Here is a 71,514-nt window from a genome sequence, read left to right as displayed (position 1 = left end):
AGAAAAAATTCAAACTGCACCGGCCGGCCAATGGGGAAGGAGCGGGAGGTGGGCGGAGGAAGAGCTCGCCGGACGGGGCGGGCGCGGGGGCTGGTACCGCAGGGGATTCGTGAAAACGCGCCGGGCGCACGGTTTGGGACTTTTTTTTTTTCCCCCTTCGCCTTTCCTCCTTTTCCTCCCAAACCAGCTAAAGCGCGAGACTCCGCCTGAAGCTGCAGCCTATCGGATCCACCTTAAATCTACAGTGGACTCGGCGCAGGGGTCAGTGGGCGCAGCCAATGCCAATCAAGTTTACAACCACCAGCAAGGGAGGGAAAAAAAAGGGAAAAAAATAATCTTCAAGTTCTGTAGTTCTACACACACTCAGACGGACGCACGCACTCACATACATGGGCACACAAAAGGAAGGAGGGGGTGGGGGGACAGGCGCCCGAGTTGGGGGGGGATGTCTGCAAAACGCTCGTTTGGGGTTCAGTGCCCGCGGCCCGAGCGCTCGGGGAAGGCGCGCGGGAAGCGCGGCCCGACCCGAGCGCCATGATGGTCGCCGCGGTTCGGAGCCCATTTTCTGGAGGGGGAGCAGCAATGATGCAATCCCCCGGCCCCGCGTCCCGGCCGCGCGCCCTTCTCCCAGCCTTTTCTTCGCGTTCCTTTGAGGCGCGTCGACGTTTCGCGCCCAAAACGCACCGACTTCTTTTTGTATTTTCGCTTTCTAATAATTTCCTACTGTATGTCCCCACGCGAGACAGGCCTGGGACGCGGGCGGCCTCACGGGGACTTTGGCGTCCGTGCAAATACTACACTTTCGCTTCTGCAGGGTACGACTGAGGCTGACCCCACCCCACCCCACCCCCACGCGAGCCGAGATCCGGGAGGTTCCCCCCACCCCGACCCCGGGTGGGCGGAGGGGATCTGGCAGGACCGTGGGCCCTCCTTCCCTGCCCCCCCCCCACGTTCGTCTGCAGGATTTTTACCTTAATGTTGGCGGGGAGGGAGGGGAGCGGGCGTTGGGTGTGGCTCAGGTGAAAGAGATGGCAAATTAATAAAAAGAAATCCACACTCTGAAAAGCAGATTGGAGATCCTAGACGTGCATTTAAAACATCTTTTCAATCCAAAAAAAAAGCCTTATGAAGAGCAAGTGTCTACGCTCACAATGATGAAGATGAAATGGCGAAGGCAGCGTTTCCCGGCCGCCGGGAAAGGTCGCTAGGCGCGGCCGGGGCGGTGGGCGCTCCGTGGCCTGAAAGGCCGCGCGCCCCGCTCCAGTCCTGTGGATTTCCACAGTCCCCTACGTCCTGCAGTCATGCCCCTGGCCCCACATTTTCCCATTTCTTCCCTGCCCCAGTCCTCCGCGCGGGACAGCTGGGGATGCGTGTTGAGGGGTTGGGGGGGGGGCTTTGCAAAGTGGCTGCAAGGTTGGAAGCGACCCCGAAAGCGGCTGTGGCGCTCGGCCCCTCCTGCGCGCCGCTGCGGTCCTCCTTGGCCCCCCGCGAGCCGGGAAGCCTTTCGAAATGCGCGGGGCTGCGGATCATTGGAGCCCAGGGTGGGGGTGGGTGCGGGCTGCTGCCCCGAAGGGTCCACTGACTCGGAAAGGTTCTCCCCTTCGCTCAGATCCCCCACCGCTCTAGAATTGGCAAGGTGCTGGTGTGGAGGGTATGACTGTGGAAAGAGGTGGGGGGCTTTCTCTTCTTTCTTATCCCGGAGGAGAGATGATGAGGGAGGAAAGTTGGTGAGAAACCGCCCCGCGCCACTGCGCGGGCCCGGGTGCAGCCGCCCTGCACGGCCTGCGGGTGCCCGGGGCGCGGGAACTGCGCGCAGTGACCCGGGCGGCGCGGGCGCTGCAAGTGGCAGACGAGCAGTGAGACTCGATGGGCTTTTCGTCCCGGGGCGCCAGCCGCCGGACCCCGCCGCTGCCGGGGCGGGAGCGTGCGGGGCTTCGGGGCAGTTCGGAGAGAGGACGACGCACCGGCCTGGACAGCGGGGTGGTGGGTGGCTGACGCCCGCGGCCGCATCCCCTCATAGGGACGCCCGCGGCGAACCCCGCCGTCAGGGGCCGGGGAGAGGACGCTCCGAATATCGGGGACGCACTTGGAGAGTTGACACAGACGTGGAAAGGATCGACCCGGTGACTTGGGGGCTGCGTTCCTGTGAACGTGCCTGGCGCGGCAAGCATCCACTTCTTCCTGGCCCAGAACTCCTAAAACGCAGTCTCTGAAAATTCACATTAAAGGTGCCTTTTGAGGAAAGGAAAATGGGGTACAGGCAGCAATGAAGAGGATTTTTTCTTTTGTCAGAGACTTTTTGAAGTACGCTTTTTGGCTCAGAAAGTAATTTTATTTCATTATTTCCTGACTCTCCATTCCTTCCTCCCCATTTTGAATTGTTTTCTTGCTTTCTCAGTGTCTTCCTGAAAAAACACCCCATCTGTGTGTATTGAATAGAATCATAAAAACACCTTTAGCCCTTAATTAAAATAATACCTACTTGGAAGATGTAGCCCAGCCACCAAAGGACCTTCTTTTCCCTTCCCGGCAGCAGAAGAGAGACGACCTACCCCCCTCCACACGCCTTTTTTTAAAGCAACTTCAGGTCAAAATAAACTCAAACTATCTTCTTTAGAGTCCCTTTTGGGGTGCGAAAATGTAAATGCAAGTATTTGAGGGTAACAGTTTAACCCAAATTCAGATTTTTGCAATTTAACCATCTGCAGATGCCTAGAAAAAATAATTTACTTTTACACCTTAGCTACATTTTTAAAAGAATGTGAAATAACAGGAATCAGTTTTTAGTAAATTTGACTTTAAAAGGCCTTGTTTAAATTTTTTATTTAAATAAAAAAGTATCTATCTCTGCCATGTGGATATGGGCCCCAAACCCTCAAATTTGGTATTCAGATTAACCAGTTTTAGGTTGTGTGGATTATCACCAGGAAAGTTCAAAATTGAGGAATTTGTCATGACCAGTTTAATTTGAAGAATACCTGTTTTAAATTAGTGTGGAATGCATGCCAATTTCTAAAAGACCTATACGTATCTTAATATTTTGGACAAGAGGTGTACATTAGATGGTCTAAGCAACTGCTCTCATTTCTCACACTTCTATGTGTAAATACACAATTTAGAGAAGTCACCATGTTACTTTCATTTTCAGTCCTGCAAATGTGTGATCAGCCAGCCTACACTTACGTAAAAATTTTTGGTTCTGACACATATCCTATAAGACCTAAATATTTGAACTAATGAGAGATTTGACAATCTTATTTATATGAAAATGTGGCTTTTCCACTTCACATATCTAAAGCTTTGCTCACTCATACAGAACTAAGTGGAAAATAGTGACTACCACATTCAGAGCCACATAAACATCATCTCAGACATGAGCCTAAATCATCAAGATATTTGCCACTTCACATTATATTTGTGTAAGACTAGAATGCCAGGTCAAATACCTCAAGCTTAATAAAGCACATTACAGTTAAACTCAATGAATAGCTATGGAAGGTTTATTTATTGATTGCTTCATGTTTAACAATAATTGGCATCTTTTTCACACATTACAAAAAATTATACTTGGCTCAGTATGCAACCTTTTAAGCATAGCCATATTATTTAACATAAGAAGGGAAAAAACCTATTCTACTCAATACAGCATTTACAAATGCACAAAACATGCCACTTTGGCTTGTATATGGTCTAGATTAAAAAAAAAATCTTTTTAACATAAATAAGTTAGTATAATTTTTCAGTGTCTTTACAGAGTTATGTACACAGGTACACTTCAAACGGTTTGTTTCATACACATACACAGGCAATGTAAAAATACTGTTTAAAGATGTAGTATCCATTTCAATAATTTCACGTGTGCTTTTCTCTCTACACACTTTCCTTTAAAAATACCATTTCCTTTGGACAGATTAACAAATAGAATGAGAAGCTTTAAATTAAAAATTAATTCATTATTTTTCTTATGTGAAGTTGCAGATCTTTAAAAAATATCCAAGGATTTGGAATTATTTTGACCGTGTCTACAAAGCCCAAAGTCCAAAAAAAATTTGAAAATTTCTCAACAAACCTGATAAAAATTAGATGGTCGATTCTGAGCACTCAGAACTCCCCCATACACCCCAGATTCTTGCCCAGAATTACCTGGAATGATTATCTAACTGCTGAATAATTAACTGGTAAATTCCAATTTTAAGAGGAACTGGGGGGGGGGGGGTGCGGGGATGACTAAGAATAGTCTGGTGTGGTGTTTTTTGCTGTTGTTAAAAAAAAAAAAAAAAAAGCCATTTGCCAGTATATATGGAATCATAAGAGCTCCCAAATGAGAAAAAGCTTCATGTAAAAATAATCGGCCATTAATTGCAACCGGTGCTCAAATTTGGATGCTTTTTTTAAACGAAGTATCAGTTTTCACTGAAAGAGACATTACATCTTTAAAGAAAATAATTCAAACCCTTCCCAAAACTGCTTCTCTCCATGCAAGTCAAATATTTTACTCCTTGCTCTAAATGGAAGCAAGCTCTTCATAAGGCCCCCCCATGCCAATTCTGCAGCCCCACCCCACCCGCCCTTCCCCCAAAGTTTATGTGCTACATAAAAGGTAAAAACTATATACACAGGTAGTACAATGAAGCAAATAAGGAAAAACCTAATTGCACAATGCTACATCCAATGCTTTTAGAGGCAGATCATTTAAGAGTGCCTAAAAATTTTAGTGTTATTGTGTTGTTGCTTTTCAGTGCTTATACAGGATGTCCATTCCATGGAGTCAGCGATATGTATTAAAAAATTTTAATTTATATCTTCCTTGCTTCATCAAGCAGTGATGTATCTGATAAACAAGGAAACGTGCTCTTATTTCTGCAAAAGAAAAAAAAAAAGAACAAATTAGGAAAAAAGCACTAGAATAACATTACCAATGAAGTACAGGAATCATTTTGTCACTGTCTTAATTGTGAAATACCTAAGTGACAGAACAGAAAAGTGTGTACTAAAAGTTGATGACTATAGTCCTCTCCATCCAATGTTTCCTTCATTGGCTTTCTACTCTCCTCTGTGCGGTGTATTTTTGTTTATAGAGCAGTGGGTCTCACCAGTGGGCACTTTTGCCCCCCAAGAGATATTTGGCAATGTTTGGAGACATTTTTGGTTGTTAACACTGGGGGTGGGGAGGGTGCTACTGCCATCCGTTGGGAAAGGCCAGGGTTGCTGCCAAACATTCTACTAATGCACAGGACAGCGTCCCACAACAAAGAATTATTCAGCCCAAAATGCCAACAGTGCAGAGGTTGAGAAACCCTGGTCTAGAGAATTGGGGTCAAAGATGGTAAGGAGAGGAAAACTAAGAAACTGTAAAACTTAAGAGTATCAGAATCTTCTAAATTTGAAAAACACCTGGGCCTATAACTTATAAATGCTTGCCAAAGAAAAATTCTAAACATTCTAGTTTCTTGGTCATATGCAAAATACACACATGAATGCTTTTGAACAAGTTATTACTATTTCTAGTATTCTCTGAACTGGCAGTATTTACTAACAAATGCCTCTCTGTATGTCAGAATGGGGTCAGATCAAAATTCAGTAGGTGTGATTCACTGTGGCTCATCTGATGAGCGAGGCTACAGGTCACAAACCACAAGTCCCAAGCTGCAGGTTGCTTCAGGAAATTTTTTATCCAATTTTCCCACTTCATATATAGTTATAAAATAGAGATTCTATAGGGATGTTTTGTTAAAGCTTTGAAAAATGTCAGATGGGTGTGAAGAAATCATAAATATGACACTATAAGCTAAAAACACAACAAACTAGAATCTCACCTTAATCTCTATGTTCTTTATTCTTACCTTTTTATAAATGAGAATTTTAAAAATTAGTAACATCTACTGAAATCTCTTTATGTGCGAAGCTATGACTGTGTTTGGGGTGGGGGGAAGAGGTCATGGTGCTCGATGGTATGAAGTTTTCAAACTATTAATATATACACTTTGATCATTATGGATAACCAATCTGTGGAAAGTTGAGGGCTCAATTATTCAAATTAACTATTCATATTGATCAGACTTTAGTAGATGGAAAAAAATCTCCACTTCTCTTGCCTAAGGTAGATCTACCCTTGAGGGCCTTGTTATCTATTATCCGTTTTCCCTACAAATATCCCAATCATCCTGTTCTAGCACAATCAGACAATTAGTATACATATTCTGACTTGTGCCTGGACTGCTTAATCCAGCAAAGTTAACTTAACTTCTGCTTTGCAACTTCAGTGTTACCAGAAAATTCTGTAGGGACCTTAGCATTTTTCCATTTTATTTTGTCCCCCCCCCCGGCCTTTTTTTTTTTTTAATACACAGGGCTCGTTTCCTGTTCTCCAAATTTGTAAGCAAACAGGGAAAGTGGCAGTTTGTGAAAATGATAAAAGAATGTAATATACCTCCCTATTCACGTTGTTAACAACTGGATTCACCAGATATGAGCTATTTGCACCTAACTTTTCCCTCAAATTTTAAAATTTAATCACTTGCCATTTCCCCACATATACCTCAAAATCTGTTACTGAGTCAACCTGAACCTCTGGGAAATGAATTCTCATGAAGTGGGACTGAGGCATATCCCAGTTTTTGTTCAGATGGGGGAAAGAACCTATTGTTCCCAACAAGTTTTGGTGGGGTTCAGAGGGACTGGACCTTCCCACTCATCGGGCTTTGGTCACAAGTACTTGGTTAGGACACCTGCTCTGGTTATTCCGTGTTTCAAGGAAAAATGATCTCGGGATGTAGAAACTGTGAAAAAATTACAGTATCCCCACCAGTGATTCCTAGCCTTCCCCATTCCTACTTTTTGACTTCCCAAAATATAAACAATACAAAAACCCACAAGCTCTAGTCTGCCAGCAACCACTAAGATCGGGTATCTCAGAGTATGAAAACCCAATTCGGGGTGTCAGTTACGTGCTCCTAGCAATCAACCCACCGAACAGTTTACGTTTGACGTCTTCTGAGGCCCGGCTTCTTGGGCGTCTGCTCCACTGAACCCGCGTTCGGGGAACCGTCTGAGACATTTTCTTCTGTTCTGTTGGCTCTTTTGTTTTGAGGAGAGGAATCTAAGGGCAAGAGGGAGTTTTAAAAAGAACACACACAACCTTTATTAGGAAAACAATGGCTGACAAAAGTTGGCACGATAGTCAGGGGATGAAAAACCCACACCTCCACCCACAATCCTGGATCCGTCATGCCCAGTGGCCTTTAAGGGCACAAAATGAGGTTGTTTTCACATAACAGAAAGTGTATTCTACGCCCCAAAGCTCTCTCTCCACTGCCAAGAGGGAGGCCGCTGATAAACATCCCGGCGTAGTCACAGACCTACCGCTGGCTAGCGGGGAGGCACTGCGATGTTTTCGGTTGGAGAAATGATCAGATACTACCCCCTGAGGCTCCTGATTTAAAAACCATCACCAGACAAGCGGTCAGCCGGACAGCATTTAATAAAAACCTAAGATTAGGGCAGTTCGCTCCCCGAAAGCTAAATCGGAATGCTCTGAAAAGAAAGTGGAGGTGAAGACCCTCAAGCAGGTCAAAGCGGTGCCCCGGCCGGACAGACAGACGGACATGTTGTGTGTGGGGAAGGGTCATTACCGTCTGTGGCCGGTCGCTTCCTTATCCCAGTGCACTGCTCCGCTAAGCCGGTCTGGTTGTCCGCCGTGTCAGTCTTTTGGTCTACCAAATGTGTGTCCTCTGAGTTTGCCTGAGACCCCACTAAAGGCACCGCCTGGCGGGTCCCGCTGACGTCCTGGCTCTCCTGCGCCGGCACCTTGCAGGCGCCTTTGGGTGGCCGCGGGGGTCTGTAGTAGAACTCGGGCAAGCTGCCCTTCTCCACCTCCTGCCACTCGTATTTGCCCTCCAGGGGCTTGTGATTCTGGAAATCAAAATTCCACTTGCGCTGGCTTGCCTCTTCCATGTCTCTGCGGTGCTTCTCCAAGTCCCGGGTCAGCTCTTCGTGGTTGACCGGGCCGAAGAGGTTTCTGCAGGCGGAGGGCTTGGGGTACTCCGCCTGTCTGGCGTCCATCCGCTCCAGGCTCGGGCTCCCGTTAGACACCCGCACGTTTGACATCTTCCTCCCGGGTCTTCACGACCGCCTCGCGCGCGCGCTCGCGGAACAAAACTGAACAAAACAAAACGCCCCGACCCAGCCCGCACCCCTCTTATAAGCCCTGCGACCGCGCTCGGAGCCAAGAGAAACAAACACGGACAAGTAACTGCCCGAGCGTCAGGGGCGCACTGGCTCTGCGGGAGGGGGAGGGGAAGCCCCGGCCAGGCAGCCGAGAGCCGCCGCCGATCAAGTGTACCGGCGAGCTCGAGGGCGGGGAGGGGAGGGGAGTGGAGAGAGGAGGGGGTGGCAAAGCCCGTCCAAGCCCCGGCGGCGGCGAGCCCGCGGGTCCCGCCAACCGAGCGGCTCTCCAAACCTTGCCGGCGTCGGAGTCGCGGAGCAGCGAGGCAGTGGGGACAGGGGAGGGGGAGAAAAACACCCCGAAAAGACGAGCCCCCTTTTTTTAGTTGCCCAATATGGCGGTGGAAGGGAGGCTGACGAAGAAGAAAATGATTGACACCGCAAGTCTATTTAAACAGAGGAGGAGATCCATTGGTTGCGGCGCCGGGAGCCGCCCCGCCGAGGCTGGCGAGCGCGGCCTTAAGGTGGCCCCGCGGCCGCGCCGCCTCCCCGCCCGCCCGCGCGCGCAGACGCCGACAGCGCCGCCCGGAGATTGGCTGGTCGCGTGACTGCCGGAGGTGTGCCGCTGCCAGCAAACCTGCTCCGGCTGGCCTCGGAGAAATTAAAAACGAGACAAACAAACTCGCCAAACGGCCGGGAAGCCGGGGAGGGGCGGGAGGGGCGGGGGCGGCGGAGCCTCGGGTTCAGGTCCCCGCGCGGTGCTGCCTGGCGCGCCCGCTGCTCGCCGGGGGTGGGGACGGAGGGGCAGGATCCCGTGATCTCCAAGGTGGTTGGCGGTCGGTTTACGCCTCGGTGGCGATCTTGTTTTCCCCGCGGTCGCCGAGCCTGGGAGGTGCGGGCCGCTGAGGGCGGAGGCAGGCTGTGGAAGCTCTGCCCCCAAGCTGGGCTCTCGCCGGTGGGCCCTAACCGCTGGCACTGCGGGGAGGCAGGGCAGCCTGCGCCGAGGGCTGGGAGCCCCCCTACCGGGGTGCCTCAACTGGGGGTGAGCCCTGGTTAGCTCACTCTGAACCCTGCTGTTCTAGGGGAACAGGGGGGCTTTGGGAAGAAGCCGAGGCGAACCTAGACACAGCACTTCTCATGTATTCTGAACCCAAGGTCTCCCTCAATAAAAGTAAGGGTTTCAGGATCAAAAAGTCCGCTGGTCTCCCAAGTCCCTAGTGAACTTGGTAGCTGTCTCAGACACACTTAGGTTTCAAAAGCGAGGTTACACCCCTGACGCAGGTTCTGGCTTCCCGAGCACAGTTAAAGCCATTGACAGGGGATCCGTGTGGGAACTCCGTCTCCTCTTCATTTTTCGATTCTTTCCTGGGGTTGTAGCAGTTTCCTCTACCTGAGTCCGCCGCCAAATACAACAGCCCCTTCCTTCCTCCACGTTTTTCTCCCAGCAGATTCACTGCTCCTGCCCTCCCAGAACAGAATTTAGATGCAAGGGAATGCCTTTAGACAGACGGCTGCAAGTCGTTGAAGGGTGAAAGTAATCTGAAAGTCCAGATTATGAAATGATTCATAAAACCCACCACAACCATATCCTCACGTCTGATATTATTACTTGGGCGTTTCTCGGCTCCCCTTTGCAGCTAGAAATTATCTACCAGAAGGATCCTGTGCAGGATGGTGGGACTTAAAACAGTAGGCGGAGGGCTGTCCTACTGAGGCAGAGCTCAAAGGGTCTTCTGCTGTCTCCTCCCTCCACCCTACCGCACCCCCATACATATAATCTTGGTTTGGGACAAAGTACATTTTACTGGAAACTAATCTCCCTCAGTTGTAATCGTACACAGCACCAATGTTTTCTTACGCATCTATGCCACAGGTGAGTTTGATTTTTAACTTGTTTTCTTAACCACATATTGTTTGTGTGTTCCACTTGTGTGGGGGCCGGCCTCGCTCACCTCAGCACTCCAGAATGTCAGAGCAGGCAGGGCCCTTCGGAACACTGGGGCTCAACCCTCTCTTTTATACCACTGAGGAAACTGACAGCAGGAGAGGTTTCCTGTCCAGGGATGCCTAGCCAGTTGATAGCAGACCCGGGGCTAGAGGCAGGTCTCCTCTCAGGCTGGTTCATTTTCTCTTTTTTCCTCCCTAAAGGTTCAGGTTTTGTCTGCATTCGCCTGGGCTGTACATAGCCTGCAGGTCCTCCTCTCTTACAAGTGATTCAAAATGGCTCCTGCTCATTCCCTGGGCTGCCTGCAGATGTTTCCTTGATGTGGCCTGTGGTCACTGATATTTATATGCAGCTGTCACTGGCTTTTCCCATCACTATGCCCTAGTTCAACTAAAATGCAGATTCCAAAAGGACAGGGGTGATACCCCGAAAGCAGTGAGAGAAGAGAGGCAGTGTTCCAAACTTGTTTCAAAGTCAGGACTTACTACCTGCTTGACAGAAAATATTTGTCTGATCCTGTGAGAGCCTGAGTGAGAGGTCTTGTCTCTATTTTTCCACGTCAAATGCACTACTTAATTTACTGGGCTGGAAAAGGGGGGAGAAGGATGAGAAAATTAGGGTAGGCCTCCATTCCATAATTTATACCCTATTCCTGAAAGTAGGTCATTGTTGACATTTTTACCTAATTGCTAGCCTACACAGGAATTCTATAATATATATAAGCATAAATTCACATGTAGGAATAAAGTACCACATATATGTAAAAGGAGATATTCCATTCCATTCCAACATACCTCAAGAGTTGGATTTTATTAATGGAATTAATATCTTCCATAAAAGTAGAAAATCAGTATTTCCACCCCCTACGCACCCTGAATCTTTCTTCCAGTAATATGTAGGAGCACCATTTTGTTGCTTTGTTAATCCTGAAAAGTAAACGAGTCACAGTCACGCCACCTTAAGACAACGGGCCGCCTGCAGAAAGGCTGTGCTTACACCGACCTTGCTATGATCTAAAGTGTTTTGTTTACAGTCCAGGCACCGGAGATCGGTGCGGGTAAAAAAGGCAGGCGTCTGCTGTAGTAGCGACGAAGCGTGGAAAAAAAAAAAAAAATACTACAGTGTCCGCAGGGGAAGAGGGAATGTGGACATCAGAGCGCCATCCTCATGCGGAAAGCGTTCGGCTGCGAAAGAGTAAGCCAGGGCGAAATGCTCAGAAAAACAGCGCGAAGGCGGAGCTTGGGTAGAAGGCAAAAAGTTCCACTCGCACTGCTCTAAAATGGGCTCTGCTTCCCCAGGACCCAGAATCTTGTCCTGAGCGGTGTTTTTGCAAGTCGTTTTCACTCCGGATAGTTTTCTCCTTAGAACAGAGCAGTGTCATGTAAGCCAGCCCAGATTTCCGTGTCTTTAACACACCGAGAGAGGCGGACCCCAAAATAACTTCAAACACCTGTGTGGTAGTCAAGTGTCCAAATGCGGAGGTAGGGCGAGCCCGCCTCCCAGATGCGGTCCTCCCAGTGAGGGGAAGGCCTGCAGCCCCCCCCCCCCCCATGTTTCTGCGAAGGTACTAGTTTCCTGGCCCAGCAGCCCCTCCCATCACAAGTACCCAATTTTAATCCTTCCTCGAGGATGTTTATAATGAGGCAGCTTTTGCTCAATTTCGCTGTTCTCCGAAACCCACATACTTTCAGAGTTTGAGAAAATTTCACAGTCCACTGTTTCTGACATTTTCATTCAGTGGAACAAATATTTATTAGACACCTTCTACTAATTTGCTTATCCTTTTTCTCTTTCGACAAATATTTACTGACCGCCTTCAATATATCAGGCATTATCCTAGGCGCTGCGGATAGAGCAGTAAACAGATTTAGAGGACGATGAAACTTACGTTCTAGGAGGGGGAGGGGAGACAAAATAAACACAAAAATACAGGAGGGAAAGATATACTGTGTAAGGAAGTGATACGTGCTCTAGAGAAAGGAGAAGCAGGGGCAAGGAAAAGGAGAGGGCTGTGAGGTCCTAAAGTGACCAAAGTGGCAGGGAAAGGCCTCACTGAGGAAGTGGCCCTAGGGAGAAACCCTGAGGACTTGAGAAATCAAGCTGTGTGGATAGCTGGGGAAAGGGTGTCCCAATAAAGGGAACAGCAAATGCAAACCCTCTGAAGTGAGATCTTGTATGATGTGTTCCAGGAACAGCCAGAGGAGTGGTAGCAGGAATTCAGACCACACAAGACCATCTAGGCCTCTGTGGAGTTTTTTGTTTTGTTTTGTTTGTTTGTTTGTTTTTGTATGGTTTTTGTTTTTTATTTATTTGACATGGGGGGGCGGGGAGAAGCTGGGGGAGCAGCAAGGTGAGGGAGAAGCAGGCTTCCCACTGAGCAGATGTGGGGGTTCTATCCGATGTGGGGCTCTATCCCAGGACTCTGGGACCATAACCTGAGGGGAAGACAGAGGCTTAACCAACTGAGCCACCCAGTGCCCCGCCTCTATGGAGTTTTTATCGTGGACTGAGTGATATGGGAAGCCACTGGGACATTACTAGGCTTTAAGCAGCTGAATGATGTGCTCTTACCATATGTGAGGCGTTCCCCACAGAGTTGTTCTCAGCAGCATGGGGCTTAAAAGGATGACTTAAGTCACGATCCCTGCCTTTAGGCAGTATACATTGGGTGTGTGGGAGGCCACCATGTGCACAAGAAATTGCAGAGGTAGAAAGTGGCACCTGGAAGAACAGGTTACAAAGATGAACTCCAAAGCAGGGAGGAGTAAGAAGCCTTCGAGGAAGTGATATATGAGTACACGTCTTCAGATCTTGAAGAAGGAGAAAAATATCAAGATTATCAGGATGTATTGGTAGGGGTGGTAATTGGGGGATGGGATCAGACAGTTGGCAGTCCATGGATGGTATGCTAAAAAACAAACAAACAAACAAATAAAAACCCCACTTTTACTCAGTAAGCAATGGGAACTGATGGAGCTTTTGGTGAAGTGAATAACGTGATCACTGTCCAGGTTTGCCTCTTGAACAAGGGGAAGCCTGGGCTTTGAGAGACAGTGTCCAGGGACAGAGCTAAGTGGTAGACAGTCCCATTACGGTGTTAATCCAAAGGAAGCTGGTGTTGGGCAAAGTATAGATATGAGGCAAGAGAGTAGAAGCATGGGTCACAAGACCAGGATGAGAGGATTTGGAACAGAGGTTTGGAGGCAATCTGGCACGATCACCTGAGCGACAAAGGCATAGCTCAGATGCTTTGTATGTGGTGATTATGGCCTCAGTGTAGGAGAGGCTAACTGCTAAGCAGCCCAAACTGTCTTGGACAACCAGATCTTTGCGGTAGGAAGTGGCATCTGACAATAGATGGGTATGAGCCTGAAGAGGCTGACTCAAGGAGGTCATTCAGGTAACTTCAGAGGTTCAAGCAAGGGCTACAAGAGCATGAAGCAGTGCTGGGGAGGAGAGAATGAAAAGCTCAGAACAAACGTAGGATTGCTTAGGTAGTTCGAAGAGCGAAGGGGATTGGGGAAAGACAGAGATATGAAGGCTGTCTTGAAGGACTCACACTTAGGTATTTCAGAGTCCTGCATTAACGAAGAGCAGTCACACAGAGGGAGGAGGTAACAGATTGCTAGCTGTCCCCGCAGATCCATTCTTGCGTTGTCCCTTTGTCTCAGAATTATAACTGGGCTTACAGTTGCCTAGCCACACTAAATTTCCCAGTGCACAGATAGATATGGACTTATGATCAGGTATTTTCCACATAATGTAAGGAAAGGTGGTATGTGGTCTCCCAAGTCCAGCGCATAAAACCTGTCACATCAGCTTCCTGCTTCTGCCTCTCTCTTTCCCCCTTCCCATGGGCTATAAGGGTGAATACTACCGCAACTTTGGAAGCCACACGTTTTTCATTTTGCTTTTGTTTTAAGTAAGCTCTACACCCAACATGGGGCTTGAACTCACAACCCCAAGACCAAGAGTCGCATACTCTACTGATGGAGCCAGAGAAGAGTCCTGGAAGCCACATGTTGAAGGTGATCAACCTGGGTCCCTGACTTGAAAGAAAACATAAAAATTTCTATTTCACTGAACCATTACATTTGGGGTCTATTTGCTCTAGCATCCTGCAGTCAATTCTAATTAATATAGAGGGGGAAATTGGGGAGATAAGGAATAGGGAAGATTAAGAATTTGATACAGTCAGTATATACATTGAAACTCGATCCTCAGGAAAAGAAAGAGAGGCTATGTTTGTTAAGAGGGCTACAGAGATAATATTAGAAACATGAATCTGAACCATAATGTGAAAGGTTGTCTTGGTTGGTGGGGCTCTGTGAGACCTGTCCATATTTACAAATGTGCCATTAGTCATATGGCTACATCAGATACTTAGTAGATTAAAAGTTACAGAGGCATGGGAATGAGGATGTACGAGGTGTTCTCTATCTGTTTATGTTTGTATCACACTGGAGGTATGCAACATTCATTGTTTCTTCACTGTCCTGTGCTCTTTTCTCAGAGAGTCTGTTCCCTTAGCCTCTTCTGCTGCGGGATAGTTGATTACATGACGCTGTTCCCATTCCATTCCTGAACCTGACCAGATGAGGAAAGAGGAGGCGTCCTATCTGACCTAAACGTGGCCAACCAAATTCGCTCTCCTGAAAAGTCTCAGAAACTTCAGTTTATAAATTGTAAGTTAGGGATGAATAAGGTAATGAAGATTTGGAATTGAAAGAGCTGTTTTAAGGGCACCTGGGTGGCTCAGACCGTTAAGCGTCTGCCTTCGGCTCAGGTCATGATCCCAGGATCCTGGGATTGAGACCCTGCATCAGACCCCCTGCTCAGCGGGGAGCCTGCTTCTCCCTCTCCCTCTGCCTCCTCCTGGTTGTGCTCTCTCTCTCTGTGTCAAATAAATAAATAAAATCTTTAAAAATTTGTTTTAAAAATGAAAGAGCTGTTTTAAGAAAGGTATCTTTGGGGGCGCCTGGGTGGCTCAGTGGGTTAAAGCCTCTGCCTTAGGCTCAGGTCATGATCCCAGGGTCCTGGGATCGAGCCCTACCTCGGGCTCTCTGCTCAGCGGGGAGCCTGCTTCCCTTCCTCTCTCTCTCTGCCTGCCTCTCTGCCTACTTGTGATCTCTGTCAAATAAATAGAATCTTTAAAAAAAGAAACAAGAGAAGAATATGTTTAAAAAAAAAAAAAGAAAGGTATCTTTGACCCATATATGATGGATATGCAGATAAAGATCACCTGTAGAGTATCAGAAGAAAGAAACGGACATGTAAAGAGGGGTAGAGAAGAGAGACCATGGGTTTTAGAAAGACAACCCTTAGCCACTGAAGACTCCCCAGTTTCTGGATCCCGAGGCTCATGAGGTCCAACTCCCTGGACTTAAGTTTTGTGGACAGCCCTGTGTTTATAAAACATTTCCCCCCCACCTTTTTTTTCCAAGCTAGTTTGTTAATGGGTTTCTGTTAGCAGAACCCAAGATGTTCCTGATGCACACAATAGTTTACATATTTGAAAACAGTTTTTCTGGTGTCATCACATTTGGCCCTCTAAGACCACAGTTATGAGACAAATGCTATTATGCTCCTCACAGATGAAGGACTGAGACAGAAGGCTGAGTGTTCCAAAGCCACGCAAGAGAGCAGAAAAGGCACAAAGACTAGCGTGCCTGCTTTTGTGAAGCAGTCCAGAGTCCAAGATGATGACACTTGTAGAAGTTGCTATGACGTGGTGGGTTTGTAAATTTTATGACTGAGGAATCATTGCCTAAACTTACCTATAATGCAGTATTCATAAAAAGAGTTTCAGTGAGGGGGCACCTGCGTGGCTCAGTCAGTTAAGCCCCTACCTTTTGGTTCCAGCTCAGGTCATGATCTTGTGAGTCTTGGGATCCAGACCCAGGCTGGTTCCTGTGCGCTCAGTGGCTCAGCAAGGGGTTGGAGGGGGTGGGGGGCTCTACTTGAAATTCTCTCCTTCTGCCCCTCCCTCACCACACGTGTGCATTCATTCTCTCAAATAAATAAATCTTAAAAAAAAAAAAAGAAGAAGTTTCTGGGGGAAATGAGAGTTAAATTCCTGCAAAGAAAAGTAGCAACTTTGAAAGAAACTGGATTCAAAAAGGGTTGCAAATTGATGTGAGGTCATGCTTTAAAGAAAAAAATACCTCAAGCATCCCTACTTAGAGGCAAATCATCATTTCCAAGTAAAATATAGTAAGCAAATGCAGATTTACTAGTATTGCTTGTTTCATAAGCATGGGAAATAAACAGAACTGGAATTGTGACTGCATACCTGATTTATGTGATTTATTTACCTGATTTATTCAGTTTCCAAGACTGAAATGTAAGTGGACAACTTCTGGACTAGAACACAGAATTTGGGATAATAAACACATTCACTACCAATTCACTGTTTTCAGCCACATTCTATTCTTTAAACTGAAAAAACATGAAGGAGAAAACCTCCCTCGATTATGATCTCAGTCTTCAGTTTATGCAGTTACACTTAAAAAGAGAGAGAGAGAGAGAAGAGAAAGTGCTCATTTTCTACTCCTGACCACTCTCTGAATAATTGTTCACATGAATATTTGTTCATTCCTTCATTCATTAAGTTTTTAATGAGCCCTTACCAGATGCCAGGCTTTCTGGGGACACAGTAGAAAACAAAGATAGCCAAAGTCCTACTTTCATGCAATGGAGCTTATACTCAAGTGTGGAAGGCAGACAATACACAAACAAATAAGCATAGTGTGTCATGTTGTTACAAGTGCTAGAAAGAAAAATAAACTACTTCAGGGTAAGAGAGTAATGATGGCAGATGCTATATTAAAAGGAAAGAATTCATTGATAAAGTGACATTTGAATAGAGACCTCAATGAAATGAGGGCATTGACTATGTAATTTTCTATGTTCTAGGCAGAGGAAATAGCAAATCCCAGCGCCCTGAGGTAGGAATGTGCCTGGAATGGCTGAAGAACAGTAAGGGAACTAGTAAGCCAGAAATAAAGTAGGGACAGGGAGGTAGGAAATGAAATCAGACAGTAGGTAGGGGCCCAGATGAGGTATACTTTATAAGCCATGCTAAAGACTTTGGGTTTTATTCCATTTAAGATAAGCTGTCTTTGAGCGAGAGTTTTGATGGGACTTTGGCTAACTTTGATCACTTTGCTCAGTGGGAAATACTTCAAAGAAGCAAGAGAGAAGCAGAAAGACCAGTTAGCAGACCACTGCAATAATCCAAAAGGAGGTCATGTTGCCTCAGACCAGGATGGTAGCAGTGTAAGTAGAAAAAGGATAGAATTGATAGAGGTGTTTTTAAAGCCATAGCCTATGGATTAGCTGAAGGTTTGGAAATGTGTGTATCAGGGAGAGGAGTCCACAATGACTCCAAAGCTTTTTGGCCTAAGCAGCTGAAGGAAAGTTTGGTCATTTGCTGAAATGAGGTTGGCTGAGAGAGGGACACATTTCACTTTGAATGCGTTAAGCTTGAGTTATCCATAGACATCCAAATTGAAATATTGAGTAAAAGCAGATGCATATGGGAGTCTGGAATTCAGGGGAAAGAAGTTTGTGTTGGAGATACAGATTTGGAAATTTTCAGCATTTAGGTGATGGGACTAAAAAACCATGGGACCAGATGAGGTCACCAAGGAGGTAAATTTAGACTGAGAAGAAAAGAGGCCTGAGCAGTATACCTCACTGTATTACAACCTTTCGAAATCAAGAAGGTGGGAAGGATCTAGGCAAAGGAGACCGGAAAAGAGCCACAGACTGGAGTGGAAGAGAGCCTAGAGTGAGGTGACCTAGAGACCAAATTAAAGAATGTGTTTCAGGGGTGCCTGGGTGGCTCAGTGGGTTAAGCCTCTGCGTTCGGCTCAGGTCATGATCTCAGGGTCCTGGGATCGAGCCCCACATCGGGCTCTCTGCTCAGCAGGGAACCTGCTTCCCCCTCTCTCTCTGCCTGCCTCTCTGCCTACTTGTGATCTCTCTCTCTCTCTCTCTCTGTGTCAAGTAAATAAATAAGATCTTAAAAAAAAAAAAAAAAGAATGTGTTTCAGGGAGAGAAAAATCAAATGGTTCAAGTGCTGCTGATAAGAAATACAAAGACTGAAGACCCACCATTGGATTCTGCCATGGAGGTCACTGGTGATCTTTTTTTTTTTTTTTCAAGATTTTATTTATTTATTTGACAGACAGAGATCACAATTAGGCAGAGAGGCAGGCAGAGAGAGAGAGAGGAGGAAGCAGGCTCCCCACTAAGCAGAGAGCCTGATGCGGGGCTCGATCCCAGGACCTGAGCCTAAGGCAGAGGCTTTAACCCATTGAGCCACCCAGGCGCCCCGTCACTGGTGATAAGTGTAGTTTTGGTAGACTGGAAGATGTGAAATCTTGACTGCTATATACCCACAAGAATAAAATATGCACACATGTACCTCGTGTAGGCAGAGGGTACCTAGGTTCTATTATCAGTCAACTAGTCTGGAAGCAGGCCAGGGGTGAGGTCTGAGCATTGGCAGATGGGGAGTAAACACATTATAAAGGTGTCTCCCATTGATTATCCTCTCTACTTGTTTTTTTGTATGGTTTCATGATGCTTCTTTCAATATCTTTTCTGAACCTTCCAAAAAGTTGTCATGTTGACAAACTTCCTTAAACCTCTTTGAAAGGAATCACTTTTGGAGAATGTGCTAAGAGAATTAGCACAGAATTAGCCTTGCTTGTGAGTCTCATATTTCAACTGGCTAATGTTCTGCTTAGAAATTCATTGTAGAACAGCATCTTCTGTTCCCACTATAATACACTGTCTTATTTACCAAAGAAACAGTGTAAGGGTCTATTGTAAATTCTTAGCATATTAAAAGGACAATGAGTTGCATTTTTATTTATTCCCGACAAAAAGCCCTTCCTTACTCTGTCATAATGGTATTCTTCTATAAACCTCAAAAATCTGCTTAGTATCTTCCTATATCAGTGGACCAATTAGATCTCCAGTGTCAAATGCAATCTGTTGCCTTTTTCCTTAACCCGGGTTTAGATTTTCTGGCGTAGAATGTTTCAGAGTAGTTTTCCATCTCTCCCTTTACTGAAGAAAACAGGAACATCAAGAACAGTTAGGCCCTCGGTGGCCACAGGAGGACAGAAGAGGGTAAGTAATAAGATAGAATTCCCCCCTCAAAAGCATTCATCAGGCAGGAATGCCGCTGACCTGCTGCGCTGTTTAAGCAGCACAGGAGGGCAGCACAAGGCCAGAGCCATCAGCCCTAACCCTGCAGCTATGGCAAACGACAACCGTATTTGTAATCTACTTTTTAAAATGCATACACGGTTTTAATCCCCACCAAATTTAATTGAACGCTGAATTTACATAGATTCCTCCTGTTAAACATTTTCAGATTGTTTTATACATTAATGATACGTATCCTATTCACCTACTGATCTGAGTTTAACATTTATTTGATCATAGAGGAGTGGTTTAGTAACAAGCGAGGAAGTAGAAATAAAGGTAAAAGGGCCCTTGTCTATGGTCACACACAGTTAGGTGTAAGGTCGAGGTAACAACTTAAACCTGATCCTTCTCTACTAAGCTCTTTCAGAAAGGCAGCCCCTTAACACACACAAACACATATACCCTCCGTGACATATTTGCCTTGACATCAGATATAAATCCACAACATTTAATCTTTTTTGTATCTCCAACAAGGCCACTGCCAATCCTCTAAACAAAATAAATGCAAAGTATGTAGCACCCAATAGTGGCCAATAACACACGTTCTTTATAGCTCAAAGAGATACCTCCCATTGCAGTCTTTTTTTTTTTTTTTTTTAGATTTTATTTATTTATTTATTTGAGAGAGAAATAGTAAGAGAAAGCATGATCCAGGGGAGGGGCAGAGGGAGAAGCAGACTCCCTACCCAGCAAGGAGCCTGACATGGCTCTAGATCCCAGGACCATGACCTGAGCCAAAGGCAGATGCTTAACCAACTGAGCCACCCAGGCACCTCTCTCCCACTGTATTCTATTAGGGGGTCTTAGAAATGGCAGTCATAGAACCCATCAAGTCTGTGGCCCCTCTCCAGAGAAAGTGCCCCACCTACAGGCTATGGCATGGGCTCCTGACCAGGAGCTGTGGTTTATGATGGGGCCTGATATGTGATGATAATTAGCAATTCAATCTTACACTCTGAATAAAGATTTAGAACTGGGAAGCATAGTAAGAATCAGAAGGTCATGGTAAAAAGAGACAGACACAGAGAGAAGACACGCAGGGACCCTGCAGTCACTATGTGTTGGAATGAGAGGCCATGGATTTCCATGGCAAAGGCATCTAGAACTCTATCTATGAACTTTTGATTCTTGCTTACATGAGACCCTTTCAAGGCCCCATGGCTTGGCTTTCTATTTTCTAAGGACTTGGCAGTATGTCTAAGATTCCTATAATACACATGAACACATGTGCACACCTACCCCACACATTAAGGTAACAAATGAGACTGTTCCTTAACAATCATCACCCACAGATAAGTTCCATAACCAGTATAAACACACATTTAAACCCAACAAAGCTCACACAGAACCATATGCTTCTATGATCAAAGCTGTAGTTCATTTACTCAGTATCTATTAATTACTTATCACATGTCAAGCATTAACATGGGTGCTGGGGTTACAGAGACAAATGAGCAACAGTGGCAAATAAGACAAGCTCTCTGTACTTGAGGGGCTCCCAGCTCAGCAGGAAAGGCATGGGGAACATTATACAAGAAACAAATTGTATAAAATTTAGAAAAACTGTATACTGATTGGCAAATGGTAGATTCTCTTTTGCTTGTAAGTCATTCTGATAGAGCTCTAGTCAACATGAGATTTGTGTCAACATACTATATAAACAAAGTGAAAAGACGAGAGCAGAATTAAATCATCATTCTTGAGTGCCTTGATCACTGGGAGGTAGAATGCTATAATTAGATGGACAGGGTTAATAATTACTAATTTCTTTTTTAAGATTTTATTTGACAGAGAGAGAGATCACAAGTAGGCAGAGAGGCAGGCAGAGAAAGAGGGGGAAGCAGGCTCCCCGCTGAGCAGAGAGCCTGATGTGGGGCTCGATCCCAGGACCCTGAGATCATGACCTGAGCTGAAGGCAGAGGCTTTAACATACTGAGCCACCCAGGTGCCCCAATAATTACTAATTTCATCAGGACTATTATTTAATATGAATGCTGGCTTCTCAGAATTTTAAATGTGGTTATGGTATTTTAGATTTAAGAGTTAGACAACCCTTGCTGATTTCTTATTTTGAGTGATTATCAAATTAGAGAAGTAAAGAAAACACAGGGAGTTTAAACAGGAGGAAGGGGAAAAGGCACTGAGGAAAGAGAGAAGAAGGGAGATGAGAAAACTAGAATCTTTTAAAACATGAGTCATCACTCTATGGATGGGTCCAGATTTATCATAGGTCTATATTTACTGTGGTTTAGTCATACATATAATTATTTAAAATAATTTAAAAACCCATCGGTACATACTTCAACATGTTTAGTTGGATTTTCTAAAAAAAAAAAAAATGCTATTATCCCTATATAAAATATATACCATTCTATACAGAGGGTTCTGTTGTACTTTTTCTTAGCACTAGAGATGTAAGTCAAATACCAATTCATACTTTAAGTTTTTAAAATATTCTATTATTTAAATAACCAGAGGATAGGACATAATGAAATTCAACAAATACTTAAGTGTGCACAATTTGTATGAACCATAAGGCCAGTCACTAGAGGAATTTCAAAAAGTGAATAAAATACAATCACTGTCTTCAAGGGAGAGTTTTATTCTATATCTAAAAATTAAACAAAGAGACAATAATATTAATGCAAGGCCAAATATGTGTGCTTTAAAAATATAGCACAAAGTGTTATGAAGTTTTTAGAGGGGAGATCAGGGAGGGCTTCAGAGGTTGTTTTTGAAATGGGTCTTAAGGGATGCCTGGGTGGCTCCGTGGGTTAAGCCGCTGCTTTCGGCTCAGATCGTGATCCCAGGGTCCTGGGGTGGAGTCCCACATCAGGCTCCTTGCTCACCATCAGGCTCTCTGCTCAGCAGGGAGCCTTCTTCTCCCTCTCCTTCTGCCTGCACTCTGCCTACTTGTGCTCTCTGTGTGTCAAATGAATAAATAAAATCTTTTTAAAAAATGAAATGGGCCTTGGGGCGCCTGAGGGCTCAGTGGGTTAAAGCCTCTGCCTTCAGCTCGGGTCATGATCTCAGGGTCCTGGGATGGAGCCCCACGTCCGGCTCCCTGCTCAGTGGGGAGCCTGCTTCCTCCTCTTTCTCTCTGCCTGCCTCTCTGTCTACTTGTGGTCTCTGTCTGTCAAATAAATAAATAAAAATCTTTAAAAAAAAAATGAAATGGGCCTTAAAAACTCAATGGATTTTAACTGGGTGGGGGGAGTGGTAATTGAGTTAATGGAATGGGACAAATAACTAAATGTTAACTTTGTAACCAGAAGAGTCATCTTAGGAGCGCGTGGGTGGCTTAGTCGGTTAGGCGTCTGCCTTTGTCTCAGTCATGATCTGATCTCTGGGTCCCAGGACTAAGCCATGAGTAGGGCTCCCTGATCAGCAGAGAGTATGCTTCTCCCTCTGTCATTCCCCCTGCTTGTGCTTCCTCTCTCTGTCGGATAAATAAATAAAAACTTTTTTAAAAAGTCATCTTATTCCCCTGTTATTATCGTTCACTGGCACTGTTCAAGATAGCCCATAATCATATACGAATCCTTTAAAAATACAGGATTGAAATTCTCTCTCCCTTTGCCGACTGGCAGTTCTATCTCCCACCATAAAAGCTTTACATGCCAGACATAGTCATTGTTAGCACATAAGCAACTGGTAAATGGGGGAAATAATGTCAACATAATGCAGAAATTACATTGGTTTGTTCATTATTTTTCTGGCATACTTGCATTTTGAAGTGATCAGGGGACAAGCCTTTTCACAATTAAGTAAAAAACCTTAGCAATATAAAAACTTTAAGAAAAAAAGCAGGCAATTCCTCAGGAACGCCTTTCTTTAGTGCAAGTAGAGGCTGGTTTGGATCTTTAAGAACCTTTAAGCTTTTCACAACAATAGTTTATATGGTGAAGCTGCACAGTGTAAATGAGTTTCTCCCGTGTGTGTGTGGGGGGGTGGCCACTGATGGAGAAGGCTAAATTTTGGATCATATTTTTAATTTTGATGAAACTGCTTCTAATTGGAAGCAAATGCCCTCCAGGACCTATGTGTGTAGGAAGGAAGCCTATGTTCCAGGGTTAAATGTTCTAAAGCAGTGCTATTCAACAGAAATATGAGACATGTAATGCAATTTTAAGTTTTCGAGTAGTCACATATAAAAAAAAAAAGATTTTATTTATTTATTTGAGAGAGAGAGATAGTGAGAGCAGGAACACAAGCAGGGGAAGAGGGGGAGGGAGAAGTAGGCTTCCGGAGGAGTAGGGAGCCCGATGGAGGGCTCCATCTCAGGACTCTGAGATCACGACCTGAGCCAAAGGCAAACAGTTAAGGACTGAGCCACCCAGGCGCCCCTAGTAGCCACATTTTTAAAGAGTAAAAAGAAACAAGTGAAATATTTCAACACGTAATCAATATAAAAACTATTAATGAGCTATTTTACATTCTTTTTTTCTTACTAAGTCTTAGAAATCTGTTGTATATTTTACATTTATAGCACATCTCAATTTGGATTAGCATATTTAAATGCCCAAGAGGCACACATGGCTAATGGATACCATATTGAGCAGCATGGATCTAAAGGATAACCGAGAAGTTGAACACAAATGCCAGTGGAGATTTAATTGGTATTATTTTTTATTAGCATAGTAATTTTTATTGTCCTCAAGTAACAAAGTTGCATAGGTTTGAGGGTCTGCTCCTAAGCCTATACATTTTCTGTAAGTCCTGTTATTTTTAGTGCACAATTTTAAAGAACACTTGTTTTTTCCTGTACATGCATTCCTGGCCTTCCTCTCAGCCATGGGTAGTCATACGATATGGTTATGAGCAATGTAAAGGGAAGTCTGTGAAGTCATATGGGAAAATTTTTCACCCTGATAAGAAGAGAGAGGCCACAAGGAGAGAGCTGAGCACCTCCCTCCCCCTACCACATCTCTTTCTTTCTGTTTGAAACATTTGTTATGAGAACATAATGTTTAGGGGTGCCTGGGTGGCTCAGTCAGTTAACCATCTGCCTTCAGCTCAGGTCATGATCTTTGGTCCTGGGAACAAGTCCCACATCAGGCTCCCTGCTCAGTGAGGAGTCTGCTTTTCCCTCTCCCTGTGCTCCTCCCTGCCCCCACTCGTGCTCACGCTCTCTCTCATTCTCTCAAATGAATAAATAAAATATGAAAAAAAAGAACATCCTGTTTGAAGTTATGGCAGCCATCTTGTGACTAGGATAGAAGATTCATTAATATGTTGAGAATGGCAGAATAGAAAGGCATCTTTGCTGATCAGAGATGAAAATGCAATGAGGCAGCTAGCCATGCAAATATGGGGGTGGGAGGGAGGCTGGGGCAGAGTTTTCTAGCAGAAGGAAGGGTGCTTCAGCAGAGAAGATGTTCTCAATGGGCTTTGCATAATATTCGCAAATGAGGTTCACCCTTTTCTCTCCCCTCCTCCTCCCCCTTGCTAACTGATGACAACATTCTTTCTTTAAGTATGACAAGAGTGCTGGAATTACTCCCAACACTTAAAAGACTGCAGAATTAGAAGCAGCAACAAAATTTCCTTGAAGTCCCTTATCATTAAGGTTCCATGCACAAACACTGCACTTTGGCTGTTATATATATATTTAATACTTAAAAAAATGTTTAAAGTTATCTATCCTGAAAAAAATTTCCACAACTCAGTTAATAAGATTATATTGTGTTGATTCAACCAATTTTGAATAATTGGTAATGCATATTAGATTCATTGTTCAGCAATTTCTTACTTGTCTTGAGGTCACAGTAATTCAAGAACCAAGATTCACATAAATATGTGGATAACAATGGCAGCAGTTTTTCCTTTTTTTTTTTTTTTTTTTACTTTTTAGTGTCAGGGTAATAACAGGACAGTGTACCCAGAATGCTGCTAAAAAAATGGTATGGGTCACTTTTTCAGCTACTGATTGTGGAAATTTTGGTAAGTATATTTCCTGCTGAGTCATATGACAGACTAAATGGGTAACCAATCCATTTGTGATTTTCTTTTACTCATCAAAGGATTTCTTTTCAGTGAACAAAGATGAAGTTTTATTTGACCACTTACCAGTCTTACACTAACATTTTTATCACATGTAAACAAACCAGGCGTCTCAAAGGATTCACAGTTCTTTATCAACTCTTCATCCGATTCCCATACTTAATTTTCATTAGAGTCATCTCTTCCAATGCAATAAAAGTATTCAGTTTGTTTTACAGTTGTTGATTGTGTTGACAAAGTAAGCCAGCCGTCTTTATGAGTCAGTCTTAATCATTAAGGTGAACAAAGAATCAATTCACCTTATCTACATTTCTTTTCCTTCATGAAGAAAATGTCAATGCAATCCTGGCTTAGAAAACTGGTTATCACCTTCCTCGACCAAATGACTGTACTTATAGTAGCAGAGCAGGATTTTAAAGTTACTTCTGACTTTGGTACAACTATGTTTTAAAAGGTAAATATCCAAACTACCAGATTTACTAAATTTTACTATTATATTGAACATAATAAAAAATATTCCAGCAGCTAATTTATTTATTTGAGAGAGAATCTGAGATCACACGCACCCATGTGAGCAGGGACTATGGGGAGGAACAGAGGGAGACGGAGAAAGAGAATCCCAAGCAGACTCCAGTGCCCAGTGCTCATCCCTACCCTGCCAGACCCCATGATCCCAAGATCACCACCCCAGTCATGCTCAGCCAACTGAGCCACCCAGGTGTCCCCAAGTCTAATTTTTTAAGGTGAAGCCTCCATGTGAACCATACTGCAGATGTCCAAAGCCTTCAAAATTTGGCCCCACCTGCACACATCCATACATTTTTTTCTACCGAATTTCATGCTACCTAAAAAAATCTCACCTTCTTTTGTAGAAATTTTCTTCTATCCCAAGTCAAAGTTTTCACTTAAAACTTAACAAATAGAGTGCAATAAAATTGCCAAATTGCTAACATCTATGATTTTATCCAATTCTAAGATAAAGATTCAGGTTTGGCTGAATTTACCAGTTTCGTGTTTATTTCTGAGCACATTAAAGTGCATCAATAGAAATGCCTCTATAAAGACACTTAAAAATCAGCTTTCCTGCCTTTGTGTGTGTTTTCAGATTCATAAATCTACAACACTAAGTTCTACCAGATATTCTCATTTTCCAAGTATCATGGACTTCTAAACCATCTGAAACGGATTCGGAAGGCATCTTAAAACCATCTCTTAAAATTTGCTTGTGCTTTTAATGGCGATTGCTTCTAGAGTTACCTCCCTTTTTAGTTTCAAAATTTGCATGGCTGCCTTTTTGAGTTTGTTTCAAGAGTCAGTCTTAATCATGCAGGTACTGCTAGGGGTTTGCTCAACCCAGATGGCTTTCCGGCTAGGCTTCTTTGCATCTTTTCCACTAACAGGTACCTAAATACTACCTGCGCTTTTAGGTTTACTGTCGCTGCTTGCCACTTCTTACTAATGGTTACAGTGGTGCCCCCTCCTTCGTCACGTTCATTATAAAGCCCTCCCATGGCAGGTCTGACAAGGCAAGGATTTCTGAATATCCAGGGTATTCATTCCCGTTCGTATTTTCACTAGCTTCGGACTTAACACTTCAAACGTCCCGTTCTCAACTTCCAGAGAACCAGGACTTTCACTGTGAATTACACACCAAGACGCTCAAGTAAGCGCCGGCGCCCGGGAAGCGGGACCAGCGATCGCCCGAACTGGTAAACAAACGCCGCGCAGGCGCAGTGGCAGCAGGAGGGTCAACCGGTGGCTTTGCAGCCCCTGGAGGATTTTTCGTAAAGTTTAAAGTGGAAAAGCAAAACAAAACGCCGCTTAGGGTGACAAAGTGCTTGGATTTTTCTATTTTTACTAATTTTTGGCTTTTTTTCCCCCTGAGGAACAGGCGCGGCTTTCGGGGCCTGGCAGAGAAGTCTGCAGAATTCCTCGTCCCCGAACACTACCGCTCGCCTGGCGGCTGGTTGTACCAGCCTCACCTGCTCTCGCAGCCGAGTCTCGTTCTCCTTTATTTGTTTACGGCACAAATCCACCCCACTTAGGGGTGGGGGGTGGGGGTGGGGGGAAGATGAGGAAAGGCCGCACCGCGCCACAAAACACTTCCTAGTCTCGAAGCTTCCCCAAACCACGCGAGATCTTCCCGAGCTTACAGCGGCACGTCCGTGGGTACGTGTGCGCATGCCCCTGAGTAATCCTTGGGAGCGCGAAAAAGTTTTGAAACTTTCGGCGACGTCAATAGTAAACTAAATCTGGCCCTCCAGAAAGGTGTGGCCGGGGGGGGGCGGGGGCGGGGGCGGGCGGTGTTCAAGCGCACAACACTACGTTCTTTGAGACTTTGCCGTCACAACTCTGCACGACTGCATGGTCGTCCCTTCTTTGCGTTATTATATATTGGCCGTGAATTCTGTGTCAGAGGAAGTTTCAGCCAAGCCAGCAGTAAAGGAGTGGGGGTGGAAGAGCGGATCCCAGTCTTAAAATGAGGGTGATGACTTTGATGTGTTTGGAAAGATAACTCGGGGAGCCACTTAAAGGAATAAATCTGAGGGTGCCAAGATTTTTTTTTTTCCCTTACTGGGGACTCAGGGAGACTGTGCTGAACTAAGGTAATGCAGTGGGAAGGAGAAGATGATAAATGAAGGCAGTAGCTATACAGCACAAGGGAGAGGTGAGACTAGAAAGACAAGTGTTGTCAGTAGAAAACGTTCCTTAAAGTAGTGTGAACCTATGCATGTTCGTAAACAGAAAGGAAGAAATGATTAGGCCATGATTTGTAAGGTGAAAATTGGGAAGTCCCTGAGTGAGTGGAACAAGGGGATCTTAAAAGCCATAGTCCTGAACAAGGTCTGAGGTTAGGGTTAGAAAGAACAGTTTAAGGTCACAGGAGCGGGGAATTTGGGAACTGCCTTGAGTTATCTGCCCGACTAATCTTACCTCTTTTGCAGGATACGTGGGATACCTGCAGACAAACGTTGGATTTTGCCCCGCATCGTCTGAAAGGTACCACCCAGATGCCTGAAGTGCTCTCTCCCAGTAAGTCCCCTTGTTCCTACCACCTCCCACCTACCCTACACCTCAGCCAGAATGAAATGTGAATTTTGTGAAGTGGTGGAATTTCGTCCCTTAGACATACCACTGGTGCATTACAAAAAGACATGCTTCTAGTTCCAGCTTTACAATTCACTAGGTATTGGAGTCCATCTTGATACTGGCAGCAATGTTAGGCAGCTTAGCCACTCTGTGTTGATTTTTTGTGTCCTGTCTGGCGTATAGGGCAGAGGAGGGACAGAGTACGTAATTTTACTAGCCCACCAAAGCAGTGGTTTGTAGGTAGGTAGTATAGCTTCATCTGTAATAGAGAAAGCTTCGGGATTTAAGTCAGCAATGATGGACAAAGGATCCAGGTATGAATTTTAAAATGGAAGTACTTCAATAAAGACCCAATAACTACCCTACATGGTAGTTCCCTAAAAAGTTCTCCCTTGGAGCACTTCATTCCATTTTAGTAGCCTAAAGTACAGCCTGGTAGCAGGGCTCTATGTGTGCCATTCGTGGGAAAATGTTCCAGAAAAAATGCATGGATGCAGTAGAATAGAATTTCTCGGATAAAGGTTAGGTGTCTTGTTTTAGGAAGCGGGATCATTTAGCTGTAGGAGGCATGACATCTCAGTATGGTGTCACAGAAAGTGTCAAATTGGAAATCAGATCTGAGGTTTGCCTTGGTCGATTATGCCAGTTACTCTGTGTGACTTGCCTGTGCCTCAGTTTTCTTCTTTGTAAAATAATGATAACAGTGCCTACCTCCTAGGATGATTGTAAAGATGAAATTAGGTACTATTTAGAAGGTTGCATGAGTTACTACATAGAACTTGATATATAATTTATGATCAACAAATGAAAGTGTCTTCCCCTGAGCCTCCCACATTTATGCATGCTATCTGCCCCTCAAATATGGAAGCTCTATGTAGCTTGAAGCCATCTGTATTTAAGACAGGTTCTCTACCTTGCCTTCACATTAGAATTACCTGGGGAGGTTTGAAAAATGCCCGAGCTGCCCCCTCAATCAATTAAATAGGATCTCTGGTAGTGGAGTCTGGACATGAGTAATTTTTTAAAGCTCATTTGCTTTAGAACCACTGCTTTAAGAGCTCCCTCTAGGGCACCTGGATGGCTCAGTCGATTAAGCATCTGCCTTCTGCTCAAGTCATGTTCCTGGGGTCCTGGCCGCTACCTCTGCATGGGGCTCTCTGCTCAGTGGGGAGCTTGTTTCTCCCTCTCCCCACCCTCCACCCCGGCTTGTGCTTCCTCTGGCTATCTTTCTCTCTCTCAAATAAATAACTAAAATCTAAAAAAAAAAAAAAAGTTCCATCTAGAAGAAGGAGAAGAGAATTAGACCTGTGGTTTAAGACCATCTATCTGTATGGCTGTATATTTGAAAAATTTGTAGAGGAATAAAGGCTAGTGCTTGAGATGGGCAGATGAGTAGGGTGTAGTGGGCTATATTCAGAAAAAAAGAGGCCACTATGACAAGAATGTAGTAAACATCCGGATTTGGGAAAGGCAGGTGATGAAGTCATTAATACAGACCTCAGGAGTACATGGGCTTTGCTGTAGAGATGGAGGACTTTGAGCCTCCCAAGTTGATCCTTTGAGCTAGCACAGGCAACACAGATGATGATGTCTTTATTGCTTTACCATGTGGTGAATGTTGGGCTGATGTCCATAGTGGGGTGAGGTGACCTCTTATAGCTGGCTCTACTCTGTTGGAGGGGCATCATGACATCACTGTAGTGTGTATATGTGGGTGTTCTCTCGTGGAAAGGTGCTTGTGGGAAAACACATGCAGCAGGCCATTGACAATGAAACCTATCAGGGTTGCTGTGGCTGCTCTCACGACACAGTTTTGTTCGTACTAACAGATAAGAAAGGTGAGATGCAAGCCTGTTTTTGTAAACTTTTTAGTGAATAAAGAATTTCTTGAAACAGAAGGAATGGCATATCCGGTTCAGGGATTTGAGCTTCTAAGAGACAAGTGACTTTCTAGTAGGACGACTTTAGTTTCTAGGGATATAAGTGGTTCAGAAGTTGAAACCAACATACTTCTTCAGTCTTTGGGTGCCTAGACCTAACTGTAGCAATACTGGCCAGGAATATCTTCTGCCACATGGGGTAGCCTGTCTTTAATTGGGTCCCTTTTCTTGAGAAGCACATTAGTTTGTCTAGTCCCTAGCAAGAGTACTGGGGAGATGAGTAAACATTATTGACTAGATAAGGAGACAAGGGATTCAGACTGCAGGGGTCAGTAGTGGAAGCTTATGAAGCGGGAGAATAGCAGCATCTGCTGAAGTGAGGAGTGGAATGGGGTAGGAGGATAGGAGACTTGGCGTAAGGAGGGAAGCATGTTGCAAGTTAGAAACAGGAAAATCTCAAGCAATGACAATTTAGTCCAGCTTTTGTAAAAATATGTTAAAATAGGAGTGCTGCCTGAGTCTCTATGACAAGAAATACCACAGCCTGCTCTGTAGGTCTTTTGTAATTTATAGGAGGGTGAGAACTGACGAGGCTATTCTTGAACTCTCACCCATATCAAGGGCATAAAAGTCAAGATGAAGACTGATAAGGGGTTTCAAAGAGAATATTTGAATGGAGTTACTGGAGTGTTGTTAGACAAGTCAGGGAGAGAGAAGTGGCCACACTCTTTTCATAAATGTAGGCTTCCCTCTGTAGCAGGCACAAACTGGGAGGAGGGAGAAAGCCTTTAAGTCAGGTGGCAAAGTCTGATTATTACACAGGACTGGATAGATATAACTCTTTTAAAGATTTTATTTGTTCGTTTGACAGAGAGAGAACGCAATCAGGGGGAGTGGCAGGCACAGGGGGAGGGAGAAGCAGACTCCCCGCTGAGCAGGGAGCCCGATGCAGGCTGATCCCAGAATCCTGGAATCATGACCTGAGCGGAAGGTAGATGCTTAACCAACTAAGCCACCCAGGCACCCAGGACTGGATATTTTAGTTACTAACTTTTCTTAACTAAAAGTTACCAGAAAAAGGAATGGGACTGCCCAAGTTTTTATTCAGGGACGAGAGAAAAACCAACCCCTATAGAGTATTTTCACAGGGTCAGTGGAAAATTAGAATTAAGTTGCTTTCAGTTAGTCCCCCAAATCAAGTTTGTTCCATGTGCTGGAACATTATTGTTGAGTACCTTCTTTGTTTTTTTTAATCCTGGAGGTATAAGGATGAACTGGATGACATTCTTCCCTATAAGAATTTATGAACACAATGCAATATAATATATACAACGACAGAAGTAATATGTGTGAGGATTAAAGAAGTGCTATAGTAAAAAAGAAGATATGAGTAACTTATTTTGGAGGGAGTGGGGGTAAAGGGACATAGAACCACACCCAGGATGAAACCCAGCAGGATTTGAGAGAGGACTACATGTTCCCAAGGTGGACAGGGCGGAGGACACTGTGTGTCAGGTCTCAGCTGTGGAAAGAGCATAGTGTGTGTGTGGGAGAGCTACAAGCAGAGTGAAGGGTGTGCATAGCCAGGTGGGTGATTACAATAGAGGGGAGCTGGTGGCCACAGGTGTTGTGAGTTAAGAGTTGGGCTGTTGGCAGGTTCACCCGTGGAGAGTTAGTGGGATTGTAAAAACACATACACGCATACTGAGATGCCAGTCATTTCCTCTGTCATTCATTTCCTCCCTCTCCTTGCCCTGCACTTTTATAAAATTTGCCAATTATGGAGTGCTGAGAAGGTAGTATGAGAACTCCTCTCCATCCTGCTGCTTACAACTGATGGGATCTAGCTGTGTATCTGACTTAGGCTGAGTCCAACAGACTCTGCCTCCTAAGAATATAGATCAGAACATTGAGAGACTGGGTCATGTATTTGTCCCCAGCTTTACTGAAACATGATTGACAAAAATTGTATATATTTAAGATGTACATTGTGATGTTTTGATATGCATATATGTTGTGAGATTATTACCAGTCAAGCTAATTAGTTTATCCATATCACATAGTTACTATTTGTATGTGTGTGGTAAGGAAATATGAAGTCTATCTTAGCAAATTTCAAATATATGATACATTATTGTTAACTCTAGTCACCGTGCTGTATATTAGGTCTCCAGTACTTATTTATCTTATAACTGAAAGTTTGTACCCTTTGACCAGAATCTCCTTATATTCCCCAGCTCCCAGTCCCAGTAACCACTGTTTTACTCTCTGTTACTAGGAATTTGACTTCTTTGGATTTGACATATAAGTGAGATCATGCAGTATTTGTCTTTCTGTCTGGCTTACATCACTTAGTATCATGTCCTCCAGGTTCATCCATGTTGTCACAAATGGCAGGAGTTCCTTTTTTTTTTTTTTTTTTTTTAAGATTTTATTTGTTTATTTGACAGAGAGAGATCACAAGTAGGCAGAGAGGCAGGCAGAGAGAGAGAGAGAAGCAGGCTCCCTGCTGAGCAGAGAGCCTGATTCGGGGGTCAACCCCAGGACCCTGAGATCATGACCTGAGCCGAAGGCAGTGGCCCAACCCACTGAGCCACCCAGGTGCCCCAGGACTTCCTTCTTTTTAAAGGCTGAAAAATACTTCTCTGTGTGTATTGTATTTCCTTTATCCATTCCTCTTTTGACAGACACTTAGACTGTTTCCATATCTTGGCTACTATGAATGATGCTTTGATGAATATGGGATGCAGATATCTCTTTAAGATACTGATCTTATTTCCTTTTGAGATATTCCCAGAAATGGGATTGCTGGGTCATATAGTTGTTCAGTTTTTAATTGAGATTGGGTTACTTCGATAGGAGCATTGAGCTTGTAAGGTCATGCATGTTTCAGAGACATCTTGGCCTGTTGGGACCAGCCTTTGGGGGCCAGTAATGCAGTGTTAAGCAGGATGAGCTGATATCAAAAGAGAAACAGGTGAATGTAGCCAATGAAGAGGGAATAGGAGACTACAGGCATTGTAGCCTCATAGAGAAAGACGGAGAGTCAGTGGCTGTCTTGGCTCTGACAGCTCTCTGATCCCTTATTTCAGTCCCATCTAAGGTCCATCTTCCTGTTCTAGAGTTCTGTACAGCTCTTCTGAATCTTTATAATCTTCTTTTTTCCTCCCAAACAACACTGTAAAGTAGCTAATTGTGTTCTCCTCTTCCTAATGTCTTGACGTCATGAAACCACATACCTTCCACGTAAGGAGCACATATATGTAGCAGGGATACGTACTTCACTTATTATAGCTCAGCTGTGCCTAGAAAGAGTGGGTGTCTTGTTTTTTATTCCAGAGTTTTCTCCTGTGTATTATTTATTATTATAAAACAAAATAACCTAAAACTGGGGTGCCTGGGAGCTCAGTCTGTTGAGTGTCTGCCATCGGCTTGGGTCATGATCCCGGGGTCTTGGGATCAGGCACCACGGTGGGCTCTCTGCTCAGCAGGGAGCCTGCTTCTTCCTTTCCCTTTGTCCCACCCCCACTCTTGCTCTCTCTCAGATAAATAAATAAAGTCTATTAAAAAAAACCCCAATACCCTAAATCTTACTAGCTTAAAATAATAATAAACATTATCTCCTAACTTTGTGGGTCAGAAATTTGGGAGCAGCTTAGCTGGGCAGTTCTGTCTTGGGGTCTGGCAACATAGCTGCAGTCCTGATGTTGACAAGGACTGCAGTCACCTGACAAGAGCCAGAGGATCTGCTGCCATGGCGACTCACTCAGCTGGTTGCTCCTTGGTGCTGGTCGGTGAGAGGCCTGCTTTCCATATGTGGGCCCCTTCACAAGATGGTTGAATGTTCCGACATGGTGGCTGGCTTCCCCTAGAATGAGTAATCTGAGTTGTTAGAGAGCCAGACAGAAACTATCCTTATTACAGTCTGGCTTCAGAAGTTACATAGAACCCCTTCTGCCACATATTTTTCACTGGAAATGGGCCACTAAGGAAGGCCCACATTTGAGGAGAGTGGTATTAGATACCACTATTTGAAGGGAGAAATATCAAAGAATTTGTGGACATGTTTTAAAACCACACACACATACATACACACACACCCCCCGCCCACAATGATTAGGTTACAGGAGGAAAAAAACCCTAAGTGTCTAGTTAGTTTCAAATATAGTTCAATTTCATTATTTAAACAATTCCTTTAAGTAGTTTAAGTCTCCTTTGGATAAAAATGTTTCATGTTTCATAATGCCTCCCAAGGATGTCCTACATCTTCTCTAATGGTAACATCCATTTATACAGGGTAGTAAGGTGGAGAGCAGTAACGTCACTTACTTGTGGAATTGGTGAGAGAGATGGTACTCACTGGCTTCATTCTGAGTATGTACTGGCAGTTTTTTGACAAGATACCCCGTGTTGGCCTGATTGCTGGGGAACTTGCTGGTCTGTGATGCTGAAGCCTGCAGTTGGTGAATTCATGGCCTGGTTTTGGCTTTAGGCAAATCTCCCAGGGAGTACTGGCTACTTCCCCTTGTGGACTCAGCTTCCTCTTGGCCCCTCCTGTGGAGTCACCTCACCTAGTCATGGCAGACCCCGTGGCTGTTAGTTCAGCCTCCATGCTTCAGTGGAACAGGAACAGCTTAGGATAGTTGACTCCTCTCTCTCTCTCTGCCTGACTACACTGTTGGAGACTTGCCATTGACCCAAACAGCCATGGAAAGTGCCGACAGTGAGGTATGAGGGGCCTGGGCAGTCATCCCAAAAGAGGAGCAAAGGCAGGGATCCTCTCAACACAGAGGTAACTCATTGGTATGCAGAATAAGGGCCCCGTAGTGATGTGCATGTCCCAATCCCTGGAACCCATGAATATATTACCTTACAAGATAAAAGGGACTTTGTAGGTATGATTAAATTAAGGGCCTTGAGAGGGAAAATTATCCTGGATTATCTGGGTGGGCCCAATTTAATGACATGGGTCCTTGAAAGAAACTTTCCAGTCTGAGGCCAGAGTCAAAGGCAGATGTGACTATGGAGTAATGTTAGTTAATGTTAGAAAAGTACAAAGTTGTTGGTTTTAAAGATAGAGTAAGGGGGCTTTGAGCGAAGGAATGTGGGTGGCTGGAAAAGCAAGGAAATAGATTCTCTCTGTATCTTCCACAAAGGAATGCAGCCCTGCCATAACCATGATTTTAGTCCAGTGAGACCCATGTTGGATTTTTAACCTACAGAACTGTAAGATGATACATTTGTATTGTTTTAAGCCACTAAGTTTGTGGTAATTTGTTATAGCCGCAGTAGAAAATGAATACACTCAAATCCAGCTTTGGCCTAGAAAGAAGTCAGGCCTGGCTTCCTGACAGCTTTATTTTCCTTGATCTCTGTTTCTTTCTCACTAAACCCGAGCTGGAAAGGGCCAGACTCTATGTGGCACATACTTGTTCTACCATAGGGCAGTGTTTATTTTTTCATTCAGCTGACAGAGTTTAAAGATAAGTACAGTAAACATGCATACGCTCTTCACCTAGATTCACCAATTGTTAATGTTTTGCTATATTTACTTGCCCTTTTTGTTTATGTACATACATATATTTTCTTGTTGAACGATTTGAGGGTAACTTGTATTTGTCTTGATACTTTATCCTGAATACGTCAGCATTTCCTAAGAATCAGAAAATTCTCCCATAAACTACAATTCCTTTCTCCCACCTAATAGAGAAAATAATTCCATGATATCACCTAATGTCCATTTCACAATGAAAATTTCCCAGATTGTCCCCAAAATATTTTACAGCTACTTTATATCCACTCTCTCTCCATTCCCAGTCTGCATTTCAGCAAATCCTATGTTGTGGTCTTTAGTCTCTGAATCTCTAACAGCACACCTTTTTAATTCTTATTTCATGACATTGACTTAATATTATTTTTTATTTTATTTTAAAGATTGTATTTATTTATTTGAAAGAGATCACAAGTAGGCAGAGGCAGACAGAGAGAGAGGGGGAAGCAGGGCTCAATCCCAGGACCCTGAAATCATGACCTGAGCCCAAGGCTAAGGTGGCTTAACCCACTGAGCCACCCAGGTGCCCCTATTTTATTTTTTTTAAAGAGAGCATATGAGAGGTGGGGTGGGGGTGCAGAGGGAGAAGGAGAGAGAATCTTAAGCAGGCTCCATGTTGACACAGTGCTCAATCTCACAACGCTGAGGTCATGACCTGAGCTAAAGTCAAGAGTCAGACACTTAACCAACTGAGCCACCCAGGTGCCCCATGACAGTCCAGTCGAGTCCCCTTCTAGAATATTCTGTATTCTGTTTGGCTAATTATTTCCTCATAATGTTTTATAACTTGTTCTCTCACCCCTGCCCTTTAAAAAAAACTAGACATTGTGAATAGAGGTTTGATTTGACTCAGGTTAAACATTTTTTTAGAAAGAATACTTGATTAGTAATGTTGGGTAGGTCATATTGCTTCATTGTTAGGCACATAATTTCACGTTGTCTATTAGTGATACTAAAAATTTGGTCACCTGGTTAAGATGGTGACCTTCCAGTCTCAGCATGGAAAAGGATACATTTCCCTTTGCAGTTTGCAAATAATCTACAACCTGTTCTCAGAAACTTTTCATCTGATGGTTTCAATACCCATTTTAGTCCTTGCCTGAATAAGTTATTTCACTGGGACCTGCAAAAATGCTGCCCTAGCTATTATACTCTGTATTCATTAGCTGGCATTCTTCTGTAAATAGAACTTTCTTTTAAGAAAACTATTTTAATGAATCTCTCGGTGGCCAGTTGGATAGTGGTTTGCTTTCAGTTTTGTTGAAAGCCATTAGAAAACTCACGATTTTTAATAGGGTTTGTCACTCAATTATTGGGGCTGGTCACGGGTAGCTCAAGAGCATCCCCAGTATTTCCAGGTGTTCCTTTGATTTCCAGGAGCTTTTTAAATTCAGGCTGTGTACCACTGTAGGATAAAGGTGAGTGAGAGTTCACCTTCTATGGTAGAATGGAAGGAAAACTAGTAGGTGGGAACCAAGAATCAGTATGGCATCCTGACTGCACAGGTTTTCAGGAAAATCAGCTTTAGAAAACGTACTTGTGGGGCACCTGGGTGGCTCGGTTAAGCCTCTGCCTTCGGCTCAGATCATGGTCTCGGGTCCTGGGATCGAGCCCCACATCAGTCTCTCTGCTCAGCAGGGAGCCTGCTTCCCCCTCACTCTCTGCCTGCCTCTCTGCCTACTTGTGATCTCTCTCTCTGTCAAATTAAATTAAAAATGATCTTACAAAAAATCATACTTGTGGAAGTTGAGGATCTAGAAATTAGTTCCCATAAAACTGTCTGTGTGCTCTGGGACCTCTTGGAAAGTTTTTGTCTGCCGCAGTCTGAAGACCTCTCTAGAGTGCCGAACACTCTAAGCAAATTCTCTCATGTTTGGTTGATGACAAGTAAAGGCATAAATAAAGGAATTTCAGGAATGACTTTCAAAAGAACAGCCTGGATTTCAAGGCTTTTGTCTTGCTGCACACTCCTGTTTTGAATTTCAGAAGCTGAATATATTAATTCCTTCTTTCTTTCCATTCTTTTTGAAACTTGAAATAGTGCCACACTCCCTATTTCCAAGGCAAATTGATTCCCAGGCAAAGGAGAAAAAAAATCACATAAATCATTTTCAAAATCTTACCCCAATTACAGGTATTGTGGAGTTTTAGGAGTTTGGACGGAGGACACTGTCCTTTTATTTTCTTCCAAATGACCAGGAATAAGATTGGTGATTACAAATTTAAGATTTTTTAAAAGCAGAGTTAGTATATTGTACCACATGTTTTATAAAAATCCTTAATAATATTCTAGATTATGATTCTTTGAAAAATTTTTATTATTTATCATTAAGCTGTGATGTACACATTCAATCATCCTAAAAGGAATGAATAATTTGGTTTGTTTTTTTTTTGTCTCAAGTAATTTGAAACAATCTTTTTGATTTCTCCTATCGGAGGCCCTTAGTAGTGAACCACATCACATTACACTGACAAGTTATTTTAGTCTAGTCCATTATTAACGGTGCAAATAGTATAGTATAGTGTGCCTGCTCTGCAGTCAGGTTAAATAGTTCCAAAGTCTTGTTCCCACACTAACTAGCTGTGCAGTTCAGAGTATATTCCTTATCCTCTGGAAGCTTCAGTCTCATTTATAAAACAGGAGAGCTCCTTATAGTATCTGTCTCACAGTTTGGTAGGAGGACTGACTGACTGACATGTGCTAAACACCTGGGACATGTTACATATTAGCTGTTTGTGTTGTTCTTGTCATTACTACAGGCAAAGAAAAGGAAGATGATATTGAAGTCACCATCCTGCTGGCTCTCTAAGAATTTCTTCAGACACCTCTCCAGCTTTCCTGATAAATGAATTTTCTGAAAGCACCAAGCATCAGAGTTAGCAGAGTTGAAATCCTCTATGAGTCTTATATAGAAAAACTGGAATCAACCTGACTTTTCTCCTATAATAAAAGAAGTAAATATGTCTTAAGATGTGAATGTTGAGCAAGGAAGGAACTTTGATTTCTTGAAATTATACTCCAGCTCCCCTGTGAAATCTCTCTCTTTTTTTTTTTTAAGAGAATTTGCATTCCTGCACATTGAAAGTATTTTTGCCCCCCCAAAATAATATTTAGAATTGCCATGGTAAGGACTCTGAGTTAGAAACTATTGGTTTTATGCCAGCTTAATGAGACAAATGCAGAGCTAGCTTAAATTCCTGATTTGGGGTAGTCCAAAATCTATCCAAAGGATTGACCTTAAACTAATCAAATTTACTTTTATTCAAAATAATTCAGCAGCTCACATTAAAAAATATTTGTCCTTTCTCCCATAACATTGTAAAGCATTCGCAAATTGTTCCTTGCATCAGCAGTCAGGTGTGGTTCTAAAGCATCTCCCAATTAAGGCTGTTGGTACTCGGGTAAATGGTGTCATAAAAGTCAGAAGCCCCAACGTGAGGGGAAATCGGTTCCTATGTCCTTTCCTCCTACTCTGGGATGGCACTCCACAGTCATTCTGTGAAGCTGGCATTTTCATTCGTTGCACCTAAATAGACCTTTAGGGGAAAGAAGCAGTAGAATATGGGGGAGTGACCATCGCAGTGTCCATACTAATTTCCAGAATGCTTTTGAGATTTAGGGTCAGCAGCAATTCAGTAAGGAAAGGGCTTACTAAATTTTAGGTAAATTTGGCTCTGAAAATGCTAATTGAAAGTCCTCCTCAGCAATTCAGTCTTTTTCCCTCTCCCTTTCTTTAGTCAGCAGGGTCCCATGGTGACCGGTTCTGAAAGAAATCATCCCCTTCAGCAGTTACCTAGCACCATGGCAACAGGGACGTCAGCAAAGCAGGATAGACCCTGCACAAAACAGCTTCCACCAGACTCCCTCCCTGCCTCTCTAATTCAGCTCTGCCTGAGGCCTAGGAATGGGGCTAAGGACGTCTTGACGTATATACTAAAAAAAAATCCTATGTGTTTCTGTGTTTTGTCCATAAGCATAGATATATGGGCATATAGTAAACTGTGTTATGAGAATTTCCCCTCCCCCCAAAACATGTATATCTAAGGGGTGGGGATGGGTGGTAGAATGGGGACTGGGAGGTATATAGGCATGGGATTTGGGGTTTAATAATATGTAAAAATTGTATTTATAAGGTAGCAATAAGTTGATAGTAGGGGCAGTCAGAGCCCTAATTATACAGCCTGATTTATATTTGGACACAAGACCTCAGAGAAATATTTTAAAAATATCTTTATTTACCTGAGAATGAAATAGACAAATGGTTTTAATGAATACTGAAAGGGGTGTAATGCTGTCCTTGGTGCTGAACACTCACTTGTCTCAGACATGCTAAGGGGGCTCCAGAGAGGAGTGAGGGAACACCTTGTCATGTTAGGGTGTTGATGATAAGAAAGAAAGAAAGAGCCTGGGAGGAAAGTAACATTTTACTCCCTACCAAGCAACCCTGAATATCCAGAATAAAATGTTCAGATGAAAAATAAAACAAAAAAGAAAGTGGAGAAGCCTTGAGGTTTGGTTGAATTTTCTCCTTTTCATATGGAGATTTTTGGTCAGAGCCAATCAGGTCAGAGATTTCTGCTGCTTTTGCTCCTGAAAGGAAAAGTGGGGGAGGGGAGATAGAAGATGGCCACATTCTCCCCTTGAGCCACATGATCCATTTCCCATGTGACACATTCCAGAGCCTTGGAAAGGAGAAGGGAGGGGCACCAAGAGAGTGGGGCTGGGGGCGGGAAGATGGTTTAACAGTCAACCCAGCACAGCGTCATCTTGTCTTCCTACCAGGAAGCAGGCTATGAGCCAAGGGGAAGGCAGAGGACAGAAATGAATGTGCTCCCAAGCTTTCCCGGTGGTGTATGGCATTCTCCAAACTCCTATGCAAGGGCTATTCCTGACCGAGAAGACCCAAGGAGACCGTCTCTGAAATCAAGTCCAGATGAAGGTATGTGCCAGGGATCCCGTGGTATCGCGGCTGAAATTTGGCTTACAGGACATGATACCTTCTTTTTCCAGGCAATTTGGAGATTTTTGTCCTGGCTTAGATTTGGTTAGGGGGCTTTAGATTTGTTACAGGTCTAGAAAAGATGCTTAGATAGTTCTGTAAAATGAATTGATTCACCAGAGTAAGTGCCCCTTGGAGAAAAATTGATGGAAATTATGTATAGTGATAATTAATAAAACAAAGCACTAATTGATGAAAATGATTTTTTTTCGTTGAGTCCTGGAAAGAGGAAACAAATAATATTACTGAAATCAACTAAATTTCTTTGTCACTGCCATAAAATCTTGTTTTCTCCATTTTTAGTTGCTTATTCTGTGCCCATGTTCCCAGAGGTGATTGGCAGTGGCTTAGGGAGCCTGAGTGGGCAGGCATGCTGTTTCTTTGTGCTGTGCAATTGTCTGCCTTCTGATGTTCCTGATACCAGAAGAGCTTATGATTATTTCCGTCTCTGGTTTGGGATAGTAGAGTGCCACTGACTTCCAAATCTTACAGAATAGCTTTCAAGAAGGCTCCCAGGAAGTTCTCAAAGGAATCTTCCAAAGTTACAGGCTAAAGTAATCTGTCATGTACTCAAATCTTGGTATCTTTGACCATTTCTACCCAGCACAATGAGGGAAGCTAGCAAATTTAAATTTTATTTCATCTTTAACAAATACTTACAAAGTTCTTGCTGTGTGTGAGACGTCATTATAAGCACAAATAATCCATCATTTAATCCTTATAGTAACCCTCTGGGGGAGGTATTAGTACTCACATTTTGGTAATGAAAAAACTAAGGCACAGAGAAGTTAGGGAATATTCCCAAGATCACACAGCTAGCAAATACCAGAAACAGTATTTGGACCCAAGAAACTTGACCTCAGAGTCCGTGAGTTTAACTCCTAACCTAACCTATGCTTCTTCCCTGTTTGTGTTATTTCAAATGATGTCAGCAGTTGATTTGGCTACAAATTTTGTTCAGCTGACGCTACTAGAAGATCAAATCAGCTTGCCTGACTGAAACAGATCCCCAGTGGAATCTATATTTATATCTTAAATTATCCCAATAGTCATCTTTTGTACCCCCAAATAATCCAGTAAGTAATTGCCTGTTCTTCTCTTCCCTTTGAGCTGTATAGATATCTGGTAGTAAAATACTCTGTTACTATGGTGACCAGATGATGTCCAAAGGCAAAAAAGAAATCTAGAATTACATCATGGTTGATTTTTTTTTTTTAAATTGAACTTAACATTCTTTCATCTGCTGAACCTAGTAACAATACCAGCCTAAACATACTATGTTTAAAAAGCACTTACTTGGTTTTCACAATAAAATAAATAGATTAACAGCTTTCAAAAATTATGAATACAAACTGTGGTATTGAATGGACTAGATTTGTTGCTTTAAAATAATATTACCATACTTCAAGGGAATAGATTACTCTCTTTGCAAATTATTTTAGGTTTTAAGGGAAAAAGGAAGTTTTTTTTCTTAACTTCTAGAAATTTCTGAAATAGAGATTTCTTCCATGGTTTGTGTAGTTTCCCTTCCACCTCTTGACAATAAATGATGACTGATCTCATTCTTATATGCTCTAGGAAAACTAAGGGAAGTTACTAGGTTAAAGGTATAAGGGGAAAAAAAGGGATAGAAATCTAAAATTTGTGAAATTTTTTATTAAGTGAGGTATTTCCCTTCAGGGTTTCACTGAAGAATACTTTGAAGAGTGGTGAGGTCCCCTACAATACTGAACTTTGGTCCTTTATATTAAACCCTGGATCCCTGCTGAAATCTGTTTCCCTGGGACAAGTACCACATTTACACTATTATAGTCTCCTGAAGTGAGCTTCTTGAGCAAAGGGACCATAGCCTCCATCGTCAGGTTTCTAGCACTTAGCACTAGGCCTGGTTTATGGTAAGCTCTCGATACCCATTTGTGGAAGTTCTGTAAAGCATTCTGCCGGAGCCTGTATAGGGGCCCATGCCTGTTTTGTTCGCATGTGCTCATAGGGAGGACAGTGTAGTAGGAGAGACCTGGGCAATAGCCAGAATTATGTCTGAAATTTATATATGCTAGTCTGACTGACTCTGGAGCAATAACACACTTGAGTTCAAGACGTATCCATAAATTCTTTCCTGGAGATTATGAATCCCCCTGACATTTTATTTATATTTAGAATGAAGTTCTCCTGGTATTTGTATTTATATCTGTATTTTTTTGTGGCGTTTGCCTGACACCATCTCCCAACACTTGAAATAGTTCACCTTGGGTTGAGATTGATCATGTTGAGGTCAATTCTTGCCCCAGGCAGGCCTCTCCTAATCAGCTGTGGCTCCCAGTCCTCAGAATGCTGAACCAAGAGCTCACAGGACTATAGGACTCCTCCCCAGAGAACCCTGGATCCTTAGTATTAGAGTAGATTGGAGCCAGGCTGCCTTTCCCAAACCGTGGCAGCTAGGACTTGAGCGTTAAAGATTGTCTCAAGGTATCTGGAAATGTTGCTTAGGATTTGAATTCAAGTTAGCAGGCTAACTGGGGTTAGAATAGTCCTCTCTCTTGGAGCTCCCGTGTAACTCTTGATCTTGAGCTCATGAGTTCGAGCCCCACACTGGGTGTAGAGATTACGTTAAAAAATATTGAAAAAATTCTCTTGATAATCACAAACATACCTGTTCTATTATTCCTGTCTAATTAAGTCACTAAGGAGAGGAAGAATAGGGTTTGTAGATAAGGTATGGGTCCTTAAATCCTATCCACTCATCCTCCTTACCTCCAGTGTTACCTGCTGAGTGAGTTGTGCAGAAGAAACGGCTCTGCAGGCAACCCAGTATGGCTGGGCACGAGCTGCATGCCCACCACGCTCCTGTAGGGCTGCCCAAAGAAGCCGGCCTGGTGTCCTCTACAGGCTGAGGTCTGGAAGCCTTGCTGGGCTTCCTATTCTCTCTCAAATCTCCCAGCTCTGCTCAACCAGCTGAACAGGAGAAGATCCAACAGAGAGAGAAAGTAGAGAGGTGTCCCTTTATGGAGAGGCCTTGCCAAGTGTGCTTTCCACTTGGAGACTTGGAATGAAAGACAAGATAGAAAAGGGACAGTGAGCATGGGGAGCAGATACGAGAAAGTGAGGCCTGGGTCCTGCCTTTCAGGCACAGTCACTTGCCCACTGCCAGTAAACCCTGCCACCCGAGTCAGGCCTTGCCAGCCCACTGACTGGATCATTTCCTAGCATATGTGTAGGAGGGAAGGAGGAGGAGATAGAAGAACCAGAGTATGGACGCAGCTTCTCCTTTATGAACCAAGGCAAAAAAATGGCACAAGCTGAGAGGTGGTCTCTCCAAGAGGACAGTTTCAAAAGTAAAAGAGGGGTACCATAATAAATATATTTTCCTGTTTATGGGGTCATTTTCCCTCAGCTAAACTTTTGAAGCCATCATCTCATGGAGCCTCTCATTTGGCATACTTTCCTAGGCACTGGATGTCTGCATGTGAAATCCTGATAGAGACTCTGCGATATAGGTTATTAGCCCCAATTTCTGATCAGGAAACTGAAGCTCAGAGACATTAACCAACCTGCCTGAAGTCCCACACAACAAATAGAGCCAGGATCTGAATTCTGTACTCTTTCCGCTCTGTGACAAGTAAAGTTCTTTCCTCTGCATTCTTTAAAAATATATACGTTTTTGGACATTATGTTAATATAAATACAGTTCTAGAAAATTTGGGAAATGAAGAGAAATGGAGAGGTGTAATGAAAATAGGGGCACCTTGGGGCGCCTGGGTGGCTCAGTGGGTTAAAGCCTCTGCCTTCGGCTCAGGTCATGATCCTAGGGTCCTGGGATCGAGCCCCGCATCGGGCTCTCTGCTCGGCATAGAGCCTGCTTCCTCCTCCCTCTCTCTCTGCCTGCCTCTCTGCCTGCTTGTGATCTCTGTCTGTCAAATAAATAAATAAAATCTTTAAAAAAAAAAAAAAAAAAAAAAAAAAAGAAAATAGGGGCACCTAGATGGTTCAGTCAGTTAAGTGTCTGGCTCTTGCTTTCAGCTCAGGTCATGATCTCATGGTTGTGGGATTGAGCTGCACGGGTTCTGTGCTCAGTGTGGAATCTGCTTCAGATTCTTTCTTCTTCCCTCTTCCGCCCTTCCTCATTCGAGTTCTGTCTCGCTCTCAAATAAATAAAAATCTTAAACACACACACACACACACACACACACAAACACACAAACACAAGGACCCAGTCGGTTGTGCGACTGCTTCGGCTCAGGTAATGATCCCAGGGTCCTGGGATTGAGCCCCACGTCAGGCTCCTCACTCAGTGGGGAGTTTGCTTCTCCCCTGCCGGCTGCTCCCCCTGCTTGTTCTCACTCTCCCTCTCTCTCTCTTTGTGTCAAATAAATAAATAAAATCTTAAAAAAAAAACAAACAAAAACAAGAAGTGTAATAAAAATCAGTCATGAGGGACGCCTGGGTGGCTCAGTTGGTTAAGCCGCTGCCTTCGGCTCAGGTCATGATCCCAGGGTCCTGGGATCGAGTCCCACATCGGGCTCCTTGCTCAGCAGGGAGCCTGCTTCTCTCGCTGCCTCTGCCTGCCTCTCTGCCTGCTTGTGTGTACTCTCTCTCTGACAAATAAATAAATAAAATCTTAAAAAAAAAATCAGTCATGATCTTGCCACCTAGAAACAAACACTGTTAAAATTTTGGTATATTTCTTTCTCAGTGCATTTGGTTGTAAGGAAAGAAACATTTGTTGAGCACTTTTATTTCAGACATTGTTCTTAGCTCCTTTCTTGCATCATTTATTTTATTCTCACAACGAATCAATAAGGTGGGTACCATTATTATCCTAATTTCATTGGTAAAGACAATAAGGACAAAGATGTTAAGTAACTTGGTAGAGGTTACACAAGTATTAAGTGACCTGAAACCCAGGCAGGCAGCTTTACCAGGAGGGTTTCTCAACCTCAGCACTGTTGGTATTGGGCCCAGCTACATCTGTGTTGCGGGAGGCTATCTGACTTCACTCTAGAATGGTTAGCAGCATCCCTGGCCTCTACCTACTGGAAGTCAGTAACACCCTCCTTCCCCAGGTGTGACATCAAGAATGTCTTCAGACATTGCCAGATGTCCCCTGAGAGGCAGAACGACCTGTGAACCACAGCTCTAAGAACCCATGCACCTAATCACTGCATTATATAGCCTCTTCATATTTAAGATCTGCAAAAAGTTATTTTCTTCCACATCTAAAGAAGGAAGCATGCCTTCAAGTTTGGGTGCAGCCTATGAAACCTTCTGGAATATCAGTGGCTTTATAGATCATAGGTAGGAGATTAGTTACTTCCAGAAAAATGCTCCTTAATAGACTTTTATAACAAGTTCATAGTATCCCATCGTTGCCCAGTTTGAAAAATAACCATATTTCTGTCTCTTACAGTCTTTTCCTCTGTTCTCTGTGACAGGCACCCTTAGCCTTCAAGAATTCAGATTTCAGGGACACCAGGGTGGTTCAGTCGGTTAAGTGTCTGACTCTTGATTTTGGCTCAAATCATGATCTCGGGGTTCTGAGATTGAGCCCTGCTTCAGCCTCCATACACAGTGGGGAGTCTGCTTGAGATTCTCCCTCTCCTGCTGCCCCTCCCCTAGCTTGTGTGCTCTCTCTCATGTTCTCTTTCTCAAATAAATAAATCTTTAAAAAAAAAGAATTCAGACTTCAGGTGTACACTGTACACTTACGGTATAGCGGACTGTGCTTATCAACCATGGTGTTAAAATATGTCCCAAACAAAGGATGTCTGTTGCAAATAATTGCTTGCTAATAAATCAAATACCAAGATTTGCTAGTGATTTTTTTAATTAATTAGGATAAAGTTAAGGATATTTATGTAATAATGTTCTTTTCCACATGCTTTCTTAGGTTGAGGACCTGGTGTTGGAGTTACAGGTCAAGCTCCTAGAGTTGCACATAATTCTGGGTATATCTGTAGGAGTGTGTTGCATGTATGAACACATTTGTCACATCTGTCTCTGAGAAAGAAAGACTAAAAATGGCTGGTGTTGATGATTTGGGTCAACCATGACTGATGCGCAGAGGGGATTAAAGTAAGAAGCACTGAGAGAAGAGAGCAATATCATTTTAACTGAACAGATGTCTAAAAATATACAGTACTAAAATATATATTAACCATGTGAAACATGCAAATACACATTCAACATTTTTTTTTAAGATATTTATTTGAGAGAGAGAAAAAGAGTGAGAGAGAGCATGAGAGGGGAGAAGGTCAGAGGGAGAAGCAGACTCGCCGCAGAGCTGGGAGCCTGATGCAGGACTCGATCCTGGGACCCTGGAATCATGACCTGAGCCTAAGGCAATGGCTTAACCAACTGAGCCACCCAGGCACCCCACATTCAACATATTTTCAATGACAACTGACTACATACAGTTGCATAATTTGTCCATGAAAAATGCACATGAAAGCAAATTCAAATCTAACTTCTGCTCTATGAACTTAAAGGTTTGCTTTCTCAGAACACCCTAATTGGCGATAGTGGTGTGGATCAAAATTTACCCTGAGTGTTGCTGTGAATTTGCTGTGAGACAGAATATATTTCTGAAAATCAGAGTTCTTAGTAACTCTCTGTGTAGTGTTTGTACTCCGTGCTTAACAACAACTCCACCTTCTTTTCAAATTCCTGTAAATTGCATCTCTGTAGTTCTTTGCTTTGAGTGTGATGTGTCTGGTCTTTGCCTTGTCTGGTCTTTGCCTCCTTGCTTCTTTCTTATTTAAGTTGCGCAACTAGAGATGTTGATACTGAAATCCGAGCTTGAAAAATGAAACTAAATGCTTACCTCCAAAACAGCTGTTTGCCTCTACTTTAGACTCAGTGAGCACACAGCTACTATTAAAAAAAAGTCTGTGGTAATGGATTAAATTGAATTTGGGGAGGTGCATATGCCTTGGCCAAACTGTCTGCTTCTGAATTCAAAAGACTCCATACTGGAAAGAGAGGTGTGGGAAATTGGTAGAGGATAGACAGGGGTTCTAGTAAGTGTCTCTCCCCTCTGAGAAGCTTGGTAGTAGATAGAAAGGCAGACACAGCTGGCAAGTCCTCTTTGACCAGACCACTTCTTGCAGGGAATCTTCAGTAAGAGATTGTTGGCACTTCCGGAATAATTACTGGGGTTGTTGGGGAGGGCTGCTTAGCTGGCCTCTAGGGAAAATTCATCCCTCCTTTGGAGACCCATACTCTTGATCTTGGATATCGGAAGCTCACAGAAGCCCCAGCAGCCCTAACTAGCTTCCCTCTCCTCCCACCAAAATGCACTCTTGGGGTGAGCTCTCTGCCAGGTGAAAGTAGTGAGTTATAAATTAAACAAATGTGTGTTGCTCATAACAATGGCTTTATGAACTAAAACCTATCAGTTTTAGTTCATAATGCTAAAAGGACTTCAGAAATCATCTAGACGAACTCACTTATGTTATAGCCATGGAAATGGAGATTCTGAGAAGTTGATTTACTTAAGGTCCTTACCGTGATATAGAAATAAGACCTGTGTCTCTTGTCTTGCTGTTCAGTGCTTATATTCAGAATTAAAACCCAGGTTTCTTAGCCCCCAGTCCCATGTTTAAGGTAAACCAGAAAGCACTATACTGTTCGAGCTTCTCAAGGTTTCTGATATTCTAGATGCTGGTGGGGTGGTGGAAGGTAGTGGTAGGATGGCTGGTATGAATTTTAATGTTCACACTGAATTATCAAAGAAATGGCTATATTGAATTAGTTTTTATTACTTCAGAACAAAGTAGCACAAATTTAATGGCTTAAAATAAGTTATTTCTTATATTGCAGTTCTGCAGGTCAGAAGTCTGGGTGGGTTGGCTGGTTTCTCTGCTTTGAGTCTCATAGGCTGAAATCAAGGTGTTGGCAGGACTGCATTCCTTCTTAGAGGATGATTCCTCTTCCAGGCTCTTTGCAGTGGTTGGCAGAATCCAGTGCCTTGTGGTTGTAGGACTAAGGTTGCATTTTCTGGATGGCTGTCAGTTGAGGCCATCTGTAACAACTAGTGGCCTCTCCCTGGTTATCGCATCGGAGCTCCTGGATCTCAGAGCCAGCATGTCTGCTCCTTCTCATGCTAGAAATCATTCTCTGACTTCTTTTGCCTCATCTCTCTGCTTCTAACCAGAGGGGATCCTCTGTTTTTAAGGGCTCATTAGTTTGTGGCCACCTGGATAGTCCAGGATAATCTTCCCATTTTAAGTTTCATAACCTTAATTATATATACAGAGTCCCTTTTGCTGTGTGGCATGGACATCTTTAGGAGGCCAGTCTGCCTACTACATACATTACTTCCTTTAAATAACAGCAGGGGTCCATCCTTTCAGGCTAATGGGAAAGTCAATGATAAGCATTTCTGGGATTCTCTTCCTCTTCCTAGGTCCTGGGGCTTGCAAACCCAGCAATATATATGGTGTTCCCTCTAACCTTGGATCCCCTCTGATCATGGCAGAGGTGTAATTATGGTCTGAGGTGGCGTGTATCCTTGAAAGCTGGGAGATGGTGGCTTTGGTACCCGCCCTGGGGCAGTGGACTCTACTTTCTGCCAGGAAGTCTTTGGATCCAGCCCCTCTGCTGCACTCCTCCATGACCACTTGTCACTTACCTGGAGTGCAGTGGGGAAGTGAGGCAAGGGTCCCAGGCCTACCTTTTTCTTCTTCCTTTTTTTTAACAACTCTATTTGTATAGCATAACCCCCACTCATAATAGTGTACAGGTAGTGATTTTTGTTATATTTACAGAGTTGCACAACCATAATCGAATTTCAGAACCTTTTCATCATCCCCAAAAAGATCTCTTGTGACCATCCAGGCCTGCCTTTTGCATGACTCCAGTGGCCACAGCCACATCCTGGTTCCGACATCCTTGTTTCTTTCTCCTACACTCTATAGAAATCCCCCTCAGAGAACTCAGCCTCCAGAAAATGAAAGCCAAGGAAACAGTTTTCTTGGGCCCAGCGATACGACTCTCCTCCAAGACAAGGCAGCATTTAGGGTCTGGGTTCATTCTCAGAAGGGAATAGGAAAGAATCTCAACAAGAAGCGTAGCACAGATCAATACCCCCAGTGACTTATCTTGCCTCTGTATGATGTGCGGGAGTCATCCAGTTGCAGTTATTATTGGACAGCTCTGACTCCGTGGAGCAGTGACCTGCAGGGGAGTGAGTCAGACCTCCTCCTTTCCTCCCCGCTTCCTTCCTCCTCTAAGCAGAAACGAAGGCATTCTTTGCTTCCTGCTTAAATGACCCAATGGTGATGCAGCGTGGAGTGGGATGGGAGAATAGAGGAACACATCTTTTACAAGAGTGCAAGGAAGTTTCCAGAGGCACTTTGTCCCTCTGGGGCCCACTTACCCCTTTTTTTCTCTTCCCCGTCCTGTCCCTCACCATGTGATAGGTTCTTTGGACTGCATAGAAATCTGAGTTGCCTCAAGGGAAGCAGCCTATAACAAGCCCTAAGGCCAGGCCTCAAGGAGCCTGAAACATTGCTCAGGATCTGAAAGTTGGCTGGGGATCCAAGGCAGTTTGGTGACTTGGTTTCCTTGTCTTGTCATCTGTCTGCAGGAGGAGTCCTAGAGAGTCTACCATAGATGGCCCTGTTCTCTGTCTTGGCTCCTACTGCTTCCATTGCTTCCCTGAACATCCAGCCCCAAAGCAGGCCCTCCTGCCATGCTCTGCTCTCTAGCTCTTTTCTGCTCATTACAACCTACTGTCTTTATTTATACTTATTTATTACTCTCCTCCACATCCCTCCACAATAGTCATAATTAGACTGTGATCTTCATGAAGGGAGGGGCACAGTTTTATTGGCCATTGTATACATGGTTCTCGCATAGTACATTCTGGCACAGGGTAGGATCTTAAAATGTATTTACGGAATGATGAATGAATTAATGAAAATGAGCAAATAATCTGAATAGACATTTCTCCAAACTTCAATATTCATCTGCCAACTGGATAGCTCTACTTGGGTATCTAATAAGAATGCAACTCACCCAAAATAGAATTATTGATTTCCAGCTCCCCAAACTTTCCCCCCATCTCAGAACCACAAGCCCAGGGAGTCATCCCTGCCCCCAAACCCTATCACACATCAGCAAATCTTGTTGGCTGTCCCCAAAATATTTTCAGTATTGATATACTTTTCTTCACCTACATCGCTACTAGGTCTAAGCCATCATTATCACTTACTTAGGTTATTGTAATAGCCTCTTAACTGATGCCCCCCACTTCTCTTAGCCACCCACACAGCAGTTAAAGTTGTATTTTTAAAACAAATCAGGTCATACTCCTATCACGCCTTTGCATAAAACCTGCAATGGATTTCACTGCAGTAGGACTAATACCTGTGCCCGACAATGCCATGTGATCTGATTCCCTGCCCACCTTTCTGATGATTATCAGGAGCCATTTCCTTCCACATTCATCTGCTCCAGCTTATAGTTTATTCCTGCCCCAGGGTCTTTGCACACATTGCTTTTGCACAGAATGCTCTTCCAATTTTCACATGGCTGACTTCTCATCACTGGGGTTTCAGCTCTAGTATCACTTCTCCAAAGAACCTTTCTCTGGCCACTCCATCTGAAATAAGACCCTGCATCAGTCTAGATGATTTTAGAGGCAAATAATAGAAAACTCAGAGGGGCTTAAAACCATAACATATTGCTTATTTAATGAGTCTAGTGATGGATGCACCACAGTGTCAGGACACTGGGTAGTATCTTTGTGAGTCTCAGGACTTCTTTGACCTTCTAAGATACCACCCAGTGCCCTGACATCATCACATGACCGTTTACAAAGGTGAGAAGCAAGGGGCAGCCAGGCCCACAAGAGAGAACACTCTGCATGCCTCTTTCCTCTTACCAAGAAAGAGACATTTTTCCAAGAGCTTCCCAATACTCTCCTAGAGATTTCCTCTTGTCTTGCCAGAAGCAGAGGTTGTTGATGTGACCATCCCTAGCTGCAAGGGATGGCGGAAAGTGGTTATGTTGCCTTTTCAGTCACTTGACAGAGGAAGGTAAGGGAGAAGTTGGGAATGGCCATTAGGTGACCAACCAGTCACCTATCATTCCATTTCCCATGGACCCTTGGTACCTCATCCTGCTTTATTTTCCTCCATAGCACCAGCCATTTCTTTACTGTGCATGTATTTGTTTGTTTTGCTGTTATTTCTCTCCCCCCCTTCCCCAGAGATAAGCTCCATAAAAGCATGGACCTTGTCTATCTCGTTAACTTCTGTACTTCCAGTAGTTAGCACAATCCTGTTCATACTATGTATGAAAAGAATATTGGGTAAATGTGAAATAGAAGATGATTTTACATATACCATCGTAACAACATAGTCATTTCTTAGGGTGAAGTTTCTTAGTGTTTATTTCTCTTTTTTCCCCCACCTTATCTGACTTTACATATTTTGTGGGAACAGTAGAGAGAGGGACAAGTTTAGTATTACTAGGCCTGGAGCTGCATCCCTCCTATGCACGACTCTACTAAGTGGCAATAGGGTAAGAAATACTGGCCTGTCCTTTATACATACCCACGTTGGGGTGCCAGTATGACCTAACATTTTCTCCTGTAACACTGTTTGTAAAGAATTTGGAGAGGCCTGCAGCTTGCAGCCAGCAGAAAACTTGTGGAGTAAAGCTTGGACTCCTTTCTGTTACATTCTCTTGGGTGCAGCATTTATTGCAATGCTAGAACCATCCCTGCATAGAACCATCAAGTAGGTGCTGCTTCTCCATCAGTCTTTCACCCTTCCCCCACTCCCTTCCATAATGAGCACCCCAGCCCCATTCTCCCAGATACTGATTGTCCTCGAGGCTTTTGTTTCAGCATCTCTTCTGTTTTCATTTCCACCAAGATCATAGATCTCAGAGGTAAATGGGGTCTCAGAGATCACCATTCTACTGATAATATGTAAAAATATGTACTCTTGGGGTGCCTGGGTGGCTCAGTGGGTTAAGCCTCTGCCTTCAGCTCAGGTCATGATCCCAGGGTCCTGGGATAGAGCCCCATGTCGGGCTCTCTGCTCAGCAGGGAGCCTGCTTCCCCCCTCTCTGCCTGCTGCTCTGCCTACTTGTGATCTTTCTCTCTGTCAAATAAGTAAATAAAATCTTCAAACAAACAAACAAAAAAAACTTACTTTAAAAAAAATATGTACTCTTTAAGAAACATTTACATTTTGGGGTGCCCAGGTGGCTTAGTCGGTTAAGTATCTGCCTTCAGCTCAAGTCAGGGATCAAGCCCTACTTTGGGCTCCCTGCTCAGTGGGGAGCCTGCTTCTCCCTCTCCCTCTTCCCTCCCCACTCATTCTCTCTCTCTCTCTCTCAAATGAATAAATAAAATCTTAAAAATAAATTAAATAAATAAAACATTTTTTAGAAAAAAGAAGCATTACATTTTACATAGGAATTACGTACTTATTACATTTTAATTGGGACCTTGACCTTAAAAGAGTGATATTCTAATGGTAAGAGGAGTTGGGATAGAAACCTTACTCGTTTCCAGAAATCACTCCTATGATGCTGACTTTTTATTTCTGATACTTTAAAATTCATGTGAAGGACAAAGAAAGGTAAATGTGGTAGAAGAGTAAATGTAGTTCCTTAGACAACCAGTCTCCAAACACAAAGATGGTGTACCCAGTCTGATCTCAGGAAACTGAGCTTAATCCCAGTTGGGAAACAGATTGAAAGGCACAGAGCTGGAAATACTATGGAGGAATATTTGTATATATTACATAATCTATAATAGGAAAGGGGAAAAGGGCATTCAAGAAAATTCTAGGCTTATTAGCCTGTGATACTAGGAGTCTCAAATGGTGGAGGGGAAGTTCTTTTCATTGGAAATACGACGTTTTTGGCAAGTATTCAAAATTACCTAATGGAAGTAATTTAGCAGAGTAGATTTTAGATGCTTTTGAGAAATATTCAACTCATTGTATTACATGTTTTGGTTTAGGGTATAGAAAAAAGTTTTGTGGGCTAATATGTCACTAAAAGAAATCATGCCAAACTTGAGGAAAGGTTGTGTTGATTTACTTGGACCTTAGTGATTTTCCTCTTAAAACCAACAATGTGAATGATGATTAGGTACTAGGCTCCTCCCCCAAAGCCACTGGCTCTTAACATAGTTAAATTATGTGACTCATGTTAGTATTATCACTATAGTAGGTGATGTGTGATGTGGTTACTAAAATTTGCTTGTCATAGGGCTTTTAAGACTTTTATGGGCTAACAATAGTAAGAGGGCTAAGTTTAAAAAATTTTTAATAAGTTTTATTTTAAATTCTAGTTAGTTAACATAGAGTATGTTAGTTTCAGGTCTACAGTATAGTGATTCAGCACTTCCATACGTCACCCCGTGCTCATCACAAGCGCATGCCTAAATCCCCATCACGCATTTCACCCATCACGCATTTCACCCGTCCCCCACTTCTCTCCCCTTTGGTAACCATTAGTTTGTTCTCTATAGTAAAGGGTCTCTTTCTTGGTTTGTCTCTCCCTTTTTTCCCTGTGCTAATATGTTTCTTAAATTTTACACATATGCAAAATCATATGGTATTTGCCTTCCTCTGACTTATTTCGCTTAGCATAACACTCTCTAGCTCCGTCCATGTCATTGTAAATGGCAAAATTCCATTCTTTTTTATGGCTGCTGTTCCATTACACACACATGCACACACAGCCCCCCCCCACATCTTTTTTATCCATTCATCAGTCGATGGACTTGGGCTGTTTCCATAATTTGGCCATTGTTGATAATGCTGCTGTAAATATTGGGATGCATGTTTCCCTTTGAATCAGTATTTTTTTATTCGTTGGGTAAATACCTAGAAGTGCAATTGCTGGATCACGAGGTAGTTCTAATCTTTTTTTTAAAGATTTTGCGAGCTAGAGAGCGCGTGTGTGCATGCACGAGCACAAGCGGGGCCAGGGGTGGGAGAAGAGGGAGTAGCAGACTCCCAGCTGAGCAGGGACACCTATGTGGGACTGGATCCCAGGACCCTAAGATCATGACCTGAGCCAAAGTCAGACTTATCTGACTAAGCCACCCAGGTGCCCCAAGAGTGCTAATTGTTTAAGCACATGCTATGTGCTTATAAATTATCTAACACTGTGTTAGATAATTTATAGAACTGAATAGGGATAACACTTATTGAGTATTTTCCTTGTACCAGGCAGACTGACTTGTGTTAACTCATTTAACTCCTATGCATATATTATCTCATGTAAACTTCACAATAATCAAGTGAGATAGGGACTAATTATCCTCATTTGACAGATAAGAAAACTGGAGCTCAAGAGGGTGAGAAAATGTGTCCTGGGTGACACAACTAGTTAGTGTGTGACACTAGTGTGTCACACTTCAGCTGTCTGACTTCAAAGTCTGTGTACATATCCACTTCACAATATCCCTGTGTTGTAAGATGAAGAATAGATTTTTTTAGCACAGGATTATGTTCTGGGTATAAGTTTGCTAGATTTAGCTAATAAAAATAGAAGACACCAGTTGAATATTGTATGGTCCATATCTATGCTAAGAAAATGTCATTGATCTGGAATTTGCCTTGAACCGGGCATCCTGTACTTCATCTGGCAGCTCTACCTGGGCGGCCCATTGTGAGAATGTGTCTTATCCTCCCTGGTGTTCCTGTGCCCCCACCAAAGTCATGAAGCACTTGGCTCAATGTGCATCCTAGAGCCGCAGCTCAGGGCCAAAAAGCAAGAGAGCCACTCAGGAAGCTTCTGATGCCTTCTGTGGCCTCCTTCGATGTTTGTAAATTCAGGGCTCTGGGAGATGTCGCCCTGTAAATCATATCCTACTGGAAGTGGTAGACTGGTAAATGTGGGACAGCTGGGTGCACGGGGGGCAAAAAACCTCATTTGTGGTGTTTGTCCATTTCCATGGTGTGACTATTCCAACCGTGGCTGATTTATGCCAACATGATGTCATTGGAGTTGGGAAGAAATGCACACAGCTGGTTCTGGGGAACTCAGGCAAGCCAGTCACCCACCCCTGTTCTGGGCATTTCTTCTTTTCACATATACGCAGAGCCTACATCATCATGAAATGTTTAAGAGAAAATCTCTACCACCGTGGTATTCTCTAAATTATAACAATTAAAATTTAAAGGAAGCAATTTCTTACCTGGGCTAGTACCACTGGTCAAACTTCTCCTCCCTTCAGTTCACACTGATTTAGAGTTCGCCTTTCATCCTGCGTTTAAAGGCTATAAGAGTTTATCTGTCATAATGAATTTCCTGTAGTCTCAGGGGCTATTCTGAAGAAAGGCTGTATTTCCAGACCAACATGTCCACTGTACTTTTGATGCCAAGCCTCTGTGCAGTATGTGGTGGGAGAGATTTTTTTCCCCAAATGTTCACTATGTCACATATTTCTGAGCTAGCATATTGAACAGATGTATCTGTGGGTAGGCAAGAGGCTGTGGCAGAATAATTTTACATTCCTCTGTTTGATTGAGGAGTCAAGAAAGACCTATCCCCGTACAACCATTTGACCCTTTGAATTCAGATCCTGCCTTTTGTGGCCTCCTCACACATGAAGCCCCAGGGGTGGTTAAGAGCATGGACTTTGGAGTGAGGCAGTCTGGGGTGACTCCTTTATAACTGTATGATCTTGGGGAGGAACTTAGTTTATTCCGTCTGTGAAATAGAGCTAATAATATTACCTACCTCAAAGATACCTGACATAAGATAAGCACAAGATATCTATCAACTCTCCATAGTATTAATGTTATAACTGCTGTCCTTGTAATTAATCTTATTGGTCATTAGTAAACGGCCTTATTGTAGGTGTTGGCTTCGGTCCAGCAGATGCTTACTATTCTACAGAAAATGCTACAGGTTTTCTTTTTTCCAACCAAATCATGTAAAAATTCAACATTATAAAAATTCTAGTTTGACATTAAATTTTTGAACAAATGTCAGAAATAAAAATGGTCTTCCTATGTTGTGAGAATGTCTGTGAATCTTTATAATTTCATGAGGGAAAAGACATTCATTGTTAGGATTCTTGGACTCAAGAACAAGCCTAAACACCAGTTGATATGCTTGGCCAAGAATCGCCTCAGGCAGAACTGTGACGTACATGGAGTTTGTCAGCCGAGCCCCTCTGTACCTCCTTGTGGTCCTTTCATGTGCTTCTCATCATTCATACATTCATCCACCTCTCAGGGTGATTTTCAGAAAGCTAGGGTCCTACTCCTGGGGTGCCTGCTTGGCTGAGTTGATTAAGCGTCTGACTCTTGATTTCAGCTCAGTTCACAACTTCAGGGTCATAGAGTCAACTCCTCACTGGGTGTGGAGTCTGCTGAAGATTCACTCTCTCTCCTTCTGTCCCCCGATAAGGGAATGAGTGAATGAATGAATAAATGAATGAATGAATAATAAAATAATGCGTCTTATACAAATAGAGGATGAATGCATGCCAGAGATTTGTCAACTTACTCCTGAAGGAATCGGTGAGATCATTAGGCTGGTTCCAAGAGCATTTGAATAAATAGGTATTTATAGAGTTTTGTTATTGTCTTTTTTTTTTTTTTAAAGAAGGTGGACATAAGATTGCTAGGTAGACACAAAACCAGTTAATGTCCTACAGAGCAATAAGTTCATAAATTTGGGGGTTATTTTTTCTGCTAGACAGAAATCTGCACGTTAACACGCACCTTCACATGTCTGGGCTCTCGTCATATAGTAAATAGCAAAGTCAAGCACGGATGCTTTCTCCCAGAGAATTAAATAATTCTTGGGGGAAGCCAATTTAACAATGTCTTAGCATGACATTAGGAAGATCTGCTGTACTCTCTTTGCCTTATTTTCAAGTATTAGATACTTTAAAAAAATGTTTTTTGAAAGAGAAAAAGTTGGGGGAGGGGTTGGGGGAAGGGAGAGAGAGAATCTTAGGCAGCTTCCACGCCTGTGCAGAGGCTGCTGTGGGGTTCAGTCTTATGATACTGAGATCACGACCTGAGCCGAAACCAAGAGTTGGACACTTAACCAACTGAGCCACCCAGGTGCCCCTGTATAGAGATATATTTTAATAAGGGCCTTCAGTCAGTGGGGTGTGTCATGTAGTAGTCACAGAACTGGATGGGAAAACATAGGTTGAGCAGGAAACAGGTCTTTCCTGTTGCTGTTAAAATTCCTGCATATGGACGACCCAGACATAAAAATCAGTTAAGCAGCCCTTGTATTTCAGAAACACTCCTCTGAAGAGGGATTTATTTCCAAATCAGTGAAGCAGGAAACCTTTCTGAAATTTTACTTTGGGACCCTAGAACTTACTTATAATATGGCATACTATTTTTTTTCTGGAGTGGGGATTGCAGAAACCTGTCTGAGGACCCCCTCAACTACTTTCACTCTCCTTCAATGGGAATTCTTCTGCAGGTAACAGTTGTCTGGGGGGACTTCAGTTTCGCCTGCCCTGCTCTGCTCAGGAGTCATTTTCCCTGTCTCTATGGTCATCAGTGTTTCAGCTCCAGAGAAGACGTAGTCACTCTCTATCTCTGGTTTAATTCTCCTAGCAGAGCCCCCTAGAGCAGGAGTCACGCATTTCAGTTCTCTGTCATGGATTTGATTCAGTAAATACTTAATAAAAAAATTATTAATGTAAAGAAAAAGAATAACATTCTTCCTCTGGGAGCCCCCAGCTTGGTGGGGGAAAGACAGAAACATAGGAACAGTTCTAAAGCAGGAATTCCTTATCTCGGCTGCACGTGAGGATCACCTGGGGAACCCTGAAATTTCCCGCTGCCCAGGCTGCTCTCTGGACCAATTCAGTTAGACTCTCTGGGGGTAGGACTAGAGCAGGGGTATTTTTTTAAAGCTCTCTCGGGGCACCTGGGTGGCTCAGTGGGTTAAGCCTCTGTCTTCATTCAGCTCAGGTCGTGATCCCAGCGTCCTGGGATAGAGCCCCGCTTCAGGCTCTCTGCTCAGCAGGGAGCCTGCTTCCCTCTCTCTCTCTGCCTGCCTTTCTGCCTACTTGTGATCTCTGTCAAATAAATAAATAAAATCTTTAAAAAAAAAAAAAGATAAAGCTCTCTGGGAGGGTCCAGTGCATTGCTGAGCTAGAGAACCATTGCTGTAAAGCAAAACACACTTGGAAAATGCTGAAGTGCTGTGTGAACAAGGATACCACAACCATTCTGGATATGTTAATATTCTCATCCACTGTCTGATCACATCACAGCCCATGAATACAGAAAATATAACCTCTCATTGTAACCTTGGGGGAAAGTTAGGCCAGTCTGATTGTCAGGCACTTGAAAACGATAAGCTCTGGAAGGTATGATTGGCAGAAAATGAGGTCTCTAAAGGGAAAAGGGCCCAAAAAAGATCAACCCAGAAAGATGACGCCCCCCACACACACCCAAATCATTCCATGTTCTTTCTCTCTCCCTTGGAATGTTTTTTCATTCTCTTGTCTTCCTGAAGGAGTCCTGGTCTCCTCGTCCCCAACTCGGACCTCACCTCCTTTGTGAAATCTTTCCTTCTCCTATCCCATGCAAAATCGGGTCCTTGCTTTCCTCTGCCACTTAGCTCCTTGTCTTGTTGTGTTGGTTTTAATTATTTTAGGATTTAGTTATAATATGATCAAACAGCTTGTGTATACATTTGCCCTCTTCTTGGCCTTACTTACCTTTGTTTCCCTAGTACCTAGCATAGTGTCTTGATTTATGGAATGAATAAACAGAACAGCAGCGATTTTGCGTAGAGTCACAACAGCTGTGCCATCATCGGGGGAGATGTGGACTCAGGAGCTCCTCAAGGCTCCCTTGTCCAGTTTCTGAGGAGTGGGACCCTTTGCTCCCAGTGGTGGGGCTAGAAGAGTGGGCAGACACACTCACTGGTGACATGCAGCTGGAGGAAGTGACGGCGGATGGGAGGCCTCACAGTGCCTAAGTTGTGGTGGTGAACTTGAGTTTCATCTTCAAGGTTTTACTATGAGAGGAAGAGAGAAACAAGTCAGTTCACAGGTTTCAAAATAATGGGTATTGACTACAGAATAGTGCCTGTGGCACCAACTCCTGTTTTATTTAGGCCACAGGCATCCAAAATGTTTAGAACAGCCCTTTTTGCCTGGGAGACTTGCTCGTCTCCTTTAAACTTTAAATCTTTATTTTATTTTAAGATTTAATTTGTAAGTAATCTCTACACCCAACATGGGGCTTGAACTCGTAACCCTGAGATCAAGTTGCATGCTCTACTGACTGAGCCAGCCATGTACCCCTAAATTTTAAATCTTTTAAAAAAATGGGGGGACATTTTGTAGGCTTTACACAAATGAAGGTGAAGAGATTACTTCAATTTTATAAGTACAAGGGTCATGCATTCCAGATTTTCTAGGACAGTGCTAATTTTAGATCTCGTGTTCTGTTTGCAGACTGCATATCCTGATTTTTTTAATAAGGAAAGTATTGTTGTTGTTCTTACAACTGACTCTCAACCAGCCAGCCATGCTTAAAGGACTTCTAATAGTCAAATGTCTAATTATCTTACATTTCTTTTGAGAAATCAAGTAGGGCTGCCTCATGGACAAAACAAACAAACAAAACCCTGAAGATAATATGGGACTGCCCTGAGCTCCAGATTTTCGTTGAATGTGGTTTCTTAGTGAAGACAGTATATATTAACACTCCTCTCCCTGCTACAAATAAGCGCAAAAGTCCTTCGAGGAAAAGCAGGCCAGTAAGAACTGTTCTTTCATTAAGAACGATCCTCAGGGTACTTGGCTGGCTCAGTGGGTGGAGCATGCAACTCTTGATCTTGGGGTTATGAGTTTGAGCCCCACATTGGGTATAGAGATTACTTTAAAAAAATGAAATCTTAAAAAAAAAAAAAAAGTGTTCCTTAATCCCACCTCTAAAACTTCAGAAATGTTTCTTTGTGAGGCTAGTCACAGGAACCCACCGGGGGGACCCTGGGTCCTGATGCTGGATGCCGTCCTCTTGTCCACAGCCCCCATGGAATTGCTCTGGTTATTTTGGATTTAGGGGCTGTGCTTTCTCTTTTCTGCTTAAGAGATTCAGACCAAGTTAGGCCTTAATAATCCAACTGTGACCCAAGTCACCCCAATTTTAACTGAAAAGCTCACAAGTATATAATCATTTTACCTATTCAAAAGGATAATTTTTTCCCTCACCAAGTAGCTCCCCCCAAAAGTAAAATAAAGGCTAGGCTTTATAATATTCTTTTATATCTAAGGATCATAAGCTTTTGAAAAGCTCACAGTTAATAGTTGGTTGCTTTTAGTCATCTGGAGACCATAAGCTTCCCAGTAACCTGGTTACATTCTTTAGAGGACACCTTGTATGTTCTCCTGCCAATATGTCCTTTTATGAAACAGTAACAAGCAGACAGGCCTCAAGATATGTCATGGATAAGTGGCAAAGCTATTAGAACATGAAGCACATTCTCTTTGGGAAAAAAGTGAGCCATTTTCAGAGGTCTTAGGCGCTATTCTGGCTCTGGTAAGGGTTACACACGGTGGCTCTGTGTACTTCCCTCATGCGTCTGTACTGGAAACTCTGCAGAAGGAAGAACAGGGCCCCTTCCAGGAGCCAGCCAGTCTGTATGCACAGATTCCCGGAAGCCATTTCCAGAGCTGACATCTGTGTGTGTCCATCTCCTCATGTTTTCCGCTCACAGCCTCATTGCTTCAGTGTCACGACCTTTAAAAACTTCTCACCTACTGACCCCCCATTCCAGCGGCTCTTCATTTGGAGGGTGGTGCCCTCACCATGACCCAGATCCGAGCACCTTTACCCTTCGTGGTCCCTGGTGGGTGAGGGCGACATGGATATGTTCAGGGGTGGGGCTTGGCACGAGTTCTACCCCATTTGACGAAGGGTCAAAAGAGGGGAGTCCAGAGAGAGCCTGAGCTGGGATCAGCTAAAACAACTCCTGAAACGAAAGAGAGACAGAGCCCGAGCTGTTTCTGGATAGTAGTCCTGTTTTCCTGCCAAGGCACAAGTCCTCCTCCCTGGCGAATGACAACCCATCTAAGTGTCAGATAAGATTGGTAGGCTTGGGGGTCGCTCTGTATGACACCATTTTAACAGGAGGCCTCCTTCTTCTTTTCTTGTCCAGAACTGAGAGGAAGCAAGTGAGTATGGTTTTTGCTCCCAGAATGGAGAACAGCAAGCCACCCTTGGTTATTCCCACACTGCTGCTGCCCCTGCAAAACCACAGCTGCACAGAGGTCGCCTCTTCCCTGCCACGCCGTGACCTGACAGAATTCCATGAGGCGCGTGGCTGGTCGAGCAACAGAACAGACGTGCAGCCAGGGCTGAAACCTGGCGAGGTGGCCACGGCCAGCATTTTCTTTGGGGCCCTGTGGTTGTTTTCTGTCTTCGGCAATTCCCTGGTTTGTCTGGTCATCCACCGGAGCAGGAGGACTCAGTCCACCACCAACTACTTTGTGGTCTCCATGGCATGTGCAGACCTCCTCGTCAGCGTGGCCAGCACGCCTTTCGTCTTGCTGCAGTTTGCCACCGGCAGGTGGACGCTCGGCAGCGTCATGTGCAAGGTCGTGCGGTATTTCCAGTACCTCACCCCAGGCGTCCAGATCTATGTTCTCCTCTCCATCTGCATAGACCGGTTCTACACCATTGTCTACCCCCTGAGCTTCAAGGTGTCCAGAGAGAAGGCCAAGAAAATGATCGTGGCCTCGTGGGTCTTCGATGCTGCCTTTGTGACCCCTGTGTTCTTTTTCTTTGGCTCGAGCTGGGACAATCACTGCAACTATTTCTTCCCTTCCTCCTGGGAAGGAACGGCCTATAGCGTCATCCATTTCTTGGTGAGCTTTGTGATCCCATCTGTCCTCATCATCTTGTTTTACCAGAAGGTTGTGAAGTACATTTGGAGAATAGGCACTGATGGCCGAACAGTGAGGAGGACCATGAACATTGTCCCAAGGACCAAAGTGAAAACGATCAAGATGTTCCTCATTTTAAATCTGTTGTTTTTGCTCTCCTGGCTGCCTTTCCACGTGGCTCAGCTGTGGCACCCCCACGAACGAGACTTGAAGAAAAGTTCCCTTGTTTTCACAGCTATCACGTGGATATCCTTTAGTTCTTCAGCCTCTAAACCTACGCTGTATTCCATCTATAATGCCAACTTTAGGAGAGGAATGAAAGAGACTTTTTGCATGTCCTCGATGAAATGTTACCGAAGCAATGCCTATACTATCACAACCAGTTCAAGGATGGCCAAAAAAAACTACGTTGGCATTTCAGAAATTCCTCCCACGGCCAAAACTATAACCAAAGACTCGATATATGATTCATTTGACAGAGAAGCCAAGGAAAAAAAGCTCGCTTGGCCCATTAATTCAAATCCGCCAAATACTTTTGTGTAATTTCGCAGAATTCTTTCAATTATTGTTTTGTGCCAGAGATTAAAAAGCTTTAACTCTAAAAACAGGAGCTTTTTATATGTTTTTTTTTTTCTAATCACCTTTCTGAGGGAAATGTTTTATTTTGTAAACTGTGGTTTTATTTTGGCTGCTTTTTGTTTTAGAGGAAGCTTTTACCTTGAGCTATGGTCAGTAGTCCCTTTACTGTATTCGTTACATTCATTAAAAAAAGGTAATGCTTTCCTACTTTTTACTTACCCTTATTAGGTCCAAAAAGCATAAACCATACACACAGTCTTTGATTCATGACTCAACTTAGTTTTATTCTGTCTGCTTTTTCTCCTCCCTTCTGAAATTTTTTAACTGTGGGCTTCTGGTTCTGAATGCAGTCTTCTGTGTCACGTATTTCAGAGACTTGCATTACTCTAAGTAACACTGAGGGAGTGTTAATATTGTATATATTTTTACATTACCTTCTTCCGAGAAACCACTGTCCAGATCTCCTATAGAATGCACTCCATAGGATGAAATAGGTTGGAACCTGCTGGGAAGTTTGTGATTGAATTTCAGTCAGGATTCTTAGGGAAAGAAAATTGTTAATTAAGTTGCCTAATTTCCCTCTTTCTTTCTTTTTTCCATTCCCCCTTAACCTAAGCAACTGATGATGCCCTGAAAATTCTGAAGTCATAATGTTTTTTTCTCACATCTGTATCCCATCTAGGCTGTGTCTGGAATGTTTACTTCTCTTCTTCGAGTTAAACTCAAGCCAATGAGTAGGTGTCCTTGCTAGACAAGCCCAGAAAATGCCAACAGGAGAAACAACAGGTGGTATTTCTCTGGGCTCTGCAATTCAGGCAGAGGTCTTTGGGTGCCCAGCCCTACCCTACACTAAAGACAGCAAGAACAAGGAGGACCTTCTTCACTGTCCTAGAGACTCAGACATGAGGCCATTTCCCCAGCCAGCGCCTCTTTCCCCCAATCTCTCTCCAGGTTACATCATCACACCCTTGCCAAGCCCAGACTTTTCTTTGCCTGTGGTATCTCGAGGTTTACTCTCTGCTTGTCGGGTTTTGGTTATTTCAAATGTAGGGCCAGCACATTTTAAAAACATTCTTATTTAAACAATAGGAGGCTTATAGGCAAGATGCGTATGCATTTTCTCATCCCAGTTAAGAGTTGCAAATAATAATTCCAATTGTTCAGTGATTTTACCAACACTATCTCGTTTTATCCTCGCAAAAGAATTCTGTGACACACTTGCCATCTCGGCTTCACAGATGAGGAACCTGGGATGCCATGTTGTGCGACTTGCCCACATTTGAGTGTGACAGGGCTGGTCTTCACACACACACACTCGGGTCCTCTAACTGCCAGTATGTCACTCTTCCCATGACATTACAGAAGTCTCTCTAAGGAGCATGTGAGTGGCCAACCCCAGCCAGGCCTCACTGGGTCTCCTGGGTGCCACCTTGGTGGAAATCTAAAGAAGGTCTAAGAAAATCTGGCTAGTTTTAAAGGAGAGTCTAGGCAAAATTAGATGAGCTGGTCCTCACCTTTTCTTTGGCCAGGGATAAGTTGATAGGTTCTTGGACTTGTGGTGGCTGAGTGTCAGAGATACAATCACAGAGAAATGAGACAAGACTGGATTTGGTATTCAGGGCCAGGAACAACCTCCATGAAAGAGCTCATGTACAAAACGTCTGCAGAGTTGATGTTTTTAAGTGGAGGTGCTTCCTTCAGTCAACAGATTCAAGAGATAAAAAGAACATCTCGAATTTTTCTTCCTTCTCTTTTTCCTCCTCATCTTCTCACTTACCGCATCAGCAGATGGCACTCTAAAATGACAGACTGAGCTAGACAGTTATTTCATTGGCTCTTGGATTCTGAGGTTCAGACCTGTTAAAAAAGAAGACCCTTGTATTTTTGTCCATTTTTGGGTGCATAGTTTTATTTTGGTCCCTTTAGATGGCATATTTTTTGAAGTTAGATTGTAAAAAGTTAAATTTAATTCATCTCAATTTTATTTTGATATATATTTTTAGGTCTCAGGTTAAACTAAAAGATGAGTACTAAGGTCCATTCTGTCTTGAATGTTCTGTGAGTTTACCCCAGTAGGTGGAAATTCAGTGAGACAGTCTCATAAGAGCTCTTGTTATAGAAAGTAGTTTTTTTTTTTTAAATAGAATCCCCCAAATAATGACAAAAGTGTCAACCAAATCATATTCAGCTGCACTCTCTTAGCATGTTGGTAATTCGCTATATTTTGGTTCAGGCTGGCTTAATATTCAGGATTTCTGTCGTCTCACTTGATCCTGAAATCAGAGGAACTTGGGTATAATGTACAGATTGATGAAGATCTGCAGAAGTCCCAGCAGGACAGCACAACATTCACAATCACTGACACCTGCCTGGGAAGAACAAGTTAAAGCCACAGGGAGGCAGGTTGTTGGAGAGAGTGATAAAGGACCCCAGTCTCCGTGCAGGGTCCATGACGAGGCGCACAATGAATCTGGATTCGTGGGGCCTCCAAACAGGAGCTGTAGAAAGGTAGTGGGGGGCAGGGTGCAGAGTAGAGCCAGTCCTGCTATCTGGCTCCCAGAGACTGTCAGAGGAAGGGACGGAGATACATCCTTTGAGGTGGAATGAGAATTTCTCCGAGTCCAGCCAGCCTGCTGCTCTGAGTCCGTGAGCACATCCTGCTCAGAAGGGCTTTCCCATTGACCTTACATCACAAGATTTTACCCAAGACTCCTGGAGCGCCATCCCTGGGCCAGAATTCCTTGCTTAGGAAGGACAGCTTTACCCAGGGGGACTCCATCAAACATGTGCAAGCAGAGTCATTTGCCAGAGAAGGTTGGTGGTTTTTGCCTTTGGTGGTGGGCACGGTCCTTCCCTTCCCACCCCACCCCCCGTGCCACCCTTGCTGCCACCTGCTCAAACTCACTGTGAAGCCACAGCATCAAGGTCTGTGGGAGCTCCTTTACCAGGATCAGCCACAAGGATAAGCTCTGGAACAACTGCATGTAAAAGCAGCAAAGAATTAGGGATTTGGGGATAGAAAGGACATTGAGAGATCTTGCTACACCCTTCCTTGTTTAGGGGAAGAAATTACAACCAAGAGAGGTCAGAGTAAGGGCAAACTAAAATGCTGTCTACCAACCCATCCAAAATTCTTTTAACTTCACCCTCCTGCTCGCTGTGGCATCATTCATTTATGGAAGGAAAAAAACCCTCACTGTGTGCAGAAGAGGATGGAGAGAATACACAGTTCCCTGAGGTTCAGCTAACCGGCTAATTCGTCTGGAACAGAGACAACCTGAGTGGTCTAATTAGAGAACAAGGGGACACAAACCCACTCTGTCGAACCGTTTTGCAGAGTGACCACTTGATGGCACTGTGGCTCGTCGGCAGAACCCACCACCTCTTCACTATGCCTGTCACACAGGCCGGTTTGGAGCAGTCCTGCTCTCCTAGCAACAAGACAGGGACAATTGCTGAGCACCAGGAGCAGCTGTAGATTAACTAATCAATCAGTGTGTTCAAAAGACGGAGCATCTAAACATTGGAGGTAGTCCAAAAATAATTAATACTCTTTACGGACATGCAATCACCAGTCAAAATAGTATTTGAAACCCTTTTTACAAATGGTGTCATTTTAGAAAATCAGGCCCCACCCCAAAGTGGTGATTGTGCTGCCCACACTTACCCAGGCCTTTCTCTCATTTCTGCTCCTTGTACCATTCTGCTCCGAGAATTCATGGCCCTTTTCATAGCAGTGCAATCCAGACTTGCCCTAAAAGTAAAGGTTCCTATGCTCCTGGTAAGGAGGCAGTTAAATTGACATTGGGTTAAATTTATTTGAGGCCTCTCTCATTTCCCTCAGATCGTCTTTAATTTCTTGGTTTCCTACAATCTGGACCATTCTGAACTTTTTTGTTTAGCTGAACACTTGTGTTCAAAAGTTCTATATTCTTTTCGAGAAGAAGTGTCTTTCAAAGATTGCTTTTAAAAACTGCCCATCAACCCTGAGTTAGGGGCTCTACGACTAGGAGTCACCTATAATTTGAAGAATGTATGATTTTAGTTCTGCAGGTAAAGACTGCCAACAGTCTCTGGGCTCTGCAGTGATGGGTGTGTGTGTATCTGGCTTCAGGATCAGGATGTAGTTCTGGGAGCTTGAGAACATCATCTGGTTTTCAGCAGGCCGTCAGTAGAGTAGTTCCAGCTATTTGCCCACAGCAGCTAGATATAGATTAAAACTCCTCTAAGGGGATTTTGAATGCATCCCCTCTTGTCTGCTTCCCCGTTGTGTCTTCCAAAGCATAGTCTCTTTAAGAATAAAGACTTGGGACGCCTGGGTGGCTCAGTTGGTTAAGCCACTGCCTTTGGCTCGGGTCATGATCCCAGGGTCCTGGGATGGAGTCCCGCATCGGGTTCCTTGCTCGGCAGGGAGCCTGCTTCTCTCACTGCCTCTGCCTGCCTCTCTGCCTGCTTGTGTGTACTCTCTCTCTCTCTCTCTCTGGCAAATAAATAAGAATAAAGACTGGATTCTGCTAGTGGGACCCTGAGGGTGCTAAGATGAGGACATGCCAAAGACAGCGGGGCAGCGGAAAAGTAGGCGTGAGGAGCTGTATGGGAGAGAGACGGGCTGCACCATAGCTGAGAAGAATAGATGTATATTCTGTCCATCTGTTTAGATTCATTTACACTGCTGGGCTCTCTGATTCTCCGGGCAGATGCATTCTCCTTGAATGACTCTTTAAACACGAGTGAAAATTATGGGGCGCCTGGGTGGCTCAGTCAGTTAAGCACCCAACTCTTGATTTTGGCTCAGGTCGAGATCTCAGGGTCCTGGGATTGAGTCCCGTGTGGGTTCCACACTCAGCAGGGAGTCTGCTGGAGATTCTCTCTCCCTCTGTCTCTACACCCTCCCCACTCCTGCTCTCTTTCTAAAATAAATAAGTCTTTAAAAAATAAACATTAGTGAAAATTAGGCACAACCTTCCAGTGTGTATCCAGACAGCAAAGTTTTCCTTAATCACAAATAGTATGATGGTCACTTTCAAAGTTTCTGAAGTCAACTTCTGTGTTGAAGTTCAGGTTCTGAACTTCAGGTTAAACCCTGTTTAACCCAGCAAATTATTCTCAAACCACAGCTTCCCCATTTTTAAGATGGGGAACATGGCAGTGCCCACGTGTATGAGGGATCACTGGAACCCTAATAATGGGATGTTGATAATATTTGGAGGAGGAAGTGGCTCAGGCCATTGAAGGGACTGACAAGCCTGAAATGTATAGGGCAGGCAGGCAGGCTGGAAACTCGGGTACTTGGTGTTGTCATTTATGAAATCTATAGGATGGGCCAGCAGGCAGGATTTGAAGCTGTAGTCTTGAGGCAGAATTTCTTCTCTAGGAAACCTCATTTTTTTGTTCTTAACACCTTTAACTGATTGGATAATACCCACCCATACTATCAAGGATAATCTTTATTTAAAGTCACTTGATTGTAGATGTTAATCACATCGACAAAGTACCTTCACAACAACATCTAGATTAGTGTTTGATAAATAGCTAGGTACTACAGCTAGCTAAGTTGACATGTAAGACTAACCATGACACCACCTTATAGAATTGTGTAGTAATAAAATGAGCCCAAATTCATGTAAATCATCCAGTGGGTTACTGAACACATGAGAAACCCTTAACAAAGGTTTTCTATGGTTATTTTACTTTACATTGCTAACCCAATGAATTTTCCCATCTTTCAAGTTACTCGGCACCTATTGCCATGTGTTAACAGTAGAAACAGGTTTTTTTTTTTTTTTTTAAGATTTTTTTATTTATTTGACATAGAGAAATCAGAGCTAGGCAGAGAGGCAGACAGAGAGAGGGGGAAGCAGGCTCCTGCTGAGCAGAGAGCCCGATGTGGGGCTCGATCCCAGGACCCTGAGATCATGACCTGAGCTGAAGGCAGAGGCTTAAACCACTGAGCCACCCAGGGGCCCCTAGAAACAGGTTTTTAATACTACTCTCACATTGTGGCAGTGTTTTCCTCCTTTTTTTTCCAGCTTTTTTTTTAATTCTACTAAGATCTTACAGACTCAAGGCAGAAGGAACGATTGGAAGCAGGGACTTGAATGGAAGGGACATAGGTGGTAGAACTACTTCTCTACTCACCCCAAAGGGAATTATTCACCCTTCATATATTTCTTAGGAAGGAATGGTCTAAACACAGGAGACACGAAATACTTGAGAACGTAGACTTTTATCATCACTCTTCTGTTGGGGTTTCCACTTACACGGAAAAGAAAACTGATGGTTGAAAATCAGTTTGTAAATTTAAGTATTCATTCTAGCAGAATATGAAAAATCAGTGAAATGGGACCTAAGTCACTGTGGGCCATGGTTAGTCAGAAGCAACTGTGTAGCTAAATCATGTAACAACTGTCTATTTTCAGTTAAACCATAAATGAACTATTACTATGACTACATATGAATCTCAGTGAAATCAAGTGAAACCGAAGTGAAGGTATTAAAAAAAAAAAAAACAGCTACTTGGCAATTGGAGTCGAAGGGGAAAGAAACATAATGAAAAGCCAAAGACTCACACTTGGGAACACAAATAATATAAGGTACATTTAAGTTTATTTTGAAGAAAAATTTAACAGAATGGTTTGTGACTTTTTGATTTTTTTTCTTTTTTTTTCAAAGAAAAGACAAACGCGTTTACTGTTTGGGATGTTTATGAGAGGATAAGCCAAGGGCGAAAAGCCAACCTACTGAGGATGTGTAGAGCAGAAGGAAGGAAGCATTCTGTCTTCAATGACTTTAAATGTCTTTAATGACATTGTCAAGCCCCCATAGCTTTCTCTCTCATGATTCTTTACACTAGTTTTAGTTGGGTATTTACTCTCACCTGAAAGGCTCCTAACAGATTGCCTATTCTTGTTCTATAAAGATTACCCAGTGGTGTGAAAGTGGCTCATATGTGTTGTAAGAGCCAATTTTTTAATTTTCAAAAATGTTGGTTGCCGAAATCAACCACGGTAGGAGTTTTTCTACCCCGGAAATTGTTAAACACTGCAAACAGACCTCCCCCAACCAGGAGTCGGTCATTAAACATCTACCAGCACAGCTGCCTACTTCTTTTTGCTCAACAAAAATGTTCCTAAACAGCCACCTGACTCAAAATGCCATGGGTACCTAGTACACTTGTAGAGATACTTGATTTTCACTGTATCTGGAACAAACGAATGAGCACACTTTAGCCTGATGTTGTTCTGTCACCCCTAGGTACAGAATGATGTGGTTAATGATCTATAAGACATTTTTTTTATTAACATATAATGTATTATTTGCCCCAGGGGTACAGGTCTGCAACATCAGGCTTACACATTTCACAGCATTCTCCATAGCACATACCCTCCTCAGTGTCCATAACCCAGTCACCCCATCCCTCCCACCCACCCCCCAGCAACCCTCAGTTTGTTTTGTGAGATTAAGAGTCTCTTACGGTTTTTCTCCCTCCTGATCCCATCTTGTTTCATTTTTCCCCCTCCCTTTCCCCCACAACCCCCTGCCCTGCCTTTCAAATTCCTCATATCAGGGAGATCATATGATAATTGTCTTTCTCTGGTTGACTTATTTCGCTTAGCATAATACCCTCTAGTTCCATCCACGTCATTGCAAATGGCAAGATTTCATTTCTTTTGATGGCTGCATAGTATTCCATTGTGTATATATACCACATCTTCTTTATCCATTCATCTGTTGATGGACATCTAGGTCCTTTCCATAGTTTGGCTATTGCGGACTTTGCTGTTATAAACATTCGGGTGCATGTGCCCCTTTGGATCACTACATTTGTATCTTTAGGGTAAACACACAGTAGTGTGATTGCTGGGTCATAGGGTAGCTCTATTTTCAACTTTTTGAGGAATCTCCATGCTGTTTTCCAGAGTGGCTGCACGAGCTTGCATTCCCACCAACAGTGTAGGAGGGCTCCCCTTTCTCCACATCCTTGCCAACATCTGTCATTTCCTGATTTGTTAATTTTAGCCATTCTGACTGGCGTGAGTGGTTTTGATTTGCATCTCCCTGATGACAAGTGATGTTGAGCACTTGTTCATGTGTCTGTTGGCCATTTGGATGTCTTTTTTGCAGAAATATCTATTCACATCTTCTATAAGACATTTAATTTCCCTAAAGGAGGGATAATGGAAAGGAACTGTGTGATGAGCCCTTTGTAAAATTTGAA

The 71,514-nt window shown here is 43.5% G+C and overlaps 2 protein-coding genes and 1 long non-coding RNA gene across 6 annotated transcripts; 2 read left to right on the top strand and 1 right to left on the bottom strand.

Annotated features, from left to right (window-relative positions):
* Nucleotides 1–3,472: 3,472 nt before the first annotated feature.
* CDKN1B (cyclin dependent kinase inhibitor 1B) lies at nt 3,473–8,678 on the bottom strand. The gene is made up of 3 exons (XM_080812465.1): nt 7,632–8,678; nt 6,970–7,099; nt 3,473–4,860 (listed from the first exon to the last, which is right to left on the bottom strand). The coding sequence occupies exons 1-2, from the start codon at nt 8,104–8,106 to the stop codon at nt 6,978–6,980; spliced, it is 597 nt and encodes a 198-aa protein (XP_080668591.1). The 5' UTR covers nt 8,107–8,678; the 3' UTR covers nt 3,473–4,860; nt 6,970–6,977.
* A 2,390-nt stretch (nt 8,679–11,068) lies between these two features.
* LOC308348402 lies at nt 11,069–15,043 on the top strand. The gene is made up of 3 exons (XR_013967330.1): nt 11,069–11,302; nt 14,032–14,136; nt 14,622–15,043. It is a non-coding gene; the product is annotated as an uncharacterized lncRNA (long non-coding RNA).
* A 12,570-nt stretch (nt 15,044–27,613) lies between these two features.
* Nucleotides 27,614–63,317, top strand: GPR19 (G protein-coupled receptor 19). Of its 4 annotated transcripts, none has more exons than XM_080812205.1 (5): nt 27,614–27,704; nt 28,283–28,370; nt 38,619–38,813; nt 40,642–40,798; nt 61,991–63,317. In XM_080812205.1, the coding sequence occupies exon 5, from the start codon at nt 62,013–62,015 to the stop codon at nt 63,258–63,260; it is 1,248 nt and encodes a 415-aa protein (XP_080668331.1). In that variant the 5' UTR covers nt 27,614–27,704; nt 28,283–28,370; nt 38,619–38,813; nt 40,642–40,798; nt 61,991–62,012; the 3' UTR covers nt 63,261–63,317. The 4 variants fall into 4 exon arrangements, 3 of the variants coding, with proteins under 3 accessions (XP_080668331.1, XP_080668329.1, XP_080668330.1); XM_080812203.1 differs by having other exon boundaries at nt 27,615–27,943; XM_080812204.1 differs by having other exon boundaries at nt 27,616–27,822.
* Nucleotides 63,318–71,514: the final 8,197 nt, after the last annotated feature.

This window comes from Martes martes (assembly GCF_963455335.1).
Source record: "Martes martes genome assembly, chromosome: 8".
NCBI classification, from domain to species: domain Eukaryota; kingdom Metazoa; phylum Chordata; class Mammalia; order Carnivora; family Mustelidae; genus Martes; species Martes martes.
The sequence above is the reverse complement of the archived record's forward strand: the minus strand, read 5'-3'. Positions and strand labels throughout refer to the sequence as shown.

Coding starts and splice junctions, on each gene's coding strand:
- CDKN1B (XM_080812465.1), bottom strand. CDS start 8,106: ATGTCAAACGTGCGGGTGTCTAACGGGAGCCCGAGCCTGGAGCGGATG. Junction 7,100..7,631: donor GAAGCGACCGGCCACAGACG/GTAATGACCCTT, acceptor TCTTGCCCTTAG/ATTCCTCTCCTCAAAACAAA.
- GPR19 (XM_080812205.1), top strand. CDS start 62,013: ATGGTTTTTGCTCCCAGAATGGAGAACAGCAAGCCACCCTTGGTTATT.